This window comes from Moschus berezovskii, chromosome 3, assembly GCF_049115385.1.
Source record: "Moschus berezovskii isolate FMDL1 chromosome 3, NW_MosBer_1.0, whole genome shotgun sequence".
Lineage (NCBI taxonomy): Eukaryota > Metazoa > Chordata > Mammalia > Artiodactyla > Moschidae > Moschus > Moschus berezovskii.
In genome coordinates this window covers 101,616,751-101,688,839 of record NC_142462.1, presented here as the reverse complement: position 1 = coordinate 101,688,839, position 72,089 = coordinate 101,616,751, and positions in this window count along the sequence as shown.

Here is a 72,089-nt window from a genome sequence, read left to right as displayed (position 1 = left end):
AATAATGACAGTACCAAATGCTGGTGAGGATGCAGGTAAAGTGGATCACCCTTATACTGCCAATGGGAATGTAAAATGGCCCAGCCATCCTGTAAGACAGTTTGGCAGTTTCTTATAAAACTAAATACATAACTGTCCAACAGTTGTACAGCAGCCAAGCAGTTGTATCTTGAACGTTGATCCCAGGGAAACGAAACTTTCTCTTCACAAAAAGCCTGAATGTGACTATTTATAACAGCTTTATTTGCAATAGCTAAAAATTGGAAACAACCTAGATATCCTTCCATAAGTAAATGGCTAACCAGTGATTGTATTTCAACAGATAAAGTCTTTTAAGACATCGTTTGTGATGTCTTAGGAGGATCTTAGAGGTGAAAATGTTAGGAACTACTTTGTCAGTGCTTACTAAATCTGATGTAATTGGTCTATGTGGTGTGATGGGGAGCTGGGTAAGCAATACATTCTCACAGAAAAAGAGGAAATGATAAAGTGCTTATTGCCCAGAGTCCAAGCAACTGGAAAATAAAAAAAGTAGAAAGTAGTGAGTAAGCATACTTATATCAAGGGTATTTAGTAAAAAAAAAAACACCTGCTTCTAACATATAGTTGTTGCAAGTTCATCTTTGCTATTCTTCTCTGACTGCCCTACTATGCTGCTGCTAAGTCACTTCAGTCGTGCCTGACTCTGTGCGACCCCATAGACGGAAGCCCACCAGGCTCCCCTGTCCCTGGGATTCTCCAGGTAAGAACACTGGAGTGGGTTGCCATTTCCTTCTCCAATGTGTGAAAGTGAAAAGTGAAAGTCAAGTCGCTCAGTCGTGTTCGACCCTTAGCGACCCCACGGACTACAGCCAACCAGGCTCCTCCATCCATGGGATTTTCTAGGCAATAGTACTGGAGTGGCTTGCCATTGCCTTCTCCGACCCCACTATAGTATAGTATTAATAATAACTGATGTTAATAATAATGATTCTGAAATATTATTGGGTTTTGAAGTGCTTTCTGTGTTACTGAATTGCTTAATAAATGTTATTGTAGGTAGATACTACAATATTACAGTTTTCTTCAAGTTGGTAATACACAGATGGTCTCCTTATGGCATCTCTTAGTTAATGTTGGCTGATCCAGACCTGCCCGTCCCCATCCCTTAGAGGTGTTCAGGAGTTGAAGGTACCTGGGCAAAAGAGAGCTCATCAACTCCTCCTTAAATTGCTAATAAAGTGGCTTATCTATTGGTCAAGATCATCAGTCAGAGCGGGTTTTAGGGTCCAAGCATCTAGAAGTGCCAAGCCAAGGGGCTCATTTTATGTTGGCAGTGCTAAAATGGCAGTCTACTGGTGCCCCCACCTCTGGTCCCAGAGAAGCAAGGGCAGCTGACTCCTATATAGTACTTTCTGTGTACCACACACTATTCTAAGTATTTTACACAGGTTAACTTATTTAATTCTTCTTACAACCTTACAAGATTGCTACTATTCCCATTCCAATTTACTGATGAGAAAACTGAGCCACAGAGAAGTTCAATTGCCCAAGGTCATACAGCTTAGCAGAACCAAAGTTCAAACCCAGCTCATCTGGCTCTGGATTTCATTGCCTATGCAAACACATAGGCGTTATAATTCTATTTCAAGGCCAAATATTTTTATTTTAATATGTCCCAAATTGTCTAGAGTTTGTTTTGGTGTCCTTTTCTGAATCAATTTACCCATTAAGTGTCTATATCACAAAGCCTGTGGATCAACATGCAGTGATCAGTTTGATGAAATGGTAAGTCTCAATGGTAGGATACATTAATTGTGGAGCCTCACAGATGGCAAAAGAAAATCAAGATGGAGAGATGTTATTCTCAATGTCACTGTGCATGTCAACTCTTTTGATGAGGTCTGCATAATTTACCAGTTTCTGGTACTGTGAAATAATTTGTGGAAGGTATCATTTTCATTTGCTCAAGATTATGATTCAACATGATGTGTCATTTGTTTTTGCTCAGGGTTGCTATTTCCCTGTGGGCACCTTCGAAGATGAAGGACAAGCTTCCTTTAGAAACCACAATAAGTTTAAAGGGATTATCTGAAGTATATATCAATGGACATGGACATGAGTTTGGGTAAACTCTGGGAGTTGGTGATGGACAGAGAGGCCTGGTGTGCTGTGGTCCATGGGGTTGCAAAGAGCTGGACACGACTGAGCAACTGAACTGAATTGAAATGAAGTATATATATATATCTGTTCTCACCCTCCTCCAGGCTATCAGATATACTACAGGTGGGTGACCTATGGACATCAGAATGGTTTTTATTTTATGGCATGTTCACAGGCTTGGAGAAATTTGAATGGCTCTAGATTCAGTCACAGGCTGCTGTTCCTCGGTGTAGCATGTATTCATTTAAAAATGAAATGAACCTCATTATCTTACAACTCAGTCTAAAGGATTTTGCTTGCAGAAATTTGTTGTTGTTATTGTTTGTAGTCATTATTCTTCTTAGTAGTAATATTGCCAAGACTCTTGTTCAAATATTGTTTCTGCTTCTCTTTTTTTAAGAAAAATCAGTGACTGTGCTTAGGGTAAGTTATATGATTTCCCCCTTTTCTTCACTCTGAGCTTATACTGCTAGCCTAGCTCAGTAGGGGATCTAATGACTGGTAATTATCTCAGATAAATTACTGCTTGAAGAAAAGGGAAGACACCTTGAGAGCTAGAAGTCAGTCTATAATAGTCAGTGGAAATGTCCCTATAATTTTGTCATTTTGAAATGATGTCAATAATGTTCACTTGGCAATCGAAGAAACAGCTTCTCAAAGCTTGTGGGCATCAAAATTAGTGGGAAAAAAAATCCCTGAGCCATTATCAAAATGTCTTCTCTCTCATTCAGAAAGAAGGGACAGCATGTCTGTCCCTGTGGCTTACCATACACTTAGCTTGTACATTCATCAAATATGTGACCCACCAGAGCAATCTCAGGCTTCCCAGGAGGCTCAGTGGTAATGAATCTGCCTACCAGTGCAGGAGACTCAGGAGACATGGGTTCAGTCCCTGTGTCGGGAAGATCCCCTGAAGGAGAGCATGGCAACCCACTTCAGTAATCTTGCCTGGAAAATTCCATGGACAGAGGAGCCTGGTGGGCTACAGTCCATGGGGTTGCAAAGAGTCAGACACAATTGAGAATGCACGAATGGAACAATCTTAAATATGATAAGAAAGTCATGGCCCAGAGTCTAGCCAGATTACAGAAAGAAAATGTGTATTCAGGGACAACGGAACTATCACTGGGTACTCCATTTGATCTAAGAAATCAGGAAACTGATAGAAGATGGGAAAAGCATTTAGCAACACATTGTTGTGATGGAAGTGTTTGTACAGAATGACAAGAGGACTTCAACTTTTTTTTTTTATAATTTGTTTATTTATTTTTGGTCTCCATTGCTGTGCACAGGCTTTGTTCTATTGCATTGAGCCTCTTGATGAAAGTGAAAGAGGAGAGTGAAAAAGTTGGCTTAAAGCTCAACATTCAGAAAACTAAGATCATGGCATCTGGTCCCATCACTTCATGGCAAATAGATGGGGAAACAGTGGAAACAGTGGCTGCCTTTATTTTTAGGGGCTCCAAAATCACTGCAGATGGTGGTTTCAGCCATGAAATTAAAAGACACTTACTCCTTGGAAGGAAAGTTATGACCAACCTAGACACCATATTAAAAAGCAGAGACATTACTTTGCCAAAAAGGTCCGTCTAGTCAAGGCTATGGTTTTTCCAGTGGTCATGTATGGATGTGAGAGTTGGACTATAAAGAAAGCTGAGCGCCAAAGAATTGATGCTTTTGAACTGTGGTGTTGGAGAATACTCTTGAGAGTCCCTAGCACTACAAGGAGATCCAACCAGTCCATCCTAAAGGAGATCAGTCCTGGGTGTTCATTGGAAGGACTGATGTTGAAGCTGAAATTCCAATACTTTGGCCGACTCATGCGGAGAGCTGACTCATTGGAAAAGACCTTGATGCTGGGAAAGATTGAGGGCAGGAGGAGAAGAGGATGACAGAGGATGAGATGGTTGGATGGCATCACCGACTCAATGGACATGGGTTTGGGTGGACTCCGGGAGTGGGTGATGGGCAGGGAGGCCTGGCGTGCTGCAGTTCATGGGGTCGCAAAGAGTCGGACACGACTGAGTGAGTGAACTGAACTGAACTGTCTGTGGTGGTGCCTGGGCTTCTCCTTGTGGTGGCTTCCCTTGCTGCAGAGCATGGGCTATAGGCTTATGGGCTTCAGTAGCTGCAGTGTGAGGGCTTTAGTTGCTCCATGGCATGCAGAATCCTCCCGTATCATCCTGTTTGGATTAGGATGTCGAAGCCATGTCCTCAACTTTTTCTTATTATTTAAAGCTCTATGTAGAGTTAGCTATTATTCTGTTACTATTTTTTATGATAGATGCTACTTAAATTGCAATTCTGTTAGGTATCTCAGAACTTTTAGAACTGGAAGGGGATTTTGAGCCAAAAATAGCTGCAATTACAGAGTTCTTCCTCCCTATTAAGACCCAAATAAGTGTTGTGTGCACTTTTTTTTTCATTCTCTACAGTCTATGCTGCTAAGTCACTTCAGTCGTGTCCGACTCTGTGTGACCCCATAGACGGAAGCCCACCAGGCTCCCCTGTCCCTGGGATTCTCCAGGCAAGAACACTGGAGTGGGTTGCCATTTCCTTCTCCAGTCTATAGGTTGGGTTTAATTATGCCCACTTTATGGTGAGGATAAGTGAAGCTGCTGCTGCTGCTGCTAAGTCACTTCAGTCGTGTCCGACTCTGTGTGACCCCATAGACGGAAGCCCACCGGGCTCCCCCTTCCCTGGGATTCTCCAGGCAAGAACACTGGAGTGGGTTGCCATTTCCTTCTCCTAAGTGAAGCTGGGCAAGGTTAAATACCATGGTACTGCTAGTGGTAGTCACTCAGTCGTGTCTGGCTCTTTGAGACTCCATGGACTGTAGCCTGCCAGGCTCCTCTGTCCATGGGATTCTCCAGGCAAGAATACTGGAGTGGGTTGCCATTTATTCCAGCTCTAACAAGGTAGAGCTGGGATTCGAAGAGTAAGTGCCCTGACTCCAGTGTATACTCTTAACACTTGGGTTCTAACTGCCTTGGGTGAATACCTTAGAAAACTGAAGTCAGGAGAAGTTAATTTATCTAAAAGTACATCAGCATGTGGTTGATTTTCTGAATTAGTTAAGCAGAGAAAAAAGGGGAAGGACAGGGTGAAGCCCCTGTGCTCTGGAATGGACCTCTGTCCTTCCAAGTCTTAGACACCAACAAGTTCGCATCTCTGGAAACTCCTTCACTGATCAGAGCACATAGCATTTCCTTGTTATAAGCACTTACAAAGGAGTGACAGTTTATTGAGATTTAATTTACATTTTATAATATCCACCATTTAAGAGTATATGATTCAGTGATTTTTAGTATTTTCATAAAGTTGTATAACCATCATCACTATCCGATTTCAGAATACTTTAATCACTTGTCTATGGACATACTACCCTGAATTTGCCTGATCTCTTCAGAATATTTTAATCACTGCAAAAAAGAAAATCCCACACCTATAAGGAGTCACTCTCCATTTTTTGCTTCCTCAGCCTTTGGCAACAATTAATCTGCCTTTTGTCTCTGTGGATTTGCCTCTTTTAGATATTTCATATAAATAGAATCATACAGTATGTGGCCTTTTGTTTCTGGCTTCTTTCATTTAGCATAATATTTTCAAGGTTCATTCATGTTGTAGTATGAATCAGTTGCTTTTTATGGCTGGGTAGTTGGAGAAGACTCTTGAGAGTCCCTTGTACTGCCAGGAGATCCAACCAGTCCATTCTAAGGGAGATCAATCCTGGGTGTTCATTGGAAGGACTGATGCTAAAGCTGAAGCTGCAATACTTTGGCCACCTCATGCGATGAGCTGACTCACTGGAAAAGACTCTGATGCTGGGAAAGGTTGGGGGCGGGAGGAGAAGGGGATGACTGAGAGTGAGATGGCTGGATGGCATCACCGACTCTGTGGACATGAGTTTGAGTGAACTCCGGGATTTGGTGATGGACAGGGAGGCCTGGCGTGCTGTGATTCATGGGGTCGTGGAGAGTCGGACACGATTGAGCGACTGAACTGAACTGAACTGAACTGAAGATTCCATTGTAATGAAAATACCACACGTTGTTTATCTATTCATTAATCATTAACGGGCATTTAGGTTGTTTCTACTTTTTGGCTGCTGTTAATAATGGTGCTATGAACATTCATATACAAGTTTTGTGTGAACAAATGTTTTCAAAATTTTTTAGATGTGTGTTTTCAGACTTTTAGAAGTGGAATTGCTGGGTCAGTTCAGTTCAGTCGCTCAGTCGTGTCCGACTCTTTGTGACCCCATGAACCGCAGCACACCAGGCCTCCCTGTTCATCACCAACTCCCAGAGTCCACCCAAACCCATGTCCATCGAGTCAATGATGCCATCCAACCATCTCATCTTCTGTTGTCCCCTTTTCCTTCTGCCCTCAATCTTTCCCAGCATCAGGGCCTTTTCAAATGAGTCAGCTCTTCACATCAGGTGGCCAAAGTATTGGAGTTTCAGCTTCAACATCAGTTCTTCCAATGAACACCCAGGACTGATCTCTTTAAGGATGGGCTGGTTGGATCTCCTTGCAGTGCTAGGGACTCTCAAGAGTCTTCTCCAACACCACAGTTCAAAAGCATCAATTCTTTGGCACTCAGCTTTCTTTATAGTCCAATTCTCACATCCATGCATGACCACTGGAAAAACCAGTCTAGCCTTGACTAGACAGACCTTTGTTGGCAAAGTAATGTCTCTGCTTTTTAATAGGGTGTCTAGGTTGGTCATAACTTTCCTTCCAAGGAGTAAGTGTCTTTTAATTTCATTGCTGCAATCACCATCTGCAGTGATTTTTGAGCCCAGAAAAATAAAGTCTGACACTGTTTCCACTGTTTCCCCATCTATTTCCCATGAAGTGATTGGGCCGGATGCCATGATCTTAGTTTTCTGAATGTTGAGCTTCAAGCCAACTTTATCACTCTCTTCCCTTACTTTCATCAAGAGGCTCTTTAGTTCCTCTTCACTTTCTGCCGTAAGGGTGGTATCATCTGCATATCTGAGGTTATTGATATTTCTCCCGGCAATCTTGATTCCAGCTTGTGCATCTTCCAGCCCAGCGTTCCTCATGATGTACTCTGCATATAAGTTAAATAAGCAGGGTGACAAGATACAGCCTTGACGTACTCCTTTTCCTATTTGAAACCAATCTGTTGTTCCATGTCCAGTTCTAACTGTTGCTTCCTCACCTGCATATAGGTTTCTCAAGAGGCAGGTCAGGTGGTCTGGTATTCCCATCTCTTTCAGAATTTTCCACAGTTTATTGTGATCCACATAGTCAAAGGCTTTGGCATAGTCAATAAAGCAGAAATAGATGTTTTTCTGGAACTCTCTTGCTTTTTCGATGATCCATCAGGTGTTGGCAATTTGATTGTTGGGTCATAGGGTAACTATATTTTACTTTTTTAGAAACTGCCCAACTGTTCCCCATAGCAGCTACCCCATTTTCCATTCCATTTACATGTTTGAAGCCTCCAATTTTTCAAACATCCCATCAACACTTGTTATTGTCTATTTTTTGATTGTAGTCATCTTCAGTTCAGTCAGTTCAGTTCAAGTCAGTTCAGTTCAGTCGCTCAGTCGTGTCCAACTCTTTGAGACCCCATGAATCACAGCACGCCAGGCCTCCCTGTCCATCACCAACTCCCGGAGTTCACTCAAACTCAGGTCCATTGAGTCGGTGATGCCATCCAGCCATCTCATTCTCTGTCGTCCCCGTCTCCTCCCACCCCCAATCTCTCCCAGCCTCAGAGTCTTTTCCAGTGAGTCAACTCGTCGCATGAGGTGGCCAAAGTATTGGCGTTTCAGCTTTAGCATCAGTCCTTCCAATGAACACCCAGGATTGATCTCCTTTAGAATGGACTGGTTGGATCTCCTTGCAGTCCAAGGGACTCTCAAGAGTCTTCTCCAGCACCACAGTTCAAAAGCATCAATTCTTCGGCACTCAGCTTTCTTCACAGTCCAACTCTCACATCCATACATGACCACTGGAAAAACCATAGCCTTGACTAGACGGACCTTGGTTGGCAAAGTAATGTCTCTGCTTTTTAATATGCTCTCTAGGTTGGTCATAACTTACCTTCCAAGGAGTAAGCATCGTTTAATTTCATGGCTGCAATCAGCATCTGCAGTGATTTTGGAGCCCAAAAAAATAGTCTGACAATTTTTCCACTATTTCCCCATCTATTTCCCATGGAGTGATGGAACCAGGATCCATGATCTTTGTTTAGTAAGTGTGAAATAGTATCTCCTAGTGGTTTTGATTTGTATTTCTCTAATAACTAATGATGTTAAGCATCTTTTCATGAACTTTTTGGTCATTTGTGTATCATCTTTTGAGATATAGCTATTCAAATCTTTGACCCATTTTTAACTGGGTTGTGTGGTTCAGTTCAGTTCAGTCGCTCATTCGTGTCCGACTCTCCGCGACCCCATGAATCACAGCATGCCAGGCCTCCCTATCCATCACCAACTTCCTGAGTTCACTCAAACTCATGTCCACAGAGTCGGTGATACCATCCAGCCATCTCATTCTCGGTCGTCCCCTTCTCCTCCCGCCCCCAACCTTTCCCAGCATCAGAGTCTTTTCCAGTGAGTCAACTCGCCGCATGAGGTGGCCGAAGTATTGCAGTTTCAGCTTTAGCATCAGTCCTTCCAATGAACACCCAGGATCGATCTCCCTTAGAATGGACTGGTTGGATCTCCTGGCGGTACAAGGGACTCTCAAGAGTCTTCTCCAACACCACAGTTCAAAAGCATAAATTCTTCGGCGATCAGCTTTCTTAAGAACTTTTTATATACTCTCTCTGTATATACTGGAATTCCCTGGTGGCTCAGATGGTAAATTGTCTGCCAGCAATGTGGGAGACCTGGGATCGATCCCTGGGTTGGGAAGATCACCTGGAGAAGGAAATGGCAACCCACTCCAGTACTCTTGTCTAGAAAATTCCATGGATGGAGGAGCCTGGTGGTCTATAGTCCATGGGGTCGCAAAGAGTTGGACAATATACTGGACTCTTATCAGATATATAATTGTACATATTTTTCCCATTCTGTCAGTTGTCTTTTCTATTTCTTGATGGTGTCCTCTAAGACACAAAGTTTTTAATATTGATGAATCCAGTTGACCTATTTTTTTCTTTCATCACTTGTACGCATTTTGTGTAATGTCTAAGAAACTATTGTCTAATCCAAGATCAAATGATTTACTCGTATGTGTCCTTAGAGTTTTGTTGTTTATTTAGATCTTACTAAACAAGTAAGAACATAGTAAGAACTATAATCATGGGTCTATAATCCATTGTGAGTTAATTTTTGTATTTGACAGAGAATGAGATGGCTGGATGGAATCACCGACTCGATGGACATGAGTTTGAGTGAACTCCAAGAGTTGGTGATGGACAGGGAGGCCTGGCATGCTGTGATTCATGGGGTCACAAAGAGTCGGACACGACTGAGCAACTGAACTGAACTGAATTGAATAAGCATATTAGTTTCATGGTGGAGAGGTCTGACAGAATGTGGTCCACTGGAGAAGGGAATGGCAAACCACTTCAGAATACTTGCCTTGAGAACCCCATGAACAGTATCAAAGGGCAAAATGATAGGATACTGAATGAGGAATTCCCCAGATCAGTAGGTGTCCAGTATGCTACTGGAGATCAGTGGAGAAATAAATCCAGAAAGAATGAAGGGATGGAGCTAAAACAAAACAAATACCCAGTTGTGGTTGTGACTGGTGATAGAAGCAAGGTCCGATGCTGTAAAGAGCAATATTGTATAGGAACCTGGAATGTTAGGTCCATGAATCAAGGCAAATTGGAAGTGGTCAAACAGGAGATGACAAGAGTGAATGTAGACATTCTAGGAATCAGTGAACTAAAATGGACTGGAATGGGTGAATTTAACTCAGATGACCATTATATCTACTACTGTGGGCAGGAATCCCTTAGAAGAAATGGAGTAGCCATCATGGTCAACAAAAGAGTCTGAAATGCAGTACTTGGATGCAGTCTCAAAAACGACAGAATGATCTCTATTCGTTTCCAAGGCAAACCATTCAATATTACAGTAATCCAAGCCTATGCCCCAACCAGTAATGCTGAAGAAGCCGAAGTTGAATGGTTCTATGAAGACCTACAAGGCCTTTTAGAACTAACACCAAAAAAAGATGTCCTTTTCATTATAGGGGACTGGAATGCAAAAGTAGGAAGTCAAGAAACACCTGGAGTAACAGGCAAATTTGGCCTTGGAGCACAAAATGAAGCAGGGCAAAGGCTAATAGAGTTTTGCCAAGAGAACGCACTGGTCATAGCAAACACCCTCTTCCAACAACACAAGAGAAGACTCTACACATGGAGATCACCAGATGGTCAACACCGAAATCAGATTGATTATATTCTTTGCAGCCAAAGATGGAGAAGCTCTATAGAGTTAGCAAAAACAAGACCAGGAGCTGACTGTGGCTGAGATCATGAACTCCTTATTGCCAAATTCAGACTGGAATTGAAGAAAGTAGGGAAAACCACTAGACCATTCAGATATGACCTAAATCAAATCCCTTATGATTATACAGTGGAAGTAAGAAATAGATTTAAGGGACTAGATCTGATAGAGTGCCTGATGAACTCTAGACGGAGGTTTGTGACATTGTACAGGAGACAGGGACCAAGACCATCCCCATGGAAAAGAAATGCAAAAAAGCAAAATGGCTGTCTGAGGAGGCCTTACAAATAGCTGTGAAAAGAAGAGAAGTGAAAAGCAAAGGAGAAAAGGAAAGATGTAAGCATCTGAATGCAGAGTTCCAAAGAATAGCAAGGAGAGATAAGAAAGCCTTCCTCAGCGATCAATGCAAAGTAATAGAGAAAAACAACATAATGGGAAAGACTAGAGATCTCTTCAAGAAAATTAGAGATATCAAGGGAACATTTCATGCAAAGATGGGCTCGATAAAGGACAGAAATGGTATGGACCTAACAGAAGCAGAAGATATTAAGAAGAGGTGGCAAGAATACACAGAAGAACTGTACAAAAAAGATCTTCATGACCAAGATAATCACGATGGTGTGATCACTCACCTGGAGCCAGACATCTTGGTATGTGAAGTCAAGTGGGCCTTAGAGACCATCACTATGAACAAAGCTAGTGGAGGTGATGGAATTCCAGTTGAGCTATTTCAAATCTTGAAAGATGATGCTGTGAAAGTGCTACACTCAATATGCCAGCAAATTTGGAAAACTCAGCAGTGGCCACAGGACTGGAAAAGGTCAGTCTTCATTCCAATCCCAAAAAAAGGGAATGCCAAAGAATGCTCAAACTACCGCACAACTGCACTCATCTCACACACTAGTAAAGTCATGCTCAAAATTCTCCAAGCCAGGCTTCAGCAATATGTGAACCGTGAACTCCCAGATATTCAAGCAGGTTTTAGAAAAGGCAGAGGCACCAGAGATCAAATTGCCAACATCTGCTGGATCATGGAGAAAGCAAGAGAGTTCCAGAAAAACATCTATTTCTGCTTCATTGACTATGCCAAAGCCTTTGACTGTGTGGATCACAATAAACTGTGGAACATTCTGAAAGAGATGGGAATACGAGACCACCTGACCTGCCTCTTGAGAAACATGTATGCAGGTCAGGAAGCAACAGTCAGAACTGTACATGGAACAACAGACTGGTTCCAAATAGGAAAGGAGTGTGTCAAGGTTATGTATTGTCATCCTGCTTATTTAACTTATATGCAGAGTACATCATGAGGAACTTTGGGCTGGAAGAAGCAGAAGCTGGAATCAAGATTGCTGGGAGAAATATCAATAACCTCAGATATGCAGATGACACCACCCTTATGGCAGGAAGTGAAGAGGAACTCAAAAGCCTCTTGATGAAAGTGAAAGAGGAGAGTGAAAAGATTGGCTTGAAGCTCAACATTCAGAAAGCAAAGATCATGGCATCTGGTCCCATCACTTCTTGGGAAATAGATGGGGAAACAGTAGAAACAGTGTCAGACTTTATTTTTTTGGGCTCCAAAATCACTGCAGATGCTGATTGCAGCCAGGAAATTAAAAGACGCTTGCTCCTTGGAAGGAAAGTTATGACCAACCTAGACAGCATATTAAAAGGCAGAGACATTACTTTGCCAGCAAAGGTCTGTCTAGTCAAGGCTATGGTTTTTCCTGTGGTCATGTATGGATGTGAGAGTTGGACTGTGAAGAAAGCTGATCGCTGAAGAATTGATGCTTTTGAACCGTGGTGCTGAGAAGACTCTTGAGAGTCCCTTGGACTGCAAGGAGATCCAACCAGTCCACTCTAAAGGAGATCAATCCTGGGTGTTCATTGGAAGGACTGATGCTAAAGCTGAAACTCCAATACTCTGGCCACCTCATGCGACGAGTTGACTCACTGGAAAAGACTCAGATGCTGGGAGGGATTGGGGGCGGGAGGAGACGGGGACGACAGAGAATGAGATGGCTGGATGGCATCACCGACTCGATGGACATGAGTTTGAGTGAACTCCAGGAGTTGGTGATGGACAGGGAGGCCTGGCATGGGGTCGCAGAGAGTCAGACATGACTGAGCGACTGAACTGAACTGAACTGAATAAGCATATTTATATGCAAATTTATCGATATTAATCAAGTTGGCACTTTGATTACTAAACTACTGTATGTTAGAACAATAGAGTCAATTAGTTGAAATTATGTTACTCTATTAATCTGATTGGGTAGAAGTGTTAAAATTTTAGCTCCATATTTAAGATTGATTCTATCTCCGTCTTTTCTAACTTTAATTTCTTGAAGCTAATAATAGTAAAATAGTCTATGATTCTTTAAGTCATATCTGTTAAGCCATTATACTGGGGATAGGAAATAATTTTCTTTTAAGGGACGTTTGCTCACTCAGAGGAGAAAGAAAAGCAATTCATGAGCCACAGGAGTAAAATGTAACTTTAATTATTATTTTAAATACAGTAATAAAGTTAAAAAAGGAGGGCATGATCTAGTTCTTGCATTAGGAACAGGCAATTGAAAGGACTACTTAAGCACTTCAGTATTAAATATTTGGGCTTCCCTTGTGGCTGAGCTGGTAAAGAATCTGCCTGCAGTGAGGAAGACCTGGGTTTGATCCCTGGTTGGGAAGATCCCCTGGAGAAGGGAAAGGCTACCCACTGCAGTATTCTGGCCTGGAGAATTCCATGGACTGTATGGCCCATGGGGTCACAAAGGGTCAGACATGACTCAGCGACTTTCACTTTTCACTTTCATTAAGTATTTAAGTGCCAACTGCTGAGGAGGGGAAGAACGATAGATGAGATTGGAGGGAAGGATGAGGGAAAATGAAGACAGGAGAGAGATAATAGTTAGGAAAGCCACACCCAATGGCCGGAAGTGAGACAGGTTGGGACCTGGGACCCTTGCTACAGTGCTGAAGTACTTGCATCTGGGCACACCTCTACTTGAGTAACGAGATACAAAGCAAGCACGTGGGACTGAAACTGACTGTGTGCATGCACAGTTGGGACAAATAATGGGCAAAAGACCCAACTAACAATTTTGAAGAGCCTGGAGCAAAAGCAGGGTACTGTGCATACCCCCTGCATACAACACCACCTAAGGGGTGGGCAATCCACCTAAGCCACCCCTCTGGCCTGAGCCCTGGACACACCCCTACCCTCACCTCATATAAGGAACAAGCTCACCTCCTACTCAGGGAGTGTGCAGGAGCAAGGGAACCTGTTTGTTCTTGCTCCCTGCTGCTGCAGCAGGGGCTTCCACAGAGCCTTGCCTGAATTTCCTGTCTGGCCTCTGATCAATTTCTATTGATTAAAGAGGCCAAGAACCCTAGTCAGTAACCATAGGACCTGGCAGTTCTTGTGGGGTTTGAACGATGGGGAGTAGGGGACTGTGGCTGAGGGCAGCCCCTCTCAGGAGAATGGCCTGAGTTACAAACATGTAAAATGTCCTGTGCTGTTAAAGATACAAAGGTAGACAGAATAAAAGAGTAAAGAAAGACTGGCATAAACACAGGAATTGTTCATAGAAGTGAAGGAAAAACCAGGCTTCGTGAAGTAAGAAGCATTTTGGGAGACTGTGGTTAAGTCATTTAAAAGTAGGGATGGGGTTCCATTAATGCAATCAAAAGCATAATGAGAGATAATCTATCTTGGTACCATCACCCTTCATAGGTTGACTTTACGAGTCAGACTATGCTTCACGGTTATGTCTTTTATCCTGAGAAGTCTCTCTCTGGCTTCTGACCACAGTGCAGAAGATGGACTTTCTTCTAGGAAGTTTATAGGCATCATTGTTTTATATTTTCCTACTTATTTAATATATTTCATGCAGCCTGAGCACACCAGACACTTACTAAGATCATATATAATGACGGCTTTTTTATTTTTGCTTTCAAGGAACTCAGCTTCAAGGCAAGTTGTAGGCAAAAGATTCTAGGTCTTAACACAGCATTAAACATGCAATATTTACTACTGCAAGCTTGAATTTAGATTGGAGACTTACTAGAATTCAGGTGTACCGAATTGACAGGAGCACAGGCTCTGCAACTTGATAAAGGGGTTTGAAATGATTAAAACAAATGTTAATAAATGGCCAACAATGGGAGACTCTATCAGTGTGTGACAAGTTTTAAATTTAAAAACATTGCAAGTTTTAAATTTAAAAACATTTGTGTCAAGTCCTTCAATAATATTAATTTTCAAGAACATTAAATTCTGTCTAGTGTAATGAAGCTGGTAATTATAATGCATGAAAATAGCTGAATAACCAGGGCAGTGCCAATTACTCTGTCACTCATGAGTAATCAATTATTTTTGTGCAGCACAATATATATGATGCCTGCACACAAAGTGATAATGTACAGCACATAAATGAAAAATAATTTTTCAAAAGCATGGTAAGGCATGCCTGAAAGCCTTAACCAATTTCCTTGAGAGCGAAGTTATGTCTTTTTGAGGAGTGCTTGATAGAATGGTTTGAAGAGATTTTAGTCCTTGGTTGGCCTCTGTATCAGCAGTCCAGGGATGCTAGGCACATAACTTCCCTGTATTTTAGATGACCCGGGACAATTGGCAGGCCAAATGTCGGCTATTGAGTGACTGTGTGATAAGTGGAGTGTATGGGGTGGTAAATTACAGTGGGGATGGATGATGGTGTCTGTATTAGGAAGAGGCATCGTACCTCTAGGATTTCCCCGTAACTTCCCAGCAGCTACCCTATGGAGATCGGAGAACCTTGTCTGAGTCATCCCCCATGCATCTTCGTCAGCTCCCTTCTGATGTGCTCACCAAACCCTTGTTTTTTGGAAGCCCTCAGCAGGGAGCCTCTTGGATGTCTCAGACACAGTCCCCTTCCTCAGTTATGGGTTCTTTCAGAAAGGAAGCTCAGGAAGAGACTGATATAATTAAGAAATAACAAGAAGACCACTCTATATATAGTATTGTTGTTAGAATTAAGTGAGATGTTTACAGAGCATTTACTATGTGCCCAGCACTGGTTTAAATAGACATTAAATTATTATTACCATTACTTGTTATGAATGATAATTATACACTGGACCTAACTGCTTATTTCATGCTCTAACAATTGACTTTCCCTTTATTGAAAACTACAAAGCCACAAAGGAGGTAATAGCGAGATACTTCTTTTTGTAAATGCTGTGTTTCATTTTAGTATTTTGTATAATTTCCATTAAATTCCCTTGAAGTACACATACACAGAAGTTGGACCCAGTGGTGCCTTGGAAGATGCTAGGTAGAGGATTATACAAAGCAAATTATTGGATTCAGTGGGTGGTATTTATTGAGCATTCACTAAGGAGCTCTAATAAAAGAGTGAACCTTGATTCTTTCCTGCAGGAGTGTGTAATACAGCATGGGGGATGGGAAGGAGTGTGTGTCAGAGGCAAGCAGAGTATTGCAAATGCAAGCAGAGGTCTAGGACAAGATACATAGGACAACAGGATAACTAGACGCTGGAATAATCAATCCAAGATGAAGTCAGGCAAAAATTTATAGAAGCTGAGCTATAAGCAGCTTGAAAGGTGGGGGGTGGTGGGGGGGTGGGAGAAAAGGTAATTGTGGAGAATGGGCTTGGTTTTCCTGTAGTCATGGATGGATGTGAGAGTTAAACCATAAAGAAAGTTGAGTGCTGAAGAATTGATGCTTTTTTGTGATGCTGGACAAGACTCTTGAGAGTCCCTTGGATGGCAAGGAAATCAAACCTGTCAATCCTAAAGGAAATCAGTCCTGAATATTCATTGGAAGCACAGATGCTGAAGCTGAAACTCTAATACTTTGGCCATCTGATGCAAAGAACTGACTCCTTGGAAAAGACCCTAATGCTGAGAAAGATTGAAGGCAGGAGGAGAAGGGGACGACGGAGGATGAGATGGTTGGATGGCATCACCAACTCAATGGACATGAGTTTGAGAAAACTCTGGGAGTTGGTGATGGACAGGGAAGCCAGGCATACTGCAGTCCATGGGGTTGCAAAGAGTCAGACACGACTGAGTGACTGAACTGAACTGGGCTTGGTAGAGGGGATGGGAGGGGTGGGATATGAGAGAATTGTCAGCCTGAGGACTGGGAAGAGGGCTCAAGTCAACCCTCTGTGAGTGTGAGTGTGTGTGTGTTCCTGTAAGGGAGAGAGGGGCATTAGGTAATAAAACCAGGAAAGGAGAGTATGAGCTAGGGACTAATTGGGAATAAAGGGTCATAGTCATTAAAAAGTTATTTATTTATTTGATGTGCCAGGTCTTATTTGCAGCATATGGGATCTTCAATCTTTGTTGGGGTATGTGGGATTTTTAGCTGGGGCCTGCGAAATCTTAGTTGTGGCATTTAGTGGGATCTAGTTCCCCGACCAGGGATTGAACCCAGGACCCCTGAATTGGGAGCAAGGAGTCTTAGCCACTGATCTACCAGGGAAGTCCCCCTAGTCGTTTTTATTGCATAGTAAGCACTGTGCTCGGAGAAGGCAATGGCACCCCACTCCAGTACTCTTGCCTGGAAAATCCCATGGACGGAGGAGCCTGGAAGGCTACAGTCCATGGGGTCGCTGAGGGTCTGACATGACTGAGCGACTTCACTTTCCCTTTTCACTTTCATGCATTGGAGAAGGAAATGGCAACCCACTCCAGTGTTCTTGCCTGGAGGATCCCAGGGACGGGGGAGCCTGGTGGGCTGCCGTCTATGGGGTCGCACAGAGTCGGACACGACTGAAGTGACTTAGCAGCAGCAAGCATTGTGCTACATGATGGGGGTCTATGATGTGAACAAGCAGAGCTAGACTCTGCCTTCATGGAACTTACAATTTAGAGGCACAGACATGACTAAAGGCACAGAGATCAGCTGAGAGTCACCTACAGTGTTCTGATGGTGGCCTGAACTAAGTCAGAGAGTGCTTTGTGTGTGTGCATGGGTGCTCAGCTGTGTCCGACTCTTTGTGACCCTTCAGACTGTAGCCCACCAGGCTCCTGTATCCATGGAATTTTCCAAGAATACTGCTGCTGCTGCTGCTGCTGCTAAGTCACTTCAGTCGTGTCCGACTCTGTGTGACCCCATAGAGGGCAGCCCATCAGGCTCCCCCGTCCCTGGGATTCTCCAGGCAAGAACACTGGAGTGGGTTGCCATTTCCTTCTCCAATGTGTGAAAGTGAAAAGGGAAAGTGAAGTCGCTCAATCATGTCTGACTCGTAGCGACCGCATGGACTGCAGCCTACCAGGCTCCTCCGTCCATGGGATTTTCTAGGCAAGAGTACTGGAGTGGCTTGCCATTGCCTTCCAAGAATACTAGGTATTGTAAAATATAAGCCCAGAATTCCTTGGGACTTGATGCAATAATAGTTCGTTTCATATTGTGTCACAGCCCAGTGTGTGTCTTTCTGGAAAACATCCTTCCAAGTGCTCATTCAGAAACCTAGGCTCCTCGGTCTCATGGCCCCGTAATCCTCTAAGACCTAAGAGCCTACGACTCAGCTGGTAGATGGGAATGTACTCTTGCTTTGTAAATACTAAGTGGCTCAAGTAACATCAGATTACATTCCACCGGCAAGAACTACTCATACGCCCTCGTCCAGGTATTTAGGGCTTAGGAAATAGTTTTTGTCTGGGCAGCTCCTCCCCTGTGACAGTTCCACACTCCAGAGGAGGAGCACAAATCTTGGGTGGTCAGATAGTGGTCTCTGCTACAGTTGGGTTGGTGAGACATAAATGAAAGAGTTACTCAAGAACTGGAACCCACAGGACAATTAACTAGGCCTCTGTGATGGACTGGGTAGGATATCTGAGGGACAGGCAGGGGTTGTGGATGACTCCCAGGTTTTTGGCTTGGACAGCAGTCACTGTTTGGAAAAGGGCAGGTGTAGGTCTTCAGTGCATAGATGGTAACTGGTGTCGTAGAAGAGCATGAGCTTTCTATTGTCTTTGTCAAGGTGAGAGGCAGTGGGATCAGGGGTGGGGGTCAGGAATCCTGCAGTGTGGATGGATAGAGAGAAGAGGGAGGAGCTAGCCACAGCACCACGTCTAAAACTGCAATCAAGGAGCTGGGAGGCTAGCACTGCATTTGATAGAAATGGTGGGGGTGGGGGTCAGTTAGAAAGGGGTGGTGGTTCAGAACGAAGGGAAGACAATGGTTCAGTTTTTATAGCATGACAGACATTGATAGGGTATAAAATCATAGCATTAAAGAAGGGACTTTTCAGGTAATTCCTCTCTATTTAAGTCATTGAAACCTCGGGAGATAGAAGAAAGGAAAGGTCAGGGAGTGCACGGGATATTGAACCACTTGCTTTGATACAGTTCCCTTGATACCGAGTGTTAGAAGGAGGGCTCTGGAGGACTGCACAGGTTGTCTCTGTGGATCCTCACAGTTAATGAGCAGAGGAAGAAAAAGAGGGTGTAGGATCACAGAAAAGAGAAGAATACAGTGGAGGATGGGGTCAAGAAAGGAGGATTATAAAGGAGAGTCGGCGGGTGGAGAATAGTTAGCAGGGTCAATCTCAGGAGGCTTTTGTATGAGGGATATGTGACACATCAATACATGTTTGTGTAATCTTCCTCATAATTTGCATTTCAAAATAGTGTCAGTAAAACGACCGTTCTCATTTATGGAGTTTGGGCAAGGATTCATGGTGTTGTTGTTCACATGGATGTTTGATTTTGTTTTAAAATGGCCTGAAGTCTTGTTTCACCAGAGTTGAAGGCTAACATGATGAGCCATGAGTTTGCAATCTATGTGGAGTGAAGGATGTAGCACACCTCAGATGGCTCAGGGCCAGTAAGCGATTTGGTTTAGAAGGAGCTGTTCTGCAGCCGCAGAGAAGGGAGCCGGATTCAGTACACTTGTAGCCGACAGATGTCAGTGTTGTGATGCACTCCACAGCCTGGTTTGGGTGTCTCCTCTCCTGCCACACTTTAGGCTTTGATTTAATATTATGAATATTGTCAGCTACCTCTCCCTCTTAAAATACACTGCAAAAGCGCATTATAATGAAATCTCTTCTGTATACAGAGAACCGTTTTCACACGCTGGAAGTTTCATCTTGTCTTGAGAATGAACAAGCATTGGGACCGCTTCAATGCATCTTTTTGCAACAAACTGCAAAATGATGACACTGTATCTGATAGTGAATGTCTTGGAATGAACAGGGGAAACAGTGGTGAGCAATATATTGTCTAAATGTTAGCGCAGGTCGTCTTCTGTTTTTTTTTTTTTTTTTGGACACAGTCACCAGCTCCAAAGAGTAGCATCCTTATTCTTTCATCAGGTTCCATTGCATCCTTTGAAAAATTATGCTTATTTAAGAGATGCTCCATCCTTCTCACTGCTTGCCTAGGTGTCACAGAGGCTGGGATCCAGTTTTGTGTGGGGTTTGAGCAACCCTGAAAGGACTATAAGCAGTACAGGTAATTGCTTTCTCCTTATTCTTTGGGGAGCCTGACACTGACCAAAAACAGCACATGTTATTAGAGGCTGAATAGAGCTTACATATTTCATGAGGCTGCTCTTTGTTTTTAGACCTTTTCCCAAAGTGGTGGCTTGAATATTAAAGTTTTAGCCAAATGAGGATGAGCTTGCAGATGGTGTTCTTTTGGGCCCAGTCTAATTTCTTTTATCCCCTGTGAATGAAACAGAGTTGCTGACAGTGTAAGCAAATGTCTTACCTACAGCATAGGTAAGGAGATGGGATGACACAGTGGTCAAGGTCAAAGGCAGAGGAGCTATAGTCCTGAAAATCCGGCTGCTTGAAGAAAGTGAAATTGTTAGTCGCTTAGCCATGTCCGACTCTTTGCAGCCCCATGGACTGTAGCCCACCAGGCTCCTCTGTCCGTGGAATTCTAAAGGCAAGAATCATGAAGTGGGTTGCCATGCCCTTCTCCAGGGTATCTTCCAGATCCAGGGATTGAACCTGGGTCTCCTGCATTGCAGGCAGATTCTTTACTGCCTGAGCTGCAGCTGCCTAGCTATCTTGTATTTTCAAGTCTACTCAGGGATTTGGCTTTCCTTGTTGTTTGGCATCTTAGGTATGACCAACTGCTTTTGAACAATGCTCTGTCAAAAGGAAGGAAGCTTGAACTCTGTTAGTTCTACAGAAAATAATCCTGATTTCCGGGACTCAGTTTACCTAGTTAAAATAACAGACTCAGTTTACTACTGACTCCTAAACAGCTGGAAAGATTTGCACCCTTAATCATGAAGACTATGAACCTGCAGCATGTCATGGAAGGATTCAGCCTTAGAGAGGAAGGAAGCTAAAGGTGGATGCTGATGACAACATAGTGCTTTCTGAGATATTGACTAGATGTGGCTTTGCTCACACTCTGTCATTTTCCCTGTCATTGGCTGAGCCCAAGATAGAAACCAGAATCCTGGTTTTGGCTTTCTGAGTCATAATCAGAATTTGGGCACGTCTTCCACAGCTGCTGGCACATTGCTGAACTTTCTAGTATTATCCTAGGAAAATTTCTGGTGCTAAATCTGGGCAGTTGTAACTTTAAGATTATCTTCACCATCTGGATACTAGATTTCTAGTTTTGCCCTTTTTCAACCCCAGCCACCCCTCTGCCTTCTGCCTTCCCATCCCTAATCTGTGCTCCATAAATGAACCTACACAAACTTGCACATGTGATAAAACTGTATAGAACTTAATGCATACATGCATGCTCAAGTACAAATATTAGTAAAACGGAAAAATCTAAGTAAGAAAGGTAGATTGGAGACTTCCCTGGTGGTCCAGAGGCAAAGACTCAGTGCTCCTAATACAGGATGTCTGGGTTCATCCCTGGTCAGAGAACTAGATCCCCATGCCATAACTAAGAGATCCTGAAGCCTGCAACAAAGATTGAAGATCCTGTGTGTTGCAAGTAAGACCCAGTGCAGCCAAATAAATAAATATTAAAAATAAATAAATAACATTACAGGGTCTAAAAAAAAACCACTAGTCCTTAAAAAATAAAAAGGTAGATTGTATAAATGCCAGTAACTTGGCTGTGATACTGTACTACAGTTTTAAAAAAATTAATTTATTTGTATTAAATGGAGGCTAATTACTTTACAGTATTATGGTGGTTTTTGTCATACACTGAAGATGCTATCATTGGGGAAAAGTGAGTGAATGGTACCTGAGATTTCTCTGTATTATTTCTTGCAACTGCATGCAAATCTACAATTAAATCAATAAAATTTCAATTAAAAAGGTATTTACCATACTTCATATACTAAAATAGTATCTTCCTCTTTAATAAGTGTTTTATGTTCCTTATACAAACAAATACTATCAGTATTTTTGTACAGCTACTTTTGTATTTATTGCAAGTAATTATATATTGGTATGTAAAATTTTTAGTATAGAAGAAAACTAAGTGAGATATGATTTAATATTCTAAACATTTGCTTTTATTTTTGCCACATATACATTTCTAAATGTCCTGCTCTACTAAACCCTCTATATCTACTGCCTCTTGGAGAATGGTGGTTGAGGCTTTGGGCTCTAAAGAAAGATTATCTGGTCAAATCAAGTTGTACTATTTAGAATTTATGTGTCCTTAAGTTCTCCATGAAACAGGTTCCTCAACTGAGAAATGGAGTGAAAACTAACACTTACCTAAGAGGGTCATGAAGTGAAGTGAAGTCGCTCAGTCGTGTCCGACTCTTTGCGACCCCATGGACTGTAGCCTACCAGGCTCCTCCGTCTGTGGGATTCTCCAGGCAAGAGTACTGGAGTGGGGTGCCATTGCCTTCTCCAGGAGATCTTCCCAACCCAGGGATCGAACCCGGGTCTCTGGCACTGGAGACAGACGCTTTACCATCTGAGCCACCAGAGGGTCATGCTGCTGCTGCTGCTAAGTCACTTCAGTCATGTCCGACTCTGTGTGACCCCACAGACGGAAGCCCACCAGGCTCCCCCGTCCCTGGGATTCTCCAGGCAAGAACACTGGAGTGGGTTGCCATTTCCTTCTCCGATGTGTGAAAGTGAAAAGTGAAAGAGAAGTCGCTCAGTCGTGTCCGATCCTTAGTGACCCCATGGACTGCAGCCTACCAGGCTGCTCCATCCATGGGATTTTCTAGGCAAGAGTACTGGAGTGGCTTGCCATTGCCTTCTCCGCCAGAGGGTCATAGTGATAATTAAATGAGTTCATGTGCATATGAAGTCTTGACACAGCCTTACACAGAGTCAGCACTCACTTAGTACTTGGTCTGGTACATGCCATTATCCATACTATTTGTCTACGTTAGAGTATAAATTATGATTGCACACAGATAGTAAACCTTTTCATGAAAATGCTAGTAGTAGATTCATATGCAGTTGTAGAAAGAGATAGCGAGAAATCCTGTGTACCAATTACTCATTTTTCTCCAAAGGTAGCATCTTGCAATACTTTAGTATACTATCACAACTAAGTTGTCGGAATGGATAAAATCTACCTTTCGTATTCAGATTTCCCCAGTTTTAGTGTGTGTGTGTTTGTGTGTGTGTGTGTGTGGTGTATTGGGTTCTAGGCAGTTTTTTCACATTCGTATCTATCACTACAGTCAAGATCCTAAACAATTCCATCACAAGGATCCTTCCAGTTGTCCTTTTATAATCATACCCACCTCCCTTTCTCCCACTGCATTTTCTGTCTCTACTGTTTTCATTGTCATTATTTTGTCATTTCAAGAATGACGAATGGAATCCTACAGTCTGTAACCTTTTGGGATTGGCTTTTCTCACTCAGTATAATTCCCTCGAGACTCATCTGAGTTGTCCTGTGCATCAGTGGTTCATTCCTTTGTGCTGTTGAGTAGTGAGTGTTCTGTGGTATGGATGTACCACTGTTTGTTTGATCTACCTGTTGAAGGGCTTCTGGACCATTTCCAGCTCTTGACTGTTACAAAGCAAACTGCTTTTGACCATGTGTGTACAGATTTTTGTGTGAATACAAGTTTTTCCTTTCTCTGGGATAAACACCCAAGAGTACAGCTGTTGTGTCATATGGTAGTTGTATGTTTAATTTTATAAGAAACTGCATGTAGTAGTTTCCTACTGCTGGTACAAATTTAGTGGCCTAAAACAACACAAATGTATTCTAATTCTGGAGGTCAGACCTCTCAGAAGTGAGTCTTTGAGGGGGAGCAGGGTTAATTTCTTCTGATGGCTCCAGGGTAGAATATTTTCCTTGTCTCTGCTAGATTCTAGAGGTGCATCATGGTCCCTCTTTCCATGTTTAAACAAGCTCTGCAGCATCTTCTCTTCTTTCTGATATTTTGCCTTCCTCTTATAAGGACCTCTATGTTTACATTGCACCCACTGGATAACCCAGGATAACCTCTCCATCTCAAAATTTTTAACTGCATAAACAGAATCTCTTTTGTCATATAAGGTCTGGAGACCTTTCCAAAGGTCTGGAGATTAAGATCTGGACACCTTCAGGGGTCATCATTCAGCCTGCCACACTGCCAAAAAGTTTTCTAGAATGACTATATCATTCTATATTCCCACCAGTCATGTATAAGTGATCCATTTTATTCTTGCATCCTCACTGGTATTTGATGTTGCTACTGCTGTTTTTTTATTTTAGTCATTCTGATAGATGTATAGTGATATCTCTTTTCTCTTTGTAGTTCATCTTAATTTAAATTTCCCTGAGGCTAATGATGTTGAACACCTTTTCATGTGCTTGTTTGGCACCTGTACATTCTTTCACTGAAATATCTATTCATGTCTTTTGCCCATTTTCTAAGGGATTGTTCCTTTATTAATTTTTTAAAAATTTATTTATTTTAATTGGAGGCTAATTGCTTTACAATATTGTATTGGTATTTCCATACATTGACATGAATCTGCCCCGGGTGTATAAATATTTTTAGGTACTAGTCTTTTGTTGGATATGTAATTTGCAAGTATTTTCCCTCCCTCTGCACCTTGCTGTCCATCCTTGTCACATAGTTTTTTTTCAAAACTATTCTCAATTTGATATGGTCCAATCTGATCAACTTTACCTTTTATGGATTATGCTTTTTGTAACAAGTCTAAAAACTTGTTGCTTACTCCTAGATCTGAAGTTTTTCTCCAATTTTTTGTTTCTAAACATTTTATAGTTTTTACATTTTGCACATAAGTCCATGTTCCATTTTGAGTTAGATTTTGTAGAAGGAATCAATTCTTGTAATAGAAGAATCAGAATGATATGAGCTGATTTCAGTCTTTAGGAATCTCTCTCTCTGAAGATTGTCACAGTGTCACTACTTTAGTAAGACTGTCAATCGGTGTCAAATAGATGTCCACTTTGCAGATAAACTGTGGCTGGTGGCAGGTTTTAATAGCTGAACAAACCTAAACCATTTCTGATTCCCATGAGCAGAGCCCTGCTCTTTTCATGAGTACATCAAAAAAGGGATGCAGGCTTTGTAATCTTTCTCTGAAGAAAAATAACAACAAAAAGATTCTAGGACATCCTGCTCAGTTTGTTATGGGTTTGAGTCATTTTAAATGGTGTTTTATTAGAAAAGAGCTCTGTAAACTGACTTAATTTTCCCAATATTGGTTGTTTCATTACCCATTCTTCTGACTTTGGAAGCGGGAAGTGCCTTTTGCAGTGATTAGGCATCTAATTATGAATAAGTTCTATGTTAACATTGTTGGACTATTGCTGGAGGGTACTGCTGAGGCAAGCAGAAGAGTGAATTTTGGAAAGGGATTAGGGAGAAACTGGTTAAAGTTTAAAATAAGCATCTTGAAGGTTGGGACAAAAATCTCAGGGCTATCAGTATTTTATTTTATTTATTCTTTTTGGGTGCAATGTGAGGTATGTGTGATCTTAGTGTCCTGCCCAGGGATCAAACCCTTGCTCCCTGCGGTGGAAGTGCCAAGTCTTCCTGGACTGCCCAGGAAGTCCCAGGATTATCATTGTTATTGCTGAATAGGAGACATAGGGACGGTCTTTTACTTCACCATAGGTAGTTTATATACTAAAGAAGTCAGTGTAAACTTGTGCCTCCCTTGGAGACATTCAAGAGTGCTCACTCTCATCATTTCAAATACATCTTGATTCTGGTCACTTTATATTACCAGTTCCCTGATGGATTTCATGCTCTGCTTGTGGAAGGAAGAAATTCAGTATTAATAGAACATAACGTATGCACTCTGAGTTTCAAAAAGTCAGTATGGGAAGTGAAGTGGCTTTTGTCATGAATATAGTAAGTAAATTGGTAAAGATAGCTGTGAGTGATTCCAGCTTTGGCCCTTGAAGGCAGAGTCCACTGACATGAATGAAATTACATGCATAGATCAAAGATAGAATGTTGATTAATTTTTACATGTCAAATTAAATCATCCCACAAATGAGTTGTTACATGTACTAGGAAAGCTATTTTTAAAATATATAATCAGATCTTTATACTCTTGCAAAAATGATTGTTCTAAGGAGATTATTTTACACATGTTATTTTGTTGTCAAAAATGTGATAAAATGATATGAATATTATTACTGCACATGTATCTTGAATACATAACACACGTATTATGAATACATAATCTCAAGGACCTTGGTGATGTATCTGGTCTCCTCAGTTGTAACAAGATTGTAGATCATCAGAGGAAGGGAATAAACATCTAAAAATAAAGATGGCACTGTGATAACTAGTCTTGCTTCTTTCAAAGTAGAGAAGGAGGCAGAAAGCCTCAATCTTCTTCAACTATCAATATTGTCTCCTTCAGCCACTTGTACTCAACTTACATTGCACTTGCTTCTCTTTCTCAGCACGAGAGAGAGCACAGAAATAGAAATGGAAATATATGATCAACCTGCAGGTGTCCTCCCTACAGGACCAGATCACAACTTCCTAAGTATCCTGTTTCAGACTTGAATCCAGATATAAAGAGGCCCCGAGTAACAGGCTAATCACTCGACCAGAGTCCCTGCTTTTTTTTTTTTTTTTTGGCCAAACCATGTAGCATGTGGGATCTCAGTTCCCCAGCTAGGGATTGAACCAGTGCTCCCTGCAGTGGAAGCTTGGAATCTTAACCACTGGACCACCAAGGAAGTCCCCAGAGTCTCTGCTTTTATCTTTTTGGATTACCTGATCATATTTTTTTGACTTTGCCTCATTCTTTTTTGCTTACGGACATTTCTGTGAGAGGTATACCCTTCTTTTATTTTTGTATAATTTATTCAAAGCTTGGTTTGAATGAAACTGAACTGCATTTCTGCACAATGAGGAAGTGTGACAAGTGATACCTTTGTCCTAAAATGGCCCCTCTTGAGGTGTACATACTTTCATGGCTTTCCTTGGTCTTATGGTTGAGGGCTGTGTTTGCCTTCTCTGGTCTCTCTTTGCAGGGTATTTATAATTTATAATACGATATAAGAGGCTGTGGTTGTTGATCAGCCGCTAAGTCATGTCTGACTCTGAGACCCCATGAACTGCAGCACATCAGGCCTCCCTGTCCTTCACCATCTCCCAGAGTTTGCTCAGACTCATGTCATTGGGTCAACGATGCCATTCAACCATCTCATCCTCTGTCATCCCCTTCTCCTGCCTGAAATCTTTCCCAGCATCAGAGTCTTTTCCAATGAATTGGCTCTTCACCACATCCGGTGGCCAGAGTATTGGAGCTTCAACTTTAGCATCAGTCCTTCCAATGAATATTCAGGGTTGATTTCCTTTAGGATTGACTGGTTTGATCTATTTATATTTATAAAAATTTATGCAGCAGTCATGTCTCTCAATAGACTGGAGGCTCTAGAGGGCCTACATCATATCATAGCTACTTTCATGGATTCATGTAGCATGTGGTCAGGATCCAGAGCAGACTTGGCGCAGGATAACAGTGGACAGGTTGTATTCAAACTTTCCACATATTCTAAAGTCTGAGTGAGGCAGATCATGGTACTTAGCTGAGCTATGTATGTTGTTAACATTTAATGACAAGAATTTTGTTGATCTGGATTAGAACTTTAAGATCAGTGGGTCTAATGTCCTTATGACCAAAATTTCTGTATTTATGTCTTCAGAAGAAGTGGTTTTCTCCTCTCTTTGCTCCCTGTTTTCATCTCCCAGGGTGAGAAATATGCTTATACATGCCTTTCTTGCTAATCACTACTTTGTGATTGATCATCAGAGACTTAAATTTAGAAGAAAATGTGTAAAATTCATGCCCTGAATTTGTTTCTAGGGAGCCACTAGAGTATTCTCTTGAAAAAAGAAAATCACAGTCTTAATCCTCTTATTATTAATATTAGATGATCCTTAGAATCAACACATAATATAATGAACATGAAGAAACATGATATTCTTTCAGAGGAGTTAACTCCCATAAAAGAATATCTCCAGTTTCAGGCAGGAGTATCGTATACATCCAAAGTGCAATTATTATTAGTTTATGTGTTTAATTATTATTAAAAGTAGGTCTCTAAAGTCAGGAAGGTATATATTTTCCAAGAAAACAGGAAACTCATTTGCTTTTACTAATCATACCTAGTAGAAACCTATTAATTTTCTTCCAAGAATAAAATAGGATTGCAAGTGGGTGTTTAAAAAATGCATTAAAATGGCAATGTGCACATAATTTAAATGAGCTAAGAGCTGCTAATTATTCTGGCATGTGTTCAGTTACTTTTGTACTATTACTTCTCTAATGTAAACAAGAGAAATCCTCTTAATTGTCGAAAATAGCTTTCAGTAGATGTTGCTGTTTTCTATTCTTTGCTGTTCTTTTTGTGCAGTTGCATATTTAAGAACTAGTCACAAAATGTGATTATGTAGAATATTAAAAAAAGAATGCACTATTACTTAAATTTTTTCAGCTCTTAAAATCAAATTAAAGAGCTAATTAAGCTATTCATTTACTAGAGCGGAAAATAATCATGCAATGTGTATCTGGAGGGAAAAATGGCCTCCTGTGCATTCAAATGAGGTAGAAGTGGGCTGAGACCTGCTCGTGTAACAGGGAACTTGAAAACACGATGCATAATGAAGAAGGCAGGTCCTTCACTGTAGTGTACGTGATCATTATTTCCCAGAAATAACATTGATTGTGGGCGTGACAGCACTATTCTTCACAGCTCAGGGCCTTCAGCATATGACTAAAATACTGCAGGCTGATTTTTAAGGCACTTTATCATGCATTTACAACATTTAAATGAGTTAATTAAGTTTATTAGCATGTGTTCCTGCTTCCTTCGGTGTGGTGTTCTGAATAGTCAGTTAGTTCCTGGAGAAAGCATACTTGATGAGTCACAGGGTCGTGGACTGAAATTCTTTCCCCTGGGTTTTGACTAAAACACCAATATGGCAGACACCAAAGAGAGTCTGAAAATTCTGTGAACCATGTCCTTGAAGTAGTAGGTCAAGGAGATGAAAAGGGTGGGGACACTTCCTTCTTTATCTCAGGTCATGGCACCACCTGGAAAGCTTGGATGAGTGTGGGCTGGAGTGTGATTCAGATGTTGGAAATCTAGAGAGCAGAGGATGGCTGGGCTTCCCTGGTGGCTCAGTGGTAAGGAATCTGCCTGGCCAATGCAGGAAACACAGGTTTGATTCCTGGTCCAGGAAAATCTCACATGCTGTGGAGCAACTAAGCCCACGCACAACAGCTACTGATGCTGCATACCCTAGAACTCACTGTCTGCAACAAGAGAAGCCACTGCCATGAGAAGCCTGTGCATCACAGCTAGAGTAACCCCCACTCTCCACAACAAGAGAAAAGTCCACGCAGCAAGGAAAACCCAGCACAGCCAAAAATAAGTAAATAAAATTATTAAAAAAAAGAGAGAGAAAGGCTGACTAACCACAGTTGTGGCAGATGTGGGACGGGATTGTCTTTTTTTTTTTTTCTTTTTTCTCCCAAAGGCTGTCTCATTGTTTTAAGAAGCCTAGACGTGGGCATTTGGGAGGACGAGCCAGTGTGGTTTCTCTCAGAGCCTGCCCTCTGCAAGAGGTGAGAAAAAAATCAGAAGACAGAGGCTGGTTATGTACCACCGGTGTATAAAGTCTACATCTATAAAGACCTGACAGGTTAGAAATGTACCTTCCTGGGGCCAAGTTGCAAGAAAAAACTGTCCATTGTTAACAACCTCTGAAGAGCTCATTAACCCTCAGATCATGAGGATATCAGATAAGTAAGAACGTTTTGTCCTGTTCCTCTTTTCCATCCTCCTACTTTGACCTGGAAGGTATCAAAACTTCAGCCAGAAAGAAGGAATAAGAAGGATGAGAAAAGAAGCACAAGGCAGTGAATTAGAGAAGAAGTCAGTCAGTCAGTCTTTCTCATGGAAGGCTTTTAACCTGAAGCAGAAGCAAGCTGGGAGAGGAGGAGGTTTACTGCTGAAACCTGCCCAGTTATAATGGTTAAACAGAATTGGACATTCTAGTTTCTAAATCACTGTCTTTTCATCCAGGTGCAGGAAAATATTACGCCTGCTAAATAAAACTTATAGGAGCAGTGTGAGCAAAACAAAAAGTTGGGTTTTCCTTATATTACCATATATATTTCCCTAAGTAATATTGCAATTTATTTAAGTTTTTTTTTTTTTTAATGTGGACCATTTTTCAAGTCTTTATTCAATTTGTAACCATGTTGCTTCTGTTTTATGTTTTGGGTTTTTTGACCAAAGGCACTTGGGATCTTAGTTCCCCGACCATGGATCGAACCCACACCCCCCTGCATTGTAAGGTAAAGTCCTAACCACTGGTCTTCCAGGGACGCTCCCATATCATGAATTCTCAGATCCCCTTTACCCCCATAAAAACTATTAAGCACCCCCAAATACTTTTGTATATGTAAGTTATGTCTATTGATATTTACGTATTAGTAATTGAAACACCATCTTTAAATATTTCATTAATTAATTCAAAAAACGATAAACCCATTTGATGTTAACATAAATAACATAGCTTAAGAAAAACAGCTTATCTTCCAAAACAAAAATATTACTGAGAAATTGTGTTATGTATTTGAGAAATCTACTGTCTGGGTCAATAGAAGACAGCTGGAATCTCATATCTGCTTCTGAATCCATTCTGTTGCTATATGTTGTTTGGTTGAAATATATGGAAGAAAATCTGGCCTCACACAGATATGTATCAGGAAAAAGGAGAAGCATTTTAATAGCCTTTTCAGATAATGGTGGATATGATTCTTGATTTTACACCGAAACTCAGCCCATAGTAGCTTTCTAGTAGTTAGTTGCAATGTGGAATTTAAAAGCCATATCGATAAGCTTTTCATATTGTTACATCAAAATTTATTTGCCTAGGTGAAACTTTACTTGGATCTTTTTTACTTAAGTATGACTTTGTAACATCATGGGCTAGTGATTTGGAAAATATTTGGTTCACTGAATAATGGAAATCCTCCAAACACTGATGCAAAAATCATACTCATTAACATCACCAACCATCCTGTTAGAAAAGTCCCTGTACTGAGAAGCTGTCATGCTCATGGTGGGAAGTACAGGTTTTCTAAAATTCCAACTTTTACTTGTAAACTTGAATTTTATCATATTCAATAAATTCTGTCAGTTGATGTCCTTGAAGTAATAGGCTCAACTTAGTTCAATTTTCAGAAAATGTCTGGCAATTATTCAAGTCTGAATAACTGTAGTTCATCTGTCAGTCATCCTTTTAAGTAAAGATGGTGTTCCATGAAAAAACTGGTTACGTCAGCTTGAAACTCAATCACACAAGTGTTTTTCCTTGAGATACCCACCACACTGGAGTATTCAGCACAAGTGCTTTTTGTACTTCCCCTTTGGCAGAGACTATTAAAAAGACATTGCTTAAGGGTCAAGATTCAATACAATTAATATTGTTTTTCTTGCTTCACCAAGCACACTGTTAAGTAAAACACATTTTAGAAAATTTACTGTGAAGTAGGTGACAGTGACAATACAGTAATTCTTCTCCTGGTTTGGTGACACTGCCTTGATTCCTGCTAAGGCACCAACACTTTCACCTGTCATTGCTTTTGCACCAACAGTGTATGTGTCAATGCAGATTCTATAATTTCAAACTCATCAGAGAAAAAAGACAGAAAAAGAAATAAATCCTTAAAATCTTCCTATAAAAACACCAGGCCAAGAATCTTTTTTTTTTGTAATGAAAAGGATATTTTTTATATTGTACATCTTTTTTTTTTCACATATGACAACATACATGTTTCAATGCCATTCTCCCAAATCATCCCACCCTCACCCCAGAATTTTTTTTAATGAACAAATGATTTCAGTTTTGTACTAATGCTTCCAGAATATAGAAAAGGAGACAGGACTTCTTCATTTATTCTGTGAACCTGATATTAACTTCAGTTCAGTTCAGTCGCTCAGTCGTGTCCGACTCTCTGAGACCCCATGAATCGCAGCACGCCAGGCCTCCCTGTCCATCACCAACTCCCAGAGTTCACCCAAACTCATGTCCATCGAGTCGGTGATGCCATCCAGCCATCTCATCCTCTGTCGTCCCAAAACCCCCCAATTTTTTTGCTAGTACCTTTTTAGATTTTTAAAATTAATTTATTTTAATTGGAGGCTAATTGTTTTACAGTATTGTAGTGATTTTTGCCATACATTCACATGAATCAGCCATGGGTGCACATGTGTTCCCCATCTTGAACCCCCCTTCGACCGCCCTCCCCATCCCATCCCTCAGGGTCATCCCATTGCCCCAGGCCTGAGCACCCTGTCTCATGGATCGAACGTGGACTGGCAATCTGTTTCACATATGATAATATACATGTTTCAATGCTATTCTCTCAAATCATCCCACCCTCACCTTCTCCCACAGAGTCCAAAATTCTGTTCTTTACATCTGTGTCTCTTTCACTGTCTCACATACAGGGTCATTGTTACCATCTTTCTAGATTCCATATATATGTGTTAATATACTGTATTGGTGTTTTTCTTTCTGACTTACTTCACTCTGTATAATAGGCTCCAGTTTTATCCACCTCATTAGAACTGATTCAAATGCATTCTTTTTAATAGCTGAGTAATATTCCATTGTGTATATGTATCACAGCTTTCTTATCCATTTGTCTGCTGATGGGCATCTAGGTTGCCTCCATGTCCAAGCTATTGTAAACAGTGCTGTGATGAATATTGGGGTACACGTGTCTCTTTCAATTCTGGTTTCCTCAGTGTGTGTGCCCAGTAGTGGGATTGCTGGATTGTATAGCAGTTCTATTTCCAGTTTTTTAAGGAATCTCCACACTGTTCTCCATAGTGGCTGTACTAGTTTGCATTCCCACCAACAGTGTAAGAGGTTTCCCTTTTCTCTGCACCCTCTCCAGCATTTATTGTTTGTAGACTTTTGATAGCAGCCATTCTGACTGGCATGAGATGGTCTCTCAGTGTGGTTTTGATTTGCATTTCTCTAATAATGAGTGATGTTGAGCATTTTTTCATGTGTTTGTTAGCCATCTGTATGGAGAAATGTCTGTTTAGTTCTTTGGCCCATTTTTTAATTGAAAACTCCCAAATTTGACAAGGAAAGTACAGAAAGGAAAATTATAGGGCAGTCTCATTCCTGAACATGCAAAAATTCTGCACTAAATATTAACAATCCAAAATCCAGCAGTGTATAAAAAGGATAATGTATCATAATTAAATTAGATTTATCTTATGGATGCAAGGTGATTTAACTATAAATATTTGTAAATATCATTCACCAATCAAGACATTAAAAGAAAAAAATCAATCAATAGATTCAGGAAAAAATATTTGACAAATTCAAAACCTGTTTATGATTTTATTTAAAAAAGCCTCATGAAGCTAAATATGGAAAGATATTCCCTTAATCAGATAAAAACTACTAAAACAATAGCAACAGATTTCAGTGAACATTATTCTTTTAAAATTTTTTATTTATTGATTTATATATTTAACTATAATTGATTTGATTTAGGTCATATCTGAATGGTCTAGTGGTTTGCCCTACTTTCTTCAATTTAAGTCTGAATATGGCAATAAGGAGTTCATGATCTGAGCCACAATCAGCTCCTGGTCTTGTTTTTGCTAACTGTATAGAGCTTCTCCATCTTTGGCTACAAAGAATATAATCAATCTGATTTCAGAGTTGACCATCTATTGATGTCCATGTGTAGAGTCTTTTCTTCTGTTGTTGGAAGAGGGTGTTTGCTATGACCAGTGCGTTCTCTTGGCAAAACTCTACTAGCCTTTGCCCTGCTTCATTTCGTGCTCCAAGGCCAAATTTGCCTGTTACGCCAGGTGTTTCTTGACTTCCTACTTTTGCATTCCAGTCCCCTATAATGAAAAGGACATCTTTTTTGGGTGTTAGTTCTAAAAGGTCTTGTAGGTCTTCATAGAACCATTCAACTTCGGCTTCTTCAGCGTTACTGGTTGGGGCATAGGCCTGGATTACTGTAATATTGAATGGTTTGCCTTGGAAACGAACAGAAATCATTCTGTCATTTTTGAGACTGCATCCAAGTACTGCATTTCGGACTCTTTTGTTGACCATGATGGCTACTCCATTTCTTCTAAGGGATTCCTGCCCACAGTAGTAGATATAATGGTCATCTGAGTTAAATTCACCCATTCCAGTCCATTTTAGTTCACTGATTCCTAGAATGTCTATGTTCACTCTTGTCATCTCCTGTTTGACCACTTCCAATTTGCCTTGATTCATGGACCTAACATTCCAGGTTCCCATGCAATATTGCTCTTTACAGCATCGGACCTTGCTTCCATCACCAGTCACATCCACAACTGGGTATTTGTTTCGCTTTGGCTCCACCCCTTCATTCTTTCTGGAGTTATTTCTCCACTGATCTTCAGTAGCATACTGGGTACCTACCGACCTGGGGATTTCCTCATTCAGTATCCTATCATTTTGCCTTTTGATACTGTTCATGGGGTTCTCAAGGCAAGCATACTGAAGTGCTTTGCCATTCCCTTCTCCAGTGGACCACATTCTGTCAGACCTCTCCACCATGACCCGTCTGTCTTGGGTGGCCCCACACGGCATGGCTTAGTTTCATTGAGTTAGACAGGTCTGTGGTCCATATGATCAGATCAACTAGTAGTTTTTTGTGATTATGATTTCAGTGTGTCTGCCCTCTAATGCCCCCTCCCAATACCTACCTTCTTATTTGGGTTTCACTTACCTTGGTGGTGGAAAATCTCTTCACAGCCGCTCCAGCAAAGTGCAGCCACTGTACCTTACCTTGGACGAGGGGTATCTCCTCAAGGCCGCCCCTCCTGACCTTGAACGTGGAGTAGCTCCTCTCGGCCCTCCTGCGCCCGCGCAGCCACCGCCTCTTGGACGTGGGACAGCTCCTCTCGGCCACCGCCCTGACCTTGGGCGTGGGGTAGCTCCTCTGGGCGGTGCTTCTGTGCGTGGTCAGTTGTGCCGAGCAGGCATCTCTCGCATCTGCGCCGCAGGAGCCGGCGTCTCTCGCGTCTGCGCCACCTGAGCCGGCGTCAATCAAATCCCTTATGATTATACAGTGGAAGTGAGAAATAGATTTAAGGGACTAGATCTGATTGATAGAGTGCCTGATGAACTCTGGATGGAGGTTTGTGACATTGTCCAGGAGACAGGGACCAAGACCATCCCCATGGAAAAGAAATGCAAAAAAGCAAAGTGGCTGTCTGAGGAGGCCTTACAAATAGCTGTGAAAAGAAGAGAAGCGAAAAGCAAAGGAGGAAAGGAAAGATATAAGCATCTGAATGCAGAGTTCCAAAGAATGGCAAGGAGAGATAAGAAAGCCTTCCTCAGTGATGAATGCAAAGAAATAGAGGAAAACAACAGAATAGGAAAAACAAGAGATCTTTTCAAGAAAATTAGAGATATCAAGGGAACATTTCATGCAAAGATGGGCTCGATAAAGGACAGAAATGGTATGGACCTAACAGAAGCAGAAGATATTAAGAAGAGGTGGCAAGAATACACAGAAGAACTGTACAAAAAAGATCTTCATGACGAAGATAATCACGATGGCGTGATCACTCACCTGGAACCAGACATCTTGGAATATGAAGTCAAGTGGGCCTTAGAGAGCATCACTACGAACAAAGCTAGTGGAGGTGATGGAATTCCAATTGAGCTATTTCAAATCCTGAAAGATGATGCTGTGAAAGTGCTGTACTCAATATGCCAGCAAATTTGGAAAACTCAGCAGTGGCCACAGGACTGGAAAAGGTCAGCCTTCATTCCAATCCCAAAGAAAGGCAATGCCAAAGAATGCTCAAACTACCGCACAATGGCACTCATCTCACACGCTAGTAAAGTCACGCTCAAAATTCTCCAAGCCAGGCTTCAGCAATAGGTGAACCGTGAACTGCCAGATATTCAAGCAGGTTTTAGAAAAGGCAGAGATACAGAGATCAAATTGCCAACATCCGCTGGATCATGGAGAAAGCAAGAGAGTTGCAGAAAAACATCTGTTTCTGCTTCATTGACTATGCCAAAGCCTTTGACTGTGTGGATCACAATAAACTGTGGAAAATTCTGAAAGAGATGGGAATACCAGACCACCTGACGTGCCTCTTGAGAAACCTGTATGCAGGTCAGGAAGCAACAGTTAGAACTGGACATGGAACAACAGACTGGTTCCAAATAGGAAAAGGAGTACGTCAAGGTTGTATATCGTCACCCTGCTTATTTAACTTATATGCAGAGTACCTCATGAGGAACGCTGGGCTGGAAGAAGCACAAGCTGGAATCAAGATTGCCGGGAGAAATATCAATAACCTCAGATATGCAGATGACACCACCCTTATGGCAGAAAGTGAAGAGGAACTCAAAGGCCTCTTGATGAAAGTGAAAGAGGAGAGTGGAAAGGTTGGCTTGAAGCTCAACATTCAGAAAACTAAGATCATGGCATCTGGTCCCATCACTTCATGGGAAATAGATGGGGAAACAGTGGAAAGAGTGTCAGACTTTATTTTTTTGGGCTCCAAAATCACTGCAGATGCTGATTGCAGCCATGAAATTAAAAGACGCTTACTCCTTGGGAGGAAAGTTATGACCAAACTAGATAGTATATTAAAAAGCAGAGACATTACTTTGCCAACCAAGGTCCGTCTAGTCAAGGCTGTGGTTTTTCCCGTGGTCATGTATGGATGTGAGAGTTGGACTGTGAAGAAAGCTGATCGCCGAAGAATTGATGCTTTTGAACTGTGGTGCTGGAGAAGACTCTTGAGAGTCCCTTGGACTTCAAGGAGATCCAACCAGTCCATCCTAAAGGAGATCAATCCTGGGTGTTCATTGGAAGGACTGATGCTAAAGCTGCAACTCCAATACTCTGGCCACCTCATGTGACGAGTTGACTCACTGGAAAAGACTCAGATGCTGGGAGGGATTGGGGGTGGGAGGAGACGGGGACGACGGAGAATGAGATGGCTGGATGGTATCACCTGCTCGATGGACATGAGTTTTGAGTGAACTCCGGGAGTTGGTGATGGACAGGGAGGCCTGGCGTGCTGTGATTCATGGGGTCGCAGAGAGTTGGACATGACTGAGCGACTGAACTGAACTGAACTGATAGTTGATTTATAATATTGTGTTAGTTTCAGGTGTACAGAAATGTGTTTCAATTATACACGCATATATATGTACATATATTATTTTTAAGATTATTTTCCATTATAAATTATGATGAGATATAAATCCTTGTTGGTTATCTATTTTATATATAGTTGCATATATCTATTAATCCCATACTCCTAATTTATCTCCTCCCCCCACCTCTCCCCTTTGGTAACCATAAGTTTGTTTTCTATGTCTGTGAGTCTGTTTCTGTTTTGCAAACAAATTCATTTGTGTTATTTTTTAGATTTCACATATAGGTGATATCATATATTTGTCTTTCTCTGTCTGACTTCTTTTATTATGATAATCTCTAGGTTCATCATGTTGCTGCAAATGGCAATATTTCATCCTTTTTTTAATGACTGAGTAATATTCTGTTGTAAATATATACCTTTGTCTTTATCTAATTCATCTGTTGATGGACACTTAGGTTGCTTCCATCTTGGCTATTGTAATTAGTGCTGGGGTGTGTGTATCTTCTTGAAGTATGGTTTTCTCTGGGTTTATGCCCAGGAGGGGGATTGCTGGATCATGTGGTAGTTCTATTTTTAGTTTTTTAAGGAACCTCCGTTCTGTTGGCCAGAGTGGTAGCACCAATTTACATTCCCACCAACAGTACAGCCTTTTCTCCGGACACACCCTCTCTAGCATTTATTATTTGTGGTTTTTCAATGATACTCATACTGATAGGTGTGAGTTCATATTTCATTGTAGTTTGGATTTGCACTTCTCTAGTAATTAGTGGTGCAGTGAACCTTATTCTTAGTGGTCAAATCTTAGAAATATTTTTTTGAAGACTTGGAAAAGGCAATGACATTCACTATTGCCAATTTTCATTAACATTTTATTGAATTTCTAGTAAGGCAAGAAATAAGTATGCAAATTATTCATTATTTACAGATAATTATAGTAACAATAACAATTCTCTACCCAGAAAGTTCAACAAATCTATAGGCTTGTTACAGAATTAATAAGAAGGTGATTGGATCTAATGTTATTATACAAACTATTTACCATCAACAAATAGAAAATATAACAGAAGAAAGCATATCCCATTTATAATAGCAACAAAATATGATACTAATGAATAAATCTTCCAAAAGATATGTATTTATGATTATAAAATTTCATAGACATTAAAGATTAAATAAATGAAGAGATATACTAGATGATATAAGATTCAGTATCATGTCCACACTGACTCTTTCCAAAATAATTTATAAATTCAGTGCAATTCCAATCAAAATATCAAAGTGACTATTCCATTTTTGGTGGAACTTGAAAAATTGATTGTAAAATGTATATGGAAGAGCCCTGAACCATAAAGAGCCACAATATTCTTAAAGAAGAGCAAGATGGGAGACTTGTCCTAAAGTTAAATTATAATTTCACTTTTAAATTAAAATTTTACGTTTTAAAAAAGTGAAATTAAAATTTTACTTTAGTAAAATTTAAGTTATTTAGAACAGTAGGTGACCAAGAGTAAGTGCTCAATAAATGTTAGTTATTGTTATACTGCCCATACATTTTTGTGCTTTATTTTCTTTGCAATATTCTAAGGATTACTTCTTTCTCCCATCACTACTGGTAGAATTTCAAAACTTACCCTCTATGCTCTTGACTATTTGTAAGGCCTGGGTTATAGATGTAGGCAAAATTGTATAGCTCCTGACATTGTGAAACTGAGTTCTCTATTTACTTTGCTTCTTCTTCCTCCTCTTACCTGAGTCTGGATAAAAATGGAGTGTGTTGGGAACACTGTATTGTTATCTGCAAACAAGCAAGGAGGTACTAACTTCCAGTTTCCAGAAAGGTAGTAACAGCGGAAGAGGTATTCTTAGTGGACAAAGCAGGAGATGGTCGAAAGTGGTAAACTGCTGAATGAAACTCACACCATTCATTCACTGAACAAAATTCACAGCAAACATACACAGGTGTACTTATCTCCTATGTATCAGACAATGACAGGCACAAGCATCAGAAAGACCCCTGGCATCCTGGCATCCACAGCGCAAGGGCAAGACCTACTGGAAAACATTAAAGCGTAGTATTCCAACTACTTGAGTATATTAGATACCAAACAGAGTGCTGTTAGACTAAGGGGGCTGAAGGACAAACTCTGTACAGTGAAGTAGAGGCAGTTTTTTCAAGGAGGTAGTATTTATGCTTGATCTCCATTATCAGAAGGGCTTCCCAGGTGACTCAGATGGTAAATTGTCTGCCTGCAACACGGGAGACCTGGGTTTGATCCCTGGGTTGGGAAGATCCCCTAGAGAAGGAAATGGCAACCCATTCCAGTACTCTTGCCTGGAAAATTCCATGGATGGAGGAGCCCAGAAGGCTACAGTCTATAGAGTCACAAAGAGTTGGACATGAATGAGCAATTTCACTTTCACTTTGGTTATCAGTGTTGTTCAGAAAGGAGATGGCAGAGGTGTATGCCATAGAGATGTACACATGAAGATGAAAAGAATTTTCCAAATGTGTTTCCATAATCAGAATCAGTCTCCATCCCCTAAGCACCATCAAAATATTGGAAAAGCTGTTCACACCATACAGTATACTGTTTTTGAATTTTAAACTCCTGCCTTTATTTCCTCCTACCTATATTTTGAGTAATGAATAGCCAAATGATCAAAGTTAGGCAGTGGTGGGGAGGAGGTAGAAAACCAGGATTCAGGGTGACAGGCTGACTCTTGGGTATGAAGTAAAGGAGGATTCAGCATTACAACTTCACTGATTTGCACTATGTAAGTGTTGAGAGAATGAAGTAATTTTGTAATTCTATGGCACTTGTGGTCATATCTGAATGGTCTAGTGGTTTTTCCTACTTTCTTCAATTTAAGTCTGAATTTGGCAATAAGGAGTTCATGATCTGAGCCACAGTCAGCTCTGGTCTTGTTTTTGCTAACTGTATAGAGCTTCTATAAGCTTCTGTAATCAATCTGATTTCGGTGTTGACCATCTGGTGATGTCCATGTGTAGAGTCTTCTCTTGTGTTGTTGGAAGAGGGTGTTTGCTATGACCAGTGCATTCTCTTGGCAAAACTCTATTAGCCTTTGCCCTGCTTCATTCCGTGCTCCAAGGCCAAATTTGTCTGTTACTCCAGGTGTTTCTTGACTTCCTACTTTTGCATTCCAGTCCCCTATAATGAAAAGGACATCTTTTTTGGGTGTTAGTTCTAAAAGGTCTTCTAGGTCTTCACAGAACCGTTCAACTTCGGCTTCTTCAGCATTACTGGTTGGGGCATAGGCCTGGATTACTGTAATATTGAATGGTTTGCCTTGGAAACGAACAGAAATCATTCTGTCATTTTTAAGATTGCATCCAAGTACTGCATTTCGGACTCTTTTGTTGACCATGATGGCTACTCCATTTCTTCTAAGGGATTCCTGCCCACAGTAAATATAATGGTCATCTGAGTTAAATTTACCCATTCGAGTCCATTTTAGTTCACTGATTCCTAGAATGTCAACGTTCACTCTTGCCATCTCCTGTTTGACCACTTCCAATTTGCCTTGATTCATGGACCTAACATACCAGGTTCCTATGCAATATTGCTCTTTTGCTCTTTACAGCACCGGACCTTGGTTCTATCACCAGTCACATCCACAACTGGGTATTTGTTTTGCTTTTGCTCCATCCCTTCATTCCTTCTAGAGTTATTTCTCCACTGATCTCCAGTAGCATACTGGGCACCTACCGACCTGGGGAATTCCTCATTCAGTATCCTATCACTTTGCCCTTTGATACTGTTCATGGGGTTCTCAAGGCAAGTATACTGAAGTGGTTTGCCATTCCCTTCTCCAGTGGACCACATTCGGCTGTGGTCCATGTGATCAGATTGACTAGTTTCCTGTGATTATGATTTCAGTGTGTCTGCCCTCTGATGCCCCGTCGCAATATCTACCATCTTATTTGGGTTTCTCTTACCTTGGGCATGGGATATCTCATCAGAGCTGCTCCAAGAAAGCGCAGCCGCTGCACCTTACCTTGGACGAGGGGTATCTCCTCAAGGCTGCCCCTCCTGACCTTGAATGTAGAGTAGCTCCTCTCGGCCCTCCTGCGCCCGCCCGCCTATTGGATGTGGGGTAGCTCCTCTCGGCAGCCGGCCCTGGTCTCAGGCGTGGGGTAGCTCCTCTCGTGATCACTGACCTAGAGCCAGACATCTTGGAATGTGAAGTCAAGTGGGTCTTAGAAAGCATCACTACGAACAAAGCTAGTGGAGGTGATGGAATTCCAGTTGAGCTATTTCAATTCTTGAAAGATGATGCTGTGAAAGTGCTGCACTCAATATGCCAGCAAATTTGGAAAACTCAGCAATGGCCACAGGACTGGAAAAGGTCAGTCTTCATTCCAATCCCAAAGAAAGGGAATGCCAAAGAATGCTCAAACTACTGCACAATTGCACTCATCTCACACGCTAGTAAAGTCATGCTCAAAATTCTCCAAGCCAGGCTTCAGCAATATGTGAACCATGAACTCCCAGATGTTCAAGCAGGTTTTAGAAAAGGCAGAGGCACCAGAGATCAAATTGTAAACATCCGCTGGATCATGGAGAAAGTGAGAGAGTTCCAGAAAAACATGTATTTCTGCTTCGTTGACTATGCCAAAGCCTTTGACTGTGTGGATCACATTAAACTGTGGACAATTCTGAAAGAGATGGGAATACCAGAGAACCTGACCTGCCTCTTGAAAAATCTGTATGCAGGTCAGGAAGCAACAGTCAGAACTGGACATGGAACAACAGACTGGTTCCAAATAGGAAAAGGAGTACGTCAAGGTTGTATATTGTCACCCTGCTTATTTAACTTATATGCAGAGTACCTCATGAGGAACGCTGGGCTGGAAGAAGCACAAGCTGGAATCAAGATTGCCAGGAGAAATATCAATAACCTCAGATATGCAGATGACACCACCCTTATGGCAGAAAGTGAAGAGGAACTCAAAAGCCTTTTGATGAAAATGAAAGAGGAGAGTGAAAAGATTGGCTTGAAGCTCAACATTCAGAAAACAAAGATCATGGCATCTGGTCCCATCACTTCATGGGAAATAGATGGAAATACAGTGGAGACAGTGTCAGACTTTATTTTTTTTGGGCTCCAAAATCACTGCAGATGCTGATTGCAGCCATGAAATTAAAAGACGCTTACTCCTTGGGAGGAAAGTTATGACCAACCTAGATAGTATATTAAAAAGCAGAGACATTACTTTGCCAACCAAGGTCCGTCTAGTCAAGGCTATGGTTTTTCCGGTGGTCATGTATGGATGTGAGAGTTGGACTGTGAAGAAAGCTGAGCGCCAAAGAATTGATGCTTTTGAACTGTGGTGCTGGAGAAGACTCTTGAGAGTCCCTTGGACTGCAAGGAGATCCAACCAGTCCATCCTAAAGGAGATCAATCCTGGGTGTTCATTGGAAGGACTGATGCTAAAGCTGAAACTCCAATACTCTGGCCACCTCATGCGACGAGTTGACTCACTTGAAAAGCCTCTGATGCTGAGAGGGATTGGGGGCGGGAGGAGACATGGACGACAGAGAATGAGATGGCTGGATGGCATCACCGACTCTATGGACATAAGTTTGAATGAACTCCGGGAGTTGGTGATGGACAGGGAGGCCTGGCGTGCTGTGATTCATGGGGTTGCAGAGAGTCGGACACGACTGAGTGACTGAACTGAACTGAACTGAATTGATGGCACTTGTGATTCAGTGTGAGGTTTCTTTCTTCAGCTATAAACATCAAGTCATAGCAGGCTGAAAATTAGCACACATTTTATAAGTCACCTTTTGTGAGTTCCCCTCTGGTTGGAGTAGGTTTCTCATCTGATTACACATTCCACAGAGCGGAACTCTGAGATGGAGCAAGAGAATTACATGGATGACAAATAGCAATGCTGTTAAAGAAGTCTTATAATTAAAGTTAGAACTCTTAAGATTGGAGTAAATTCCATTCCTGGATGGGACTCTTTCACAGAGAATGTTCTGACACTAGAGATGTAGGAAGTGGACTCTGGGCAAAGAAAAATTGGGGAATGGAAGGGCTGGAGTCCAAGTTCATGGAATGCATGGTGCTTACACCCAAATATTTGAGAACTCATTGTCGGAAATCTCTCCCTTAGCTATCAAATTCCATAAAATCTAGATTGTTTCCCTAAGACAAATACTTTCCACCAGGAATGGAGGATGCCACAGGCTCCATCAAAACTGATGTTAGGAACAGAATGATAAAAAGCTCTAGATGCTCAGAGGCTTATCTGCATGTCCCTTAGGCATAATTAACAAAGTACTGCATCTTGTCTATAGTTCAGGGGTTCCTGGCTGGAGAGTACAACCCATTGTGGTACTTTTAGTCAACTATATAGCTGAGATTCTGAATGATTCATGGAAGTAGACTGCAAGGAATGGTGCTTCATCTAGAACTATACTGCCTACTACTATAGCCATTGGCCACATGTGGCTATTTAAATACAAATGAAGTAAAAGGAACATAAATAAATTTCAGTTTCCCATTCTCACTAGCTACATTTCAACTGTTCCCTAGCCATATGTGTCTCAGTTCAGTTCAGTTCAGTCGCTCAGTCATGTCCGACTCTCTGCGACCCCATGAATCACAGCATGCCAGGCCTCCCTGTCCATCACCAACTCCCGGAGTTCACTCAAACTCATGTCCACGGAGTCGGTGATGCCATCCAGCCATCTCATTCTCCATCGTCCCCTTCTCCTCCCGCCCCCAACCTTTCCCAGCCTCAGAGTCTTTTTCAGTGAGTCAACTCATCGCATGAGGTGGCCAAAGTATTGGAGTTTCAGCTTTAGCATCAGTCCTTCCAATGAACACCCAGGATTGATCTCCTTTAGAATGGACTGGTTGGATCTCCTTGCAGTCCAAGGGACTCTCAAGAGTCTTCTCCAACACCACAGTTCAAAAGCATCAATTCTTTGGCGCTCAGCTTTCTTCACAGTCCAACTCTCACATCCATACATGACCACCGGAAAAACCATTGCCTTGACTAGATGGACCTTGGTTGGCAAAGTAATGTCTCTGCTTTTTAATATACTATCTAGGTTGGTCATAACTTTCCTCCCAAGGAGTAAGCGTCTTTTAATTTCATGGCTGCAATCAGCATCTGCAGTGATTTTGGAGCCCAAAAAAATAAAGTCTGACACGGTTTCCACTGTATTTCCATCTATTTCCCATGAAGTGATGGGACCAGATGCCATGATCTTTTGTTTTCTGAATGTTGAGCTTCAAGCCAACTTTTTCACTCTCCTCTTTCACTTTCATCAAGAGGCCTTTGAGTTCCTCTTCACTTTCTGCCATAAGGGTGGTGTCATCTGCATATCTGAGGTTATTGATATTTCTCCTGGCAATCTTGATTCCAGCTTGTGCTTCTTCCAGCCCAGCGTTCCTCATGATGTACTCTGCATATAAGTTAAATAAGCAGGGTGACAATATACAACCTTGATGTACTCCTTTTCCTATTTGGGACCAGTCTGTTGTTCCATGTCCAGTTCTGACTGTTGCTTCCTGACCTGCATACAGGTTTCTCACAATGCAGGTCAGGTGGTCTGGTATTCCCATCTCTTTCAGAATTTTCCACAGTTTATTGTGATCCACACAGTCAAAGGCTTTGGCATAGTTAATGAAGCAGAAATAGATGTTTTTCTGGAACTCTCTTGCTTTCTCCATGATCCAGCGGATATTGGCAATTTGATCTCTGGTGCCTCTGCCTTTTCTAAAACCTGCTTGAACATCTGGGAGTTCACGGTTCACATATTGCTGAAGCCTGGCTTGGAGAATTTGTCTTCCAAAAAACTGTAGCCAATTTATAGTTCCATAAAGTCCTCTTCCTGACAACATTCTTATACTAACATTGGATACTGAACATCTGAAAATCTGAATGTAAAAAATAGCTGATTTTTACTTTTATTTGCCTTCTTTTGATTACAGTTATATTAAACATCTTTCCACATGTTTAATGTGAAACATTTTGGTGAAATACTTGTTTTATCCTTTGCCTGTTTTTAAATTCGGTTGTTGGTCTTTTTCTTATTGATTTGCAGAAGCTCTCTCAATATTTCTCCCAGTCTATTGCTTTGTTTTTTTTTTTTAAACCTTTTAAAGGGTACCTTTTATTATTTAAAAATTTTATACAGTGAAATGGTCAACATATGGCCTCTGGGTCTGAGAAAAGACTTTTTACCCCCAGATTGCATTAAAATCATCTTGTACATTCTTAGGATGCTTTTATAATTTTGTTTTTACATTTAGCTCTTTATGTGGAATTTATTTTTGTGCAACACAGGAAATAGGGATCTAATTTTGTTTCCAAATGCTTAGCCAGTTGTACCAATACCATTTAATGTATATTGCTGCCTTTGTCATAACAGAAATTGTGAATCTGTGGCTGCTGCTAGAGTCTATCTTGTCTTCTGTTGATTGTACCACATGTTTTAATCATTAAAGCTCAATTTTGAAACCTGGTATGGTAAATGCTTCCTCATTTTTTCCAAATGTATTATGATATGTTTTTCTCTTCTAGATGAACTTTATAAAAAGCTTGTAAGTTCCATAAAGAACTATGCTTAGATTTGATTGGGATTATATTGCCTTTATAGGTTAGTTGAGTGACTATAATTTTGAGTCTTTGCATTCTGAAATATGGTATAGTTCTTGATTTTCTTGGGTCTTCTTTACCATATCTGTCATAAAAATTTTATATTTTTATTTACATGAGTTTCACACATTTCTTGTTAGGGTGGTTTTGGATATTTCAGTTTTTACTGTTTCTGTGAATGAACATTTTTTCACTTGTCGCTGTTTAGTTGCTAAGTTGTGTCTGACTCTTGTGACCCCAAGGACTGTTGCTCATCAGGCTCCTCTGTCCCTGGGATTTCCCAGGCAAGGATGCTGGGACAAGTTGCCATATCCTATTCCAGGGGATCTTCCCAACCCAAGGATTGAACCTGAGCCTCCTGCATTGGCAGGTGAATTATTTACTGCTGAGCCACCAGGAAAGCTTTGTTTTCATTCATTTATTTTCATTTTTTCATTACCTTTTCTAGCTGCTTATTGAAAATAGGTAGGAATTTATTGATTTATTTCCTATAAATTTATTGATTTTTTTTGTGTGGATCATGTATAATACTTAGCCACTTTTGTGAATTTATATTATTTATACAATAAAATAATATTAAATATATAAAAAGAATATATTAATTTTCAGTTGATTCTATTGAATTTTCTGACTTGAGAGTGATATAATCTCCAGATAATGAGGGTTTTACTTTTTCCTTTTGAGGTCTTTACCACTTATTTTCTTTTTCTTAAAAAATTTTTTGTCTTATTGCACTGACTGAATTATTTTTCCCTACCATCTGTTTCTGCTTCTAGCAACACCTTGATTGATTTATTGATTTTGTGGAATCTCCCCTACTCTGGGCAGTAATAGAAGAACAGTAAGTCCTGGCACCCTGCTTTCATACTATGGATGTAGAAGAGGACCTTGGACATTTTTTTATTAGTTCTTTCCCATCAGTGGACCTGTATAGTTCAAGAGCAAGACCATGACCCTGGCTTAGCCATTTGAATGTACTGTCCTAGGAGTTCAGATATTAAAGAACCTGATCCATGTGTAAGCAAACAAAAAAAAGTGAAATTCATCAATTCTAGAGACCAAGTAATTCCTGTCTGTTTTGGAGCGAGGTTCTCTTGGCTCTTAGCTGATTTGGAGAACTTTCTAAAATCTTTCCAATAAACTCTCCCTGCCTTTGTATCAAATTAGTCAGAATTAGTTTCAGGCAGTTTCTTTCAACCCAAGAACTTTTATATGATACGTTTTCTTGGTCTTGTCTTCAATTAAAATGCCTGTAGGAGTTCACCATCAAAAATAATCTGCATGTTTCTGATAGTTAACTTCTATTGAGGAAAAGGAATTTCTTTCTGTTCCTACCTTATAAAAGGTTTTCTAAAATTTAGAATGGAATTTTTATTTCAAGAAGCCTGCTGTATGCTCTCAAATGCATTTTTATGTCTATCAAGATGGAGAAAATCCTGATATTTTGTTCTTTGTTAATGAGATTTCTTAATGTTGAATTATCCTGGCATTCCTGCAATAAGCCTTATATATATATATATTGCTGTATTTGATTTACTAATATCTGGTTTAGGATTTTTGCATCTACATTTTTGAATGATATTGTCAATAATGGTCTTATTCAGTATGCAATTTTTGTCCAGTTTTGATAACAGAAAGTAGTAATGAAAGTGAAAGTGTTAGTAGCTCAGTTGTGTCTGACTCTAAGACCCCATGGACTGTAGCCCTCCAGGCTCCTCTGTCCATGGAATTCTCTAGGCAAGAATACTGGAGTGGGTTGCCATTTCCTTCTCCTGGGTCTTCTGCATTGCAGGCAGATTCTTTACTGTCTGAGCCACCAAGGAAGCCTGTTTGGTAACATAGTTATATTTGTAAAATGAAGTGGGAAAACTTTTCGCCTTTTCTATACTTGATTTGGAATTGTTTGTCTAAAATAGAAATCACTTTTTTCCTTAAAAATTTTTCTACAATTCACTTGGAAAACCATCTGTATCTTCTTGATTCCTTTTCAGGACAGATTTTTTAAAATTTCTAAAATGGTTATTGATCTTTTTGTGTTCTGATTCTTCTCTTGAGTCAATTATTTCATGTTGCCTTTGAAAACATTCATGTACTCTAAGTTTTTAAATTTATTGATAATGTAATATTACTTTATAAATAAGAACTCTATAGTTATGTTCCTTTTCTTTTAAAAAAGCAAACATTTATTTTTTGGCTGTGCTGGGTCTAGTTGCAGCATGTGGGATCTAGTTCCCTGACTAGGGATTGCACCCAGGCCTCCTACATTGGGAGCTCATAGTCTTAGCCACTGGAGCACCAGGGAAGCCCCTATGTTTCTTTTTGTATCCTAAAAGGTGTCTGTGTTTTCTCTTTCTCTCTATAATCAGGCATGATAAAAGTTTGCCTGTCTTTAAAAAAATCAGGTCTATCTGCTTTTTCTTTTCCATTTTGATAAGTTTTCTATTTGTATTTGTTATTTGCTTTCTTATACTTTCTTTGGGCTTATTTTATTCTTGAGTTGATAAGTCATAATGGGAGGCAATGCCTGCCTTCTCTATAAAAGCTGAAAATGTTGGTCTCTCTTGTGGCATGAATACAGACACATGATCTAGGCTCCAAGAATAGTTATGCTAGGCCAGTTTTGCTTCAAGTGTTAGCAATGCACAGAAATGACAGCAGTGGCATTGGCAGAAAGACCAGGTTCTTGGGACAGGACCACCAGGGGTAGTCTCAGCATCCATGGCTGCCAGAGTCAGTGGGGCAAGATGGGGCAGTGGACACCTGGTGGTGGCAGGAGCACTGTCCCTCCAGATGGATTCAGTGGTACTGTGGGAGGCATTGCTCCAACTGTGCAGCCCGAGTCTAGTTCTACTGACGAACTCTGTGGGCTAATTAATGTCTTGTTTTTTGGTTTTTTTTGGCCTTGCTGCATGGCATGTAGCTTAGTTCCTTGACTAGGAATTGAACCTGAGCCCCCTGAAGTGAGGGCTTCCTTGGTGACTCAGCTTAAAAATGCACCTGCCAATGCAGGAGACATGGGTTCAATCCCTGGGTCCGAAAGATCCCCTGAAGAAGGAAACGGCTACCCTTACCCATATTCTTGCCTGGGAAATCCCACAGACAGAGGAGTCTGGTGGGCCACAGTCCATGGGGTCACAAAGAGTAGGACACGACTCTTTGTTTAGTGACTGAACAACAGCAAAACAACAATCTCTGCAGTGGAAGCACAGAGTCTTAACCACTGGACTGCCGGGCAAGCCCAGTGTCCTGTTAATAAGTTCATTTTCTGTCCAAGTCAGCTGTAGTTGGTTTCTATTGCTTCCAGCTCAGAAGGCAATGGCAAGCCACTCCAGTACTCTTGCCTGGAGAGTCCCATGGATGGAGGAGCCTGGTGGGCTGCAGTCCATGGGGTCGCTAAGGGTTGGACACGACTGAGCGACTTCACTTTCACTTTTCACTTTCATGCATTGGAGAAGGAAATGGCAACTCACTCCAGTGTTCTTGCCTGGAGAATTCTGGGGACGGGGGAGCCTGGTGGGCTTCCATCTATGGGGTCACACAGAGTCGGACATGACTGAGGTGACTTAGCAGCAGCAGCAGCAGTAGCAGCAGAATCTTGACTGAACACATGCTTTCATTGTTGTTCCTTTCTGAATAGTGTTTCTAAATAACATTTTGAGTTCCTCTTTGTTCCAGGAGTTATTTTAGAAGGATGTTCAAAATACCTCCCAGTTGATAAATATTTTGGTTCTCTCTTTTCATTTATTTCTCTTTTTTTTCTGTGATATGGTCAGTTACCATGGCTTATAAGACTTCCGACTTCTGTTACTTTTTTGAAATTTTACCAGTGACCTAATATATGGCAAATCTTGTTACTAAGCCAAGATTGTATTTTCCACTTTTTTGAGTTTGAAGTTTGCACTCTGAGTGTAGCCTTTCATGGATTTGTCAATTTTACCTTACATTTCAAAGAGTTATCAGTCTTTGTGATTGAGTGCATATTTTTAAAGTATAATTTTTTTGTCCTATTTATTGTTTTTTGAACTTGAATCCTATGTTGTTTAACATTAATATTGCTACATTTTCTTTTTGTTAGTGATTGTATATATTTAAGACCTCTATTTTAAATTTTACTTCATACTTTCCTCGCTCCCTTCCTTCTCTACCCATTGTGTAATTTGTCTTATAAAGGGGAATTTCAATATATTTGTGTTTATTATGATTATCGATATGGTCAGTTATATCCCCAGTACTTAATTTTATTGGTGTTTTATTCTTTTGGATCTTTTGTTAGATTTATTACATTTTATTCAATTAATTTTTAATTCTCTTCTTTTAATCATTATCTTTGAAGTTTTTAGTCCATTTATTGAAACTTAAAATTTGACTTCAACCTTTAGAGTAGTAACCTTGTTACTCAGCTGGTAAAGAATCTGCCTGCAATGTGGGAGACCTGGGTTCGATCCCTGGGTTGGGAAGATCCCCTGGAGAAGGGAAAGGCTAGCCACTCCAGTATTCTGGCCTGGAGAATTCCACGGACTATATAGTACATGGGGTCAAAAATTAGAGTAGTACTGTCCAATAAAAATTTCTGTTATGATGAAAATGTCTTTTATCTTTAAGACTGTCTATTAAGGTAACCACTAGCTACATAGGCAATGACAAGCCACTCCAGTACTCTTGCCTAGAAAATCCCATGGATAGAGGAGCCTGGTAAGCTGCAGTCCGTGGGGTCGCTAAGGGTCGGACACGACTGAGCGACTTCACTTTCACTTTTCACTTTCACATATTGGAGAAGGAAATGGCAACCCACTCCAGTGTTCTTGCCTGGAGAATCCCAGAGATGGGGGAGCCTGGTGGGCTTCCATCTATGGGGTAACACAGAGTCGGACACGACTGAAGTGACTTAGCAGCAGCAGCAGCTACATGGGCTGCTGAGTACTTAAAATGTGATTAGTGTGACTGAGGAACTGGTTTTAATTTATTTGATTCTAATTTGTAGCCAGTGAATACCATCATATTGGTTTGCTCAGGCTGCCATAATGGAATGTCACAGCATAGGTGGCTTAAACAACAGAAATGTATTATCTCACAGTTCCGGAGGCTGGCAATCCAAGATCAAGTTGTGGCCAGGCTTGGTTTCTCCTGAGGGCTCTCTTCTTGGTTTATAGATGGTTGTCTTCTTGCCGTATCTTTCACATGGCCTTTCCACTGTGTGCACATATCCCTGGTGTCACTTGTGTATCTGCATCTCCTCTCCTTATAAGAACACCAGTCAGATTAGATCAGGATTCACCCTAACAATGTCATTTTAATTCGCTCATTTCTTTAAAGGCCCTATCTCCAAATACAAATGCATTCTGAGCTACTGAGGGTTAGGGCTTCAATATAAGAATTTTGTGGGGTGACAATTCGGCCCATAACAATCATGTTGAAGAGCACAGGCCCAGAGTTAATCTGTGTTTATTTCTTCCTCTCTAGATACACTGCTACTTGTGTGCATGCATGCTTAGTTGTGTCCGACTACTCTTCGTGACCTCATGGACTGTAGCCCACCAGGTTCCTCTGTCCATGAGATTTTCCAGGTAAGAATACCTTGCCTGGAAATTGCCATTTCCTCCTCCAGGGTTCTTCCTGACCTAGGGATCGAACCCTCATTTCCTACATTGGCAGGCAGGTTCTTTACCATCTGAGCTACCTCAGTTTAGTTCAGTTCAGTTCAGTCGCTCAGACGTGTCCGACTCTCCGCGACCCCATGAATCACAGCACGCCAGGCCTCCCTGTCCATCATCAACTCCCGCAGTTCACTCAAACTCATGTCCACAGAGTCGGTGATGCCATCCAGCCATCTCATTCTCGGTCGTCCCCTTCTCCTCCTGCCCCCAACCTTTCCCAGCATCAGAGTCTTTTCCAATGAGTCAACTCGTCGCATGAGGTGGCCGAAGTATTGCAGCTTCAGCTTTAGCATCAGTCCTTCCAGTGAACACCCAGGATTGATCTCCCTTAGAATGGACTGGTTGGATCTCCTGGGAAGCCCAATACTCACCTTGCTGCTGTTGCTAAGTCGCGTCAGTCATGTCCGACTCTGTGCAACCCCATAGACGGCAGCCCACTAGGCTCCTCAGTCCCTGGGATTCTCCAGGCAAGAACACTAGAGTGGGTTGCCACTTCCTTCTCCAATGCATGAAACTGAAAAGTGAAAGTGAAGTCGCTCAGTAGTGTCCGACTCTTAGCGACCCCAAGGCCTGCAGCCCACTAGGCTCTTCCATCCATGGGATTTTCCAGTCAAGAGTACTGGAGTGGGGTGTCATTGCCTTCTCTGAATACTCACCTTAGGGTACTTTAATTTTTCTGCTCTCATCCTACACCACCACTTAATTTATGTTAATCATCTGGAATTCTACTTCCAGATTTCTTGATTTCTGCATTAGGAGTTATGAAAAGAAACCTGACACTTTGTGTATTTCTTTATACTTTTTTCTTGTATGCCATGCATTTCTCTTTCTTGAACTTATTTACCTTGCTGCTCCATTATTGCCCTCAAGTAATTCATTCAGGGGCTTCCCTTGTAGCTCAGTTGGTAAAGAATCTGCCTGCAATGCAGGAGACCCTGGTTCGATCCCAGGTTGGGAAGATCCCCTGGAGGACAAGATGGTTGGACAGCATCACTGACTCAATGGATATGAGTTTGAGAAAGCTCTGGGAAATGGTGAAGGACAAGGAAGTCTGGCGTGCTGCAGTCCTTGGGGCCGCAGAGAGTCGGACACAACTGAGTGACTGAACTACAACAAAATTCGTTCAGAGAGGCTAGAGGACCAGGTGCATGATTCCAAGTTCAAAATAAATTTCTCTTAATGATTGGAAGTACTGTTTACACTGCTTGTGTCCCTCTGAGATCCCAATTAGCAGGCAAGGGCATCCAGCCCACAGCTGCCATAAGCACTGGCTAACAGCTCACTCCTGTTCCCTTTTCTGGAGGATTGCCCTTTGCTCAAAGAGAGCTAACTTGTTTGGTAAACTACCCGCATTGGGCTTCCTTGGTGGCTCAATGGTAAAGAAACTGCTTGCCAATGCAGGAGATGCAGGTAAATCCTTGGTCCAGGAAGATCCCCTGAGGAGATGGCAACACACTCCAGTATTCTTGCCTAGGAAATCCCATGGACAGAGGAACCTGGTGGGCTACAGTCCATGGGGTGTCTATAGAGTCAGACATGAATTAGCAACTAGACAACAACAAACAACCCACCCACTTTCCCTGGGGACAGACTCCAGCCCCTGCATGGTTCAGTTCAGTCCAGTTCAGTCGCTCAGTCATGTCTGACTCTCTGCGACCCCGTGAATCACAGCACGCCAGTAGGGGTGTACAAAATGCTTTTTCACTGCCTCCAGGTGGGACCAGTTTCATGGGAAATGTTCATGCTCCAGAGCTCTCTAAGGGGTCAAGCTGAAATCAGCCCCTTGCTTGGTCTTACCTTAGGTAAGATCACCATATCCAACCTTAGTGCCTTCTCCAGTCTTATTTTGTTTCTCTTTGTCCCTAAGGAACTCCCTTAATAAATTATATGCACTCAAATCCTTATCTCAAGCTCTGCTTCTAGGGAACCTGATCCAAGACACGTTCTTTCAGTATTTTCTATTATCCTACTCCCTCATGCTTAGCCCAGGATCCCAATTAGACCTTCAGAAAGTGTTCACCAAATGAATGAATGAAGTCATCTTCCTTGGGCAGCAAGCTGATCACATTACACTTTCTTTCCAAACCTAAATTCTAATTATGAAATTAAAATTCATGATTTTGGCTTTAAAACCATATTCTAGTGGCTCATTCACATCAAGCCTATCTACCTTTGTTTGTCTACTCTGACTTTTTTTTTTATACTGCTTTTATGCTCCCAAACGTGTTTTTTTATATCTGAATTATAAACAGTCTTACATTGCTTATACATGTGTCTTAGTTTCTTAGCCGGAACAAAATTTTATGGACTTTCTTTCTCTGTGTTGCTTAGGACCCTGCTAGCTGTGTTCAGTTCAGTCACTCTGTCGTGTCCGACTCTTTGTGACCTCATGAATCACAGCACGCCAGGCCTTCCTGCCTAGTGCTCAATTAATAATTGTAAAATATTTTTGATGACCCCTTCATTTAAAGGGATTGTGTTTGAACACAATTTTTTTCTTAGAAAAATCCTTTTTTTTTCTTTTTTTCTTTAGTACTCCTGGATCATTTAATCCCTGTTTGGAAAATCTTTTTCCATAGCAACAGATTATCCTAACAGAAAGAGGATAGTATAGTCTTTATTTTGAATGACCAGAAAGAGAAGGATTATGAGATGACAACTTGTCATTGCAAAATTGTAAATAAAATGTATGAATCGAGCAGAAGGGAAACAGTTAATACAAAGAAGGACAAATCATTTCTAACAGCATTAATAGTATTGTTGTACTTCAAGATGAGTAAACTAGCCAGCAGAATCTAGAGGCTGAAACATTAGTAATGTGATAAACTTTGAAGCTGAAGGCGAAAGCATTAGGTCAGTCCCAGGGGTCCTTGCTGGCTTCAAAGCCGTGCCCTCTATTTGATCAGTGAGGGCAGCGGAACAGAATCTAAGCTCTTTAATGATTTGCAGTATCATCAAGTCTCCAATAAGCCTGTATTTGAGAGTTGCCTGAGGTGACTTTCTCTTTAATTTGCAAAAAGTGTTCAATATCCAAGTAGTGACAAATTGAATCTGGCCCACAAAGACGAGGGAAAAATAATGCAACACAAAACAAGCTTCTCTTTGGAGATATAAACAGAGTTCAGGACAAACTCCAGCTGCTGAAATTCAGTGGGTATTTCTTTGGCTTTCCATGGCTAGATACTTTAAAATATCCTAAGTGGGTCCTGCCATCAATCAGACTCTCTTGTCACTGAGCATGCTCACTTCTTTTTGAAGTGAAGAATATTTGATTGGGGAAAAAAAAAATAAGACAGCTAGAAAGATGAGACCACACCTGAATTTTGACACTGAACCAGTCTCAGGGATGCAGAGATCCAAAAGAGAAAGCAGCATGGAAGTGGTAACAGCTAACCCTCCACCTTCACCTGAGAAACAGAAGATTCAGTAGTATGGGATGTTGGGGCTTCCCTGGTGGCTCAGTGGTAAAGAATTTGCCTGCCAGTGCAGGAGACACGGGTTCTATCCCCAGTCCGGGAGTATCCCACATGCCACGGAGCAACTAGGCCTGTTCTCTAGAGCTCAGGAACCACAACTAGTGAGCCCATGTGCTGCAACGACTGAAGCCTGCAAGCCCTAGAACCTGTGCTCTGCAACAAGCGAAGCCACTGCCAAGAGAAGTTCACACACCTCAATAAACAGTAGACCCCAACTATCACAACTAGAGAACACCTGTGCAGCAGTGAAGATCCAGCACGGCCAAGAAACAAAAGTTGGAATCTTCACTGAGTTCAGCAAGTCCACACTTCTCAAATAAGAACAAAAGCTATTATTATTCTCTACATCACTGGTGGGAATTTCTTCTTACCCTCACTCTTCTCTGTGTAAGCTATAGTTCTTTGTATCTTCTGGATATTAGTCTTTTGCTGACTATACATGTTGTAAATATTTTTTTCTACTCTGTGGCTTCCCTTTTCATTTTTTATGGACCCAAATTCTTATTTAATGTAGTATAGCTTATCAATCTGTATTGTTACAGTTTATGATTTTTTAATGTCTTTTTAAAATTTATTTATTTACTAATTTTAATTGGAGGCGAATTACAACATTGTATTTGTTTTGCCATACACTGACATGAATCTGCCCTGGGTGTACATGTGTTCCCCATCTTGAAACCGCCTCCCATCTCCCTCTCCATATCATCCCTCTGGGTCATCCCCGTGCACCAGCCCCAAGCATCCTGTATCATGCATCGAACCTGGACTGGCGATTCATTTCACATATGATAATATACATGTTTCAATGCCATTCTCCAAAATCATCCCACCCTCCCCCTCTCCCACAAAGTCCAAAAGACTGTTCTATACATCTGTGTCTCTTTTGCTGTCTCGCATACAGAGTATATGTCTTTTTTAAGAGTATAACTTGAGGTTGTAAATATGTTCTCCTTTATTATTTTTTAAGGTTTTATTTTTTTCTTGTTGTATTTAGATTTCCAGTCCATCTGGAACTGATTTTTTTAAAATATTTATTTATTTTTGGTTGCACTGGGTCTTCATTGTTGTGTACGGGCTACGCTCTCTTGTGGCACAGGGCCTTCTCATTGTGGTGGCTTCTCTTGTTGCGGAGTACAGGCTCTAGAGTGCAGGCTCAGTAGTTGTGGTACACCGTTTTCGTTGCTCCACGGCATGTGGGATCTTCCAAGACTAGGGATCAAATGAACCCTTGTTCCCTGCATTGGCAGGTGGATTCCTATCCACTGTACCACCAGGGAAGTCCTTGGAATTGATTCTTATATATAATGTGATATAGGGATATAATTTAATTTTTTCATTTAAATAGCTAATTGTCCCAGGGCTGAATTATGTCAATTGATTTTCCTAATGTTAAAATAATTTCTTCCTGCTGCTGCTAAGTTGCTTCAGTCGTGTCCGACTCTGTGCGACCCCATAGACAGCAGCCCACCAGGTTCCCTGGTCCCTGGGATTCTGCAGGCAAGAACACTGGAGTGGGTTGCCATTTCCTCTCCAATGCATGAAAGTGAAAAGTGAAAGTCAAGTCACTCAGTCATGACCCCATGGACTGCAGCCCACCAGGCTCCTCCATCCATGGGATTTTCCAGGCAAGAGTACTGGAGTGGGGTGCCCTAACTGTGTGATTGTCTAAGTTACCTATTGCAGCAAAACATCCCAAATCTCAATGATCTCCAATTTATTCCCAGGCATCTTGAGTCACTGGGGGTCTTGGCTGATCTAGGTTGCATGGTTTTGTTTGGTGCTGTGGCAGTGGGGGCAGCTTGTATTTTCACTGAGGACTGTGGTTCAGTCAGTCAGTCAGTTCAATCGTTCAGTTGTGTCTGACTCTTTGTGACTCCATGGACTGCAGCACGCCAGGCTTCCCTGTCCGTCACCAAGTCCCAGAACTTACTTAAACTCATGTCCATTGAGTCAGTGATGCCATCCAACCATCTCATCCTCTGTCATCCCTTCTCCTCTTGCCTTCACTCTTTCCCAGAGTCAGGGTCCTTTCCAATGAATCAGTTCTTTGCATCAGGTGGCCAAAGTCTGGAGCTTCACCTTCAGCATCAATCTTTCCAATGAATATTCATGCCTAATTTCCTTTAGGATTGACAGGTTGGATCTCCTTGCAGTCCAAGGAACTCTCAAGAATCTTCTCCAACACCACACTTCAAACCATCAATTCTTTGGCGCTCAGCTTTCTTTATGGTCCAACTCTCACATCCATACCTGACTACTGGAAAAACCATTGCTTTGACTAGATGGACCTTTGTCGGCAAAGTAATGTCACTACTTTTTAATATGCTGTCTAGGTTTGTCATAGTTTTCTTCAAAGGAGTTTTCTTTTAATTTCATGGCTGCAGTCACCATCTGCAGTAATTTTGGAGCCCAAGAAAATAAAGTCTGTGACTGTTTCCATTGTTTCCCTATCGATTTGCTATCAAGTGATGGGACTGGATGCCATGATCTTAGTTTTTTGAATGTTGAGTTTTAAGCCAGCTTTTTCACTGTCCTCTTTCACTTTCAACAAGAGGCTCTTCAGTTCCTCTTTGCTTTCTGCCATAAGGGTGGTATCATCTGCATATCTGAGGTTACCGATATTTCTCCTTTCAATTTTGATTCCTGTTTGTGCTTCATCCATTCTGGCATTTTGCATGATGTGCTCTGCATATCTGTTAAATAAGCAAGGTGACAACATACAGCCTGGACATAATCTTTTCTCAGTTTAGTCTTAGTGTTAATCGTGCAGTTGTGTCCAACTCTTTGTGATCCCACAGGCTGTAGCCGGTAGGCTCCTCTGTCCATGGGATTCTCCAGGCAAGAATACTGGAGTGGACAGCCATTCCCTTCTCCAGAGGATCTTCCTGACCTGACTCCAGGGATCAAACACGGGTCTCCTGTGTTTCAGGCAGATTCTTTACTGTTTGAGCTACAGGAAAGACCCTTTTCTCAATTTGGAACCAATTGTTCCATGTCCAGTTCTAACTGTTGCTTCCTGACCTGCATACACATTTCTCAGGAGGCAGGTCAGGTGGTCTGGTATTCCCATCTCTTTCAGAATTTTCCAGTTTGTTGTGATCCACACGTTAAAGGCTTTGTCATATTCAATAAAGCAGAAGTAGATGGTTTTCTGAAACTTTCTTGCTTTTTTGATGATCCAGCAGATGTTGGCCATTTCATCTCTAGTTCCTCTGCCTCATCTAAATCCAGCTTGAACATATGGAAGTTCTTAGTTCATGTACTGTTGAAGTCTAGCTTGGAGAATTTTGAGCATTACTTTGCTAGTGTGTGAGATGAGTTGTGTGGTAGTTTGAACATTCTTTCGCATAGACTTTCTTTGGGATTGGAATGAAAACTGACCTTTCCCAGTCCTGTGGCCCCTACTGAGTTTTCCAAATTTGCTGGCATATTGAGTGCAGCACTTTCATAGCGTCATCTTTCAGGATTTGAAATAGCTCAGCTGGAATCCCATCACCTCCACTAGCTTTGTTTGTAATGATGCTTCCTAAGACCTACTTGACTTCACATTCCAGGATGTCTGGTTCTAGGTGAGTGATCACACCACCATGGTTATCTGAGTCATTAAGATCTTTTTTGTTCAATGTTCTATGTATTCTTGCCACCTCTTATCAATATCTTCTGCTTCTGTTAGGTCCATACTGTTTCTGTCCTTTATTGTGCCCATTTTGCATGAAATGTTCCCTTGGTATCTCTAATTTTCTTGAAGAGATCTCTAGTCTTCCCCATTCTATTGTTTTCCTCTATTTCTTTGCACTGATCACTGAGGCAGGCTTTCTTATCTCTTCTTGCTATTCTTTGGAACTCTGCATTCAGATGGATATATCTTTCCTTTTCTCTTTTGCCTCTCACTTCTCTTCTTTTCTCAGCTATTTGTAAGGCCTCCTCAGACAACCATTTTGCCTTTTTGTATTTCTTTTTCTTGGGGATGGTCTTGATCACTGTCTCCTGTACCATGTTAAGAATCTCTGTCCATAATTTTTCAGGCACTCTATCAGATCTAATGCCTTGAATCTGTTTGTCACTTTCACTGTAAAATTGTAAGGGGTTTGATTTAGGTCATATCTGAATGGTCTAGTAGTTTTCCCTACTTTCTTCAATTTAAGTCTGAATTTTGCAATAAGGAGTTCATGATCTGAGCCACAGTCAGTTCCTGGTCTTGTTTTTGCTGTGTGTATAGAGCTTCTCCATCATTGGCTGCAAAGAATGTAATCAATCTGATTTCGGTATTTACCGTCTGGTGATGTCCATATGTAGAGTCATCTCTTGTGTTGTTGGAAGAGAGAGTTGCTATGACCAGTGCATTCTCTTGGCAAAGCTCTGTTAGCCTTTGCCCTACATTTGTACTCCAAGGTCAAACTTGCCTGTTACTGTGGAAGACTGTGGCTGGGTTGAGGCAACTATGCTCTGTATGCCCTCACCTTCTAGAATCAGCAGACTAGGTAGGACATGTGCTTCTCATGGTGGAGACATTATCAGGAAATAATGCTGATCCAGTACTGTCATCAAATCTATGTACTTCATTACCATTAATCTCACTATTATTCTATAGGGCAAAGGAGAAGAATATTTCTGGTCCAGGATCCTATTCAGGACCACACATTCCATTTATTTGTCATATTTCTTTAGTCTTTTTAACCAGAAACATGTCCTCAGTCTTTCTTTCATGTTGTTGATATTTATGAAAGGCAGAGACCATTTCTTTTGCAGATACCTTTGTATTTTTGATGTGTTTTTTAAAAACAATCTTTAAGTGGATTTTATTGACTGATTTATCCAGTTAAAAACCATATTTCTTCCACTGGATACTTATCTATTTATATTTATTGTTGATAGTAGTTGATATAGTTGGATTTATTTCTATCATCTTATTATGGGTTTCCTGTTTGTCCTACCTTTTTAATGCTATTTTTCTCTTTTTTTTTCTTGTATTCTTTTGAATTGAGTGTTTTTCTCATTCCATTTCCTTCTTTATTATATGTGCTGTTTCTGTTCTTTTACTTGTTATCCTAGATATTTTAACATACGTATCAAATCCTAAATTTAATCACATCATCACCCTTTTGTTGAGTAATACAGTTACCGTAAAACATTTAATCATATCACTCCTGAAATGTATTATTTTGGGCATGCATTTTAGGTTTATTTCTTCTCTTAATTCTGTAACAGAATATTATTATTATTATTTATAAAGTCAACATTTAGTTAGTTTTATTCACATGTTTACTACTTTCTTTGTTGATGACTCCTTTTTGCATCTTGGATCTTCCATCTGGGATCAATTTTCTTCTTCATAAAATATATGTCTTTTAAAATTTCCCTTATTGAGAGTATGTTGATAGCAGTCTACAAGATATTTGTGCTGAAAAATACCTTCCTTTGTCCCTTTTTAAAAAGATACCTTGTGTTTATAATTCTAGACTGTCAGTTATTTTTTCCTCAGCCCTTTGAAAATGGTGTTCCACAGTCTTCTGACTGTCACTGTGGCTATCTTTGTGCTTCGTCTGAAGGTTAGCTGTCTTTTCTCTCTGGCTGCTCTTGAGAGATTTTCCTTGTCTGCTGCTCTTGAGAGATTTTCCTTGTCTTTGTTATTCTTTGCTTTCTCCAGGATGTATGTAGGCATGGGTTTCATTTTATTATCAAGCTTGGGATTCATTGGTGGTGGTTTAGTCACTAAGTCATGTCCGACTCTTGAAGTCCCATGGACTTTAGCCTGCCAGTCTCCTCTGTCCATAGGATTCTCCAGGCAAGAATACTGTAGCGGGTTGCCATTTCCTTCTCCAGGGGACCTTCCCGACATAGGGATCGAACCTGTGTCTCCTGCGTTGCAGGCAGATTCTTTACCAACTGAGCTAGGAGGGATTCATTAGGCTTCTTCAATTTGTGGAGGGGTATCTTATCATTTCTGAAAAAATTGTAATCATCAATCTGAATATTATTTTTTCCTACTGTTTTATCTCTCATCCTTTTAGAGCTCTAATTTCACATATCTCTTGGTCTCTCTTCTGTAATTTCTATCGAACACTTTATGCTGCCATTGGGATGATTAATTTGGATCTATCTTCCAATTCCACACTTCCGCTTTTTCTAGTGTGTCTATCTTATTGTTGTTGTTCAGTTGCTAAGTCGTGTTCAACTCTTTCAACCCTGTGAAAGACTCTTTGAACTCTTGCAACACACCAGGCTTCCCTGAGTATCACTAGCTCTCAGAGTTTGAACTGCTCAGATTCATGTCCATTGAATCACTGAAGCCATCCAGCCATCTCATCCTCTGTTGCCCCCTTCTCCTGCTTTTAATTTTTTGCATTTTATAAATTATATTTGTCTTAGTGTATGTGCTGTCAAAGTGAGTACTACATATATTATCTATGTATTAATATGCTTCATCATTTCTACAGAATCTTCCTTTTCCCTCATATTTTAAGGCAGTCTTTAATTTATTTAGACATAAAGGCTTTTAGACATTTTTTCCGGGTCTATACTGATGACTTGTGCTTGGGCTTCATGGTACTGTTTTTGTCCTGTTATTTTATTTTATTTACTATGAATTCATAGTTCATATTTTTTGCATGAATTCTTTGAAACTGTGATAAAGCTAAGATTCTAGAGAGGATTTGAGTTTGTTTCTGTCAGGAACTTGGAGGAACTACCAGCCCAGGACAACTTTAAATTGACTTCTTAGCTTGTGGTGTGTGCCCCCACCCACCTGTTAGTAAGAATTTAGCATGAAGGCTGGCTTGTGGTTAAAATTTTTTAGGGAAGAGTCCTGCCCTTCCCAAGACTAAATTTCTAGGTAGGTAACTTTCCTTTCAGTCTCTTGAATGGCAGGATTTTTTTCCTAGTTCCACTGGCTCTGTGGCCTTTTGAGTCTCAACTTTATGAAGGGGGCTCTCCAATTAAATCTCTCACACTGAATTGTGGGCTTTGTGACCTCTATTCTATGGGACAGAGAAAACAAAAAAATATGTTCATTCATTTTAGCAAATGCCGAACAAGGCAAAAAAAAAAAACCAAAAAACTTCGTATCTTTGATTATCTGTCTAGGTTCCTACTTTCACTGAGTTCTCCTTATTAAATATCCAGATAATTGACATTTAAAAATATTTTTTCTTGTATTTTATCCAGTATTTTGTGCAAGAGGGCCAAGTGGGTACTTTGTTAAATTGTTGGAAATAGAAGCCTATATGTCAACTTGAAATTACAGTTGACCTTTGAAGAACAAGGGTTTGAACTGGGCAGGCCCACTTATATGGGGATTTTTTCAATAGTAACTGCTACAGTACTGACTGATCCAAGGTCCTTTGAATATGTGGGTGCAAAACTGCAGGTATGGAGGAACTGACTATAAGTTGTATGAGGATTTTCCACTGTGGGAGTTGGGGAGAGGGACAGCTGATGCCCCAACATCTGCATTGTTCAAGGATCAACTGGATATTGGGGAAAACTTGCCTAATACCAAATAATTGGATAGCATTTGACTACCACGAAGTGGCATGTTGATAATACTCTTTGCATAGAGGCTAATAAAAGTACAGTCAGCAATAATACTGTAAATACATAAATAAGATAGTAAAGCATCACTTGATCATAACAAATCAATACATTGATTTGTAATTCAAACATGTACTTCTGATTTTATAACTTAATACATTATTTATGTTAATAATTGTGTTACAGAAAGACTTCGGGTTTTGTAGGGGTGAAATATCATATTTTCCTTGCCATCCACTCTTCAAAGACCCTCTCATATCCTTCATCTTTCCTCTCTCCTCCTTGCAGAGACTGGTACCCTGAACTCCACCAGGCTTCACCACCATTGCATCCTGACTAGGCTCTTTGCTTTGCCACCTCAGAGCCTTTCAACTTGTCCTTCCTCCTTCTCCCACCTACGCCTTGGTTATTTTTGCAGACAAATGGTTTTTGGCAAATAATGCCTTTCTTCCTTTCTCTATTTCTACCTTGAGGTTTATTTGAAAAGCAGCCTTTCGAAAGCTCACACTGACAAGATGTGATCTCTTTTTTTGCCACCCAGAGCCTTTTAAACATCTCTTAAAGTGCTTGTATTCTGCCTTGCATTATCATTTTATGTTTTTCTTACTTCTTTTTTGGTTGGAATGTAGGCTTCTTGGATGTAGAGACTCATATTCATAAGCGTGTTCCTCCTCAGATGCCAAAACCAGTGTCAAATACATTTGGTGTAGGTGTAAGAAAAGCACTAGATGTAGTACAATCAAAAAAGCATCTACTGAATTGTATGAAATAGACTAGTCAGACTGATCCCCTGGACGAGGGTACGGCAACCCACTCCAGTATTCTTGCCTAGAGAATCCACGTAGACAGAGGAGCCTGGTGGGCTTCAGTCCATGGGGTCGCAAAGGGTCAGACATGACTGAGTGACTGAGACACAGCATAGCACAGACTAGTCAGAACACAGAGCACTCTTTTATTTTTTCCAGTATTAGTGCATGCAAAATTATATATGGAGACAATAAAATGTATGGGAAAAAATGTGTGGTTTGTGTGCAAACAGGACTTGGAACCCTTGTGCTATGCAGAAGAAAGAAAATGATTTTTCAGAATATAGGTGAAAGAAAAGAGAGAAAAGATTGATTTGTTATTAATCTTGTGCGTAAGTCTTTTTAAGCGGGTCTTTATTAAATTTTGCAGGATTACTGTCATGAATGAGAATTAGAGGAATTCTTCTAGGATATAATTAAGCACGGGCTAAATGCAAATTGCATAGTTTGAAGTTCACCCAAGGGTAGCTTAAGTTTAACATGACAGTTTTTCAAAATATTATTTTCTGATGTGAGGACACCAGAATAACCGCAATCATTTTTTTGTTGTTGTTCTTTTTGCAGACAGCAGATCTTTATTTCTGCTCCCTGTTAGGTTTGGTGTCTTAAAACGCCTCTGCTTTTATGTGAGACATCACCAGTGGCCTCGTGGTTTCACCTTCTCATACTTTTCACCAGATACAAAGCATGGGGTTTTGCTCTGAACTTTTAACTTATTCAAAACATGTTTACCTTTTTTTTTTTTTTAAATACTTGCAACCCTATGAAGTAGGAAGCCTGAATCTTTCTACCCACCTTTTATCGATGACGAGAACATGAACCACAGAGAGGTTAAAAGGTGGGTTGGAGGTGGTGGCATTTCCCCAGCAGCCCACGCTGCTTCCTCGTCCTGAGTGAAATTACATGGGCCCACAAGTTCTCCTGGAACAAACACGGGGCAGGCCGTGCAGTGCTGCTTGACATGCCTGTGTGACTGTGTGCTCCATTGTGTGGGCAGAGGACTGCAGGAAAAGTATTGGGTCAGAGAAGGCTTGTTAATGAGTTGCTATGTCGTTTGAACCAGTTTTCATAATGACGTCACATCATCACTGAGTTATTCTCCAGATGACTTGGAGAGCAGTTCACTTAATTTATGTCTTCTGCTTTCTAACTCTTTTATATTTAGATATGATCATTTTATTTTAAAAATTAAATTTGGGGCTCCTAAGCCCCAAACTTGGAAGATCAGTTAACATGCCTTTTGTTAATAGCAAAGTAAACACATCCTCAGCTGAGAAGCAAGGACTACTTTCAAATTATTTGCTTCTAGAACTAAATCCATGAATTAGCCCAATGGGTATGATGACATTATTCAAGAATCTAGGAAGAAATGAAAGATAAAACTATTCACATCTTCTTGCTCCTTTAGTAATTCATGTACACACTTCTCAAAAGGTGAGATTTTTCATCATACATTTGCCAGGCTTATTTACCCCATGATTTCTATTTTAAGGTTTTATTCAGCTTTGTGGCGTATTTTCACAGTTTTGTCATTTAGAGTCATGTCATTCGTCAGTTTTGCAATAAAGAATTAATGTAACTCTAATGTTCTCTATGAATAAGACCTTTGATTCCAAAATTTGCTTTTCACTACTGAAGTTGTTTTAATCCTTGGATAATTGTGATTTGCCTCCAGATCAGATGAGTTTGTTCTTCCTTTTCTCTATTATGATGACCTAAGTCAGGACTGTAGACCAGAACATTCATTTCACAAGTAAGGGAAAGTTGTCAGTTATTCAGTCATGTCTGACTCTTTGCGACCCCATGGACTGTAGCCCGCCAGGTTCTTCTGTCCATGGAATTCTCCAGGCAAGAATACTGGAGTGGGTAGGCTTTCCCTTCTCCAGGGGATCTTCCTGACTCAGGGACTGAACCCGGGTCTCCTGCCTTGCAGGCAGATTCTTTACCATCTGAGCCACCAGGGCAGCCCATTTTGCAAATAAAGTAGACCTCAACTTTTACCTGGAGAAGGCAATGGCAAGCCACTCCAGTACTCTTGCCTGGAAAATCCCATGGATGGAGGAGCCTGGTAGGCTGCAGTCCATGGGGTCGCTAGGGGTCGGACACGACTGAGCGACTTCACTTTCACTTTTCACTTTCACACATTGGAGAAGGAAATGGCAACCCATTCCAGTGTTCTTGCCTGGAGAATCCCAGGGACGGGGGAGCCTGGTGGGCTTCCGTCTATGGGGTCACACAGAGTCGGACACGACTGAAGTGACTTAGCAGCAGCAGCAGCAGCAGCAACTTTTACCGCTTCCATTAGCTATATTCAAGTGGTTCCCTTAAAAGTAATTTCTGGCCTTAGTTTGTGCAGAATGAAAGTAATGAGGTGAGGTCACCAGCAGGCCAGGAGGGAAGCGGGATGATGCTGTCTTCAATAAAGGGCTGCTGGAGGTTGGTAACTAGGGCAGCAAATGGGGTCTGGGGAGGATTAGGGTCATTGATGACCCTTTACTAGTTGAATTGAGGTTGTGTAGGTGCAGTTTAGAGTAGGGCAGAGGTGCTGAACTTGGGTACAGGCTAATGTTCTAGACCCTCTTCTGCTGCTTTCTCACTCTAAGACCTTAGATAAATTATATAATCCCTCTGAAGATCTTATTCCTAATTTATAAGATAGGAACGATAGCAGTATCTCCTAGGGTCATTCTGTATATGTTATCTGTTGTTAAGTAACAAACTCTCTGAAAACTCAGTGGCCTGAAACACAGTAATTTGTTTGCTTACACTTTGGGTTGAGTTCAGCTGGGAAATTCTTCTGTTTGCCTTTTCTGGAGTTACTCATGTGGCTACCATGATCTGATGGTTTGCCTGGTGGATCCAGGATGGCCTCACCTTGATTTGGCAGTCAGCCGGGACTGTCACCAGAATGCCACAGTTCTCTTCTTGGCTGCTTCAGCTGCAAAGTTCAGGTTTCTTACATGGCAATGGCAGTAATTCCAAGGAGGCAAGTACAGATGTGCAAATGTTTACCAAATCTCTGCTTACCAAGTGTCACATTTGCTAAAGGTCTTGGCCAAAGGAAATCATGACCAAGCCCAAGGTCAATGAGGGCGGGAACTTTGTCACAATGTGGAGGCTTGATATATGTGGGACAATTAGTGTGACAGTCTATACATACTGTCGGTCAAATATGGCAGTGCATGGGAAATTTTTTAAAAGTGTTGTATCAGTGCAAGTTTTGTATGTTGTGTATGCACAAGTAGTGGAGGGACAGGGAGAAGACATCGTACCCAAAAACTTTCACTGATATCAAATTTACTGTCCTGAAAATTATTATTTAGTATTTAATCTCTGAGTTCCATTATATAATTACAATTAGTTAACTCCAGGTGGGCTCAGAAGTATAGCATGTGGGACCCAGATCAAATGATCAGTATGTGAAGCTTGGAAAAAAGAACTCATCTACAGAGATTTGGCCTTCCAAGAGAATTGGTTCACAGATATATCAAACTGATAGATGAATGAGTCATTCATCAGAACCTGAAGGTCTTTTCTAAGTGAGTTTGACTTGAAGGTCAGAAGGATAGTGGTCAGTGTTATGAGAGCTCACCACACTCTCCGACTGTGGGTGGAGATTGTAAAGATGAGGATTCATCTGAGACAGACTGGTGGAAACTAAGAAGGAACCATCCCTACAACTGGAGGGGATTGCGGGGGGACAGGGGACATAAGGAGGCAGAAACCAAGACAAATGCCTACTTCTCTGGACTAGAAAAAAATACATGGGAAGGGAGGGCAAATAACATGTGAATTTGTGACTCAGTGCAAGGTCAGGCAGGTGCTTAGAGTCTGTGTGTCATGAGTGCCCTTCAAGTTAGTCTTTAAGGAATCTTGGGGTGCAGAGGGAGGATGTGGGAACTCAGCAAACATCCTGAACCACTGGGCCCATTGTACAGGCAGGGCTGACTGTGGGACTGAGGCTATTAAACTTCCTCAGGCAGGACCAACTTAGGAACTGAAGTGAAAGGGGCAAGTGTCAGTGGGCCCAAATGAGAAACTTCAAAAGTCTGATGCAAGTGTCTTGCAGGATGGTGGGTCTCAAGTGTCATTGAGCCCAGGAAGTTCATGGTTAAAAGTGCATGTTTCTGAACTCTTCCTGGATATTGTGACTTAGTACATCTGGCATGGTGCCTCGGAGTTTGCATTTTCAGGAAATGGCTTGGTGCTAATGATCTAACCTGTGCTGTACAATATGGTATATGTGTGGTTATTTAAATTTAAATTAGTTAAAATTATTTGGTAGAAACCAATGCAATATTGTAAATCAATTATCCTTCAATGAAAAACAAATCCAAAAAGAAAATAAAACAAAGGAAAAACAAAAATGTTAGCTGAAATTAAAAAAAATTTAAAGTTTAGTTACTCATCTACCAGCCACATTTAAAGTGCCCAATAGCCACATGTAGCTAAAAGCTCCAATATTGAACAGTGCAGAATTAGAACATTACCATCATTGCAGAACGTTCTATTGGACGTATTGGTTAAGCCACTTATTCAATGATTGCTTTTCTTTGGACCGCATCTGGTTCTGCTAGGTCTTCCTGGTTTTGTGCGTCATGCTACATCCAAAACCACATCTAGTTCCCAGGTGAACAAATCCTAACCTACACAGTGGTTCAGGACCATGGACAACAGCACATATAACTGTCTCTCCCCTCAAATGGTTTTAGTCACACAGTACTTAAATCTAAGCAAGTGAAGAGACAGGAATGGGAGGATGAAGTTCAGGAATCCAGTGGGGCAGCAAGCCATATTGACACGAGATTCTTTGACCCATACTAAAAACTTCAGTCCATAATGCCTTAAGCTCAGTGGTAGTGACTGCTTCTGGCTATATCAGCTCTTCTCAAGGAGGGATAGGAGGAAGGGAACTTTGCAAGTTTGCTGTTTAGAATGTATCACTAAAATGCACCATACTTCTAGGGCAGTGAAGTAGGAGATAAGCATAAAAAGAGTCAAGTGGGACTCTCTAAATTCTGGGCTGCCACTTACTTGTGGTGTAACCATGGGGATGTTATTTAACCTCTTCAAGACTCAGTTTTACAATCTGTAAAATAGCTATAATAACATCAATGTCATGAACTGATAAAATACTTGTAATGCATCTAGTGTAAGGCCGGGCACACAGAAGGCTTTCAATAAATATTAGTTCTGTTTCCCTTCTTGGTAATTTGGACTTTATATTTTCTAATGTGGCAGTCCCCAGTTTATAGTAGAGAGTCTCTGCTTCCTTGTAGCAGTGTCTAAATTTAGGGACAGAGATGATTTGGTGGGCTATCATTTTTGTTTGTCCCCAAGTATGATCTAGTAGAGCTATGTAATTCAAATACCCAGAATTTCAAATAATGATCTGAAATTAGAATATCATGATCAGTTCAGTTCAGTCTCTCAGTCGTGACCGACTCTTTGCAACCCCATGAATCACAGCACGCCAGGCCTCCCTGTCCATCACCAACTCCTGGAGTTCACTCAAACTCATGTCCATCGAGTCAGTGATGCCATCCAGCCATCTCATTCTCTGTCGTCCCCGTCTCCTCCCACCCCCAATCCCTCCCAGCATCAGAGTCTTTTCCAGTGAGTCAACTCATTGCATGAGGTGGCCAAAGTATTGGAGTTTCAGCTTTAGCATCAGTCCTTCCAATGAACACCCAGGATTGATCTCCTTTAGAATGGACTGGTTGGATCTCCTTGCAGTACAAGGGACTCTCAAGAGTCTTCTCCAGCACCACAGTTCAAAAGCATCAATTCTTTGGCGATCAGCTTTCCTCACAGTCCAACTCTCACATCCATACATGACCACGGGAAAAACCATAGCCTTGACTAGACGGACCTTTGTTGGCAGATTCTCCTTTTTCTCTCTCTTCCTGTTCCTCTTGGAGAAGGAAATGGCAACCCACTCCAGTATTCTTGCCTAAAGAATCCTGTGGACAGAGGAGCCTGGTGGGCTGCTGTCCATAGGGTTGCAAAGAGTCGGATACAACTGAAGTGACTTAGCATGCATGCATGCATTGGAGAAGGAAATGGCAACCCACTCCAGTATTCTTGCCTGGAGAATCCCAAGGACAGGGGAGCCTGGTGGGCTGCCATCTATGGGGTCGCACAGAGTCGGACACGACTGAAGCAACTTAGCCGCAGCAGCAGCCTGTTCCTCTTCTCCCATCTCTTCTTTCCTTTCTTTCTTCTTTCACCTCTTTCTCTTGTCTTCCTTCCTCCTTCTACTTTTTTCTGCTCTTTCTCCTATTTCCTTCTTCCTCCTTTTCTTCTTTTTTCTTCTGTTTCTTCCTTCTGCTGTGGCTATGAGAACTGCTGTATGTATGTATGTACAGAATCACAATCTCATTATTCACTGGAGTTTACTGAGTTTTGTTAATGTGGCTTCCGCCCCCCCCCCCCCAATTTCAAACTTTAGTGTGCTGATCTACTTGAACATAGGTGATCCTATCATTTTCCAAAGATATCTCTTTACACAGGAATCAGGTGGTTTAAATGCATCATTTAAGATCAGTGTGAAATTATGCTTTGATTCTTTTTTTAGATTTATTGAGGTACAACTGACAAATAAATTGTAAGACATTTAAAGTATTCAAGGCGATATATTGATATATGTGTGCCTTGAGAAAGGATTTCCTCCATCTAGTTAATTCACACACTTATCACCTCACATATTCCCTACCCCTTTTATTGGTGAAAATATTGAGGTTTTGCTCTCTAGTAAGTTCTGATTGTATAAAACAGTGCTAGGAACTGTAGTCACCAAATTATAGATTAGATCATGTTATGGGTCTTATAACTGAAAGCCTGTACCCTATGACTAACCTCTCCCTATCCTATCCCAACAAGCTACTGGCAACCACTTTTCTACTCTCTGGTTTCTTTTCTAAAGAATATGTATTGATTTGGCTGCACTGAGTCTTAGCTGTGGCACACAGGATCTTCGATCTTCACTGAAGCACGCGGGATCTATAGTTTCAGCAAGCAGACTCCTAGCTGTGGAATGTGGAGTCTAGTTCCCTGACCAGGGATCAAACCTGGGCCGCCTGTATTGGGAGTCTTAGCCACTCAACCACCAGGCAAGTCCCTACTCTCTGATTGCTATATCTTGGCTATTATGAATAATGTGGCAATGAACATGAGAGTACAGATATCTCTTTAAGATAATGGTTTCATTTTCTTTGGATATATATCCAGAAGTGGGATTTCTAGATCATGTGGTAGTTCTGTTTTCAATTTCTTGAGGAATTTTCATACTCTTCCACAGTGGTTTTACCAGTTTACATTTGCACTAACACTACACAAGGATTCTCTTTTTTCCACATCCTCCCCAGCATTTGTGATCTCTTGTCCTTTTGGTAATAGCCATACTAACAGATATAAGATGATATCTCACTGCAATTTTGAATAGTATTTCTGTGATGATTACTGATGTTGAACACCTTTTTCTGTACTTATTGGCCTTTTATATGTCTACTTTGAAAAATGCCTATTCACGTCCTTTGTCCATTTTAAAATTGGGTTATTCAGGTTTTTGCTGTTGAGTTGTATGAGTTCCTTATATATTTCACATGTTAATCCCTTATTGAACATGTGGCTTGCAAACACTTTTCTCCTCTTCCATACATTGCCTTTTCATTTGGGTGATGATTTCCTTTGCTGAGCAGAGCTTGTTGTTTGATATAGTCCCACAGGTTTATTTTGTTTTTGTTGCCAAATCCAAAAAATCATTGCCAACACTAATGCCAAGCTTACCCCTGTGTTTTCTTCTAAAAGAGTAATGGTTTCAGGTCATATGTTCAAGTTTTAATCCAATTTAAGTGGATTTTTGTGGATGGTGAAAATAGGAATCCAGTTTCACTCTTTTGCATGTGGTTGTCCAGTTTTCCCAACACCATCTATTGAAGAGACTATCATTTCTCTATTTTTGGTTCCTTTGTTGTAAATTAACCACAAGTGGATGGGCTTATTTTTGGTCTCTATATTCAGTTCCACTGACCCACATGCCTGTTTTTAATGCTAATACAATACTGTTTTGGTCAATATAGCTTTTCAATATAATTCAGGAAATATAGCAAATGTTATGTCCTCAGCTTTATTCTTCTTTCTCAAGATTGCTTTGGTCCAAAATTATGCAATGATTCTTAATAAATATATTTATTGAATATTTGATTTCTAATTAACTATAAACAATAACATTTAGAAGTGCCTGCTACTCCAGAGCATTTGCCTCCATCAGCCTTTGAAATATTGTGAGGGTAGTGTCTATGTAATTCAGGATGAATCTATGTTCTAATCAAGTTTAAATAACAGAATAGTCTTTTAAAGTAGAATATTTTAAAAATAATGGTGTTTTAGGGACATAACTTTCCCCTAACAGGCACTACCATATTAAAGTTGTTATAATCCAAAGGCTGAGACAAGGAACAAGATGGCGGAGGAATAGGACGGCGAGACCACTCTCTCCCCTACAAATTCATCAAAAGAACATTTGAACACGGAGTAAAGTCCACAAAACAACCTCTGAATGCTGGCAGAGGACGTCAGGCACCCAGAAAAGCAGCCCATTGTCTTCGAAAGGAGGTAGGAAAAAACATAGAAGATAAAAAGCGAGACAAAAGAAGTAACGACGGAGCTCCGTCCCGGGAAGGGAGGCTTTAAAAAGAGAGAACTTTCCAAACACCAGGAAACACTCTCACTGGCGAATCTGTGGCGAGCCTTGGAAGCTCAGAGGGCCACATAACCCTCTTTTTTTTTAAGATTTTTTAAAAACCCACAGATTACCC